General features: G+C 35.4%; 3 protein-coding genes and 2 long non-coding RNA genes across 6 annotated transcripts; 4 read left to right on the top strand and 1 right to left on the bottom strand.

The window, feature by feature from the left end:
* Nucleotides 1-32,323: 32,323 nt before the first annotated feature.
* Nucleotides 32,324-33,199, top strand: LOC131874807 (uncharacterized). Its single transcript, XR_009372169.1, has 3 exons — nucleotides 32,324-32,411; nucleotides 32,807-32,863; nucleotides 32,965-33,199. It is a non-coding gene; the product is annotated as an uncharacterized LOC131874807 (long non-coding RNA).
* A 3,422-nt stretch (nucleotides 33,200-36,621) lies between these two features.
* Nucleotides 36,622-40,912, top strand: LOC131874806 (uncharacterized). The gene is made up of 3 exons (XR_009372168.1): nucleotides 36,622-36,708; nucleotides 38,304-38,388; nucleotides 40,681-40,912. It is a non-coding gene; the product is annotated as an uncharacterized LOC131874806 (long non-coding RNA).
* Nucleotides 40,913-43,643: 2,731 nt separating this feature from the next.
* LOC131875390 (replication protein A 70 kDa DNA-binding subunit C-like) lies at nucleotides 43,644-45,980 on the top strand. The gene is made up of 4 exons (XM_059219502.1): nucleotides 43,644-43,688; nucleotides 44,092-44,369; nucleotides 44,471-45,509; nucleotides 45,672-45,980. The coding sequence occupies exons 1-4, from the start codon at nucleotides 43,644-43,646 to the stop codon at nucleotides 45,978-45,980; spliced, it is 1,671 nt and encodes a 556-aa protein (XP_059075485.1).
* Nucleotides 45,981-48,376: 2,396 nt separating this feature from the next.
* LOC131027125 (uncharacterized) lies at nucleotides 48,377-52,143 on the top strand. The gene is made up of 2 exons (XM_059219501.1): nucleotides 48,377-49,067; nucleotides 49,142-52,143. The coding sequence occupies exons 1-2, from the start codon at nucleotides 48,377-48,379 to the stop codon at nucleotides 52,141-52,143; spliced, it is 3,693 nt and encodes a 1,230-aa protein (XP_059075484.1).
* Nucleotides 52,144-58,817: 6,674 nt separating this feature from the next.
* Nucleotides 58,818-61,753, bottom strand: LOC131031970 (polyol transporter 5). Of its 2 annotated transcripts, none has more exons than XM_059220163.1 (2): nucleotides 61,318-61,551; nucleotides 58,818-60,373 (listed from the first exon to the last, which is right to left on the bottom strand). In XM_059220163.1, exons 1-2 carry the CDS (start codon nucleotides 61,349-61,351, stop codon nucleotides 58,920-58,922), a joined length of 1,488 nt encoding a protein of 495 aa, XP_059076146.1. In that variant the 5' UTR covers nucleotides 61,352-61,551; the 3' UTR covers nucleotides 58,818-58,919. The 2 variants fall into 2 exon arrangements, with proteins under 2 accessions (XP_059076146.1, XP_057818819.2); XM_057962836.2 differs by lacking the exon at nucleotides 61,318-61,551 and adding an exon at nucleotides 61,561-61,753 and having other exon boundaries at nucleotides 58,825-60,373.
* Nucleotides 61,754-72,089: the final 10,336 nt, after the last annotated feature.

The following is a 72,089-nucleotide window of genomic DNA, read 5'->3' as shown; positions in this document are numbered from 1 at the left end:
GTACAAAATCCGAAAACCCGAATCTCAGAAAAATTGAAATTGCAAAACAGAAAACACAGACACCTCTATACCAGACACAGATGCTTCTGTATGACACAGATGCGGTTCTGTTATTCACAGACGCGCTCAGAGATCACAGACGTTGTTAAATGACGCAGACGCAGTCCGATGCAGCGCAGACGCGGTTAGGAGTCACAGACGCACCTTTCGGAAACCTTCAAAAATAAAAATTGACAGAAACACAAACGCGATTCCCTCTATCGCAGACGCTTCTGAAACCCAAAAATGCAATCTGAACACTCGCAGACGCGGAAAAAACTAAAATATCATCGAAATTGTCCGATCTGCAACTTCAAAAATGCAAAATCTGCAACAAAATTGTTAAATGCAAAGGGACAAGAGTCCCACCGGGCGTGCCAAAATGTATATGGTGAAAATGGATAACAATAATAACAATATTGAAAGACTAAATGGATTCAACCACTAAACCCTAGCCTAACAATGAACAAAGATCCACCATAACATATGAAGATAACCTAAGACAATGCAAATAACTCAAAATCACAAAGATTATACCATCACATGTCCAATAGGGTTTTTGATCTCCATTCTTCCTATCTCCATTGATCTTGCTTGATATATTTGCTCTCAGATTTTTATATGCACAAGAGCTCAACAAAGAACGGAATGTGGTTGCAAGTACGATCGTAGTGTAGTCAATTGATCAAGTAGTTAGCATGTGTCATTAGGATGAGTCATTAGAATGCATAGAATGATTAGGGTTTGATAATGAAGAAAGCATCTTCTTAAATAGAAGACACAATATGAAATGGAGGGTTAAGATTGAGAGGTGTAAAAAGAGAGGTCGGCTAGGATTAGAGGGTAGGTATAAGAAATACCAAAATAATGAAAGAGGTAGGTAGTGTATGAATTAAGAGATGAATGACATGTGTCATGTGTAGAAAAAGATAATGAATTAATTAAATAAATAAAGATTTATTTAATTAATAGAAGAAGTAGGACAATTAAATAAATAAAATATTTATTTAATTTAGGAAAGGATAATTTAAATAAATAAATGTATTTATTTAAATGAGAAATAAGGCTAGAAGAGGATAAATGAATTAATTAAATAAATAAAGATTTATTTAATTAATAGAAGAATTAGGCTTAGATAATTAAATAAATAAAATATTTATTTAATTAGACATGACAATTTTGGGTGTCTACAGAATATCTTCAATCTATTCTGATGGATGTGATTATGCCTTCTCCTAAGAAGAACAACAATATTCCTCCTAAGGTTAGACCTGTACCTCCTCCTCATGATGGACCTGGTCTTCTTCCTACACCTAAAATTCCTCCTTTATATGGTGCAGTTCCACCTCCTTCCTCTTATAGAGAGAAGAGGCCCACTTCTCCTCTTGTCCAACCTAAAATATCTCAACCTAAACCTTCAACTATCAAAGAGGAGACTGTTCCTCCTTTCATAAATATTCCTCCTCCTTCTTAGCCTTCCACTAAGACTCGACATAATCATTGTGCGAGAGAAAACTAATGAAGATGCCATGCATGAGCTCGTGAAGTTGTCCCTCAAAATATTCCATATCCTAGAACTCCAATAGTTGATATGATCCCCTTTTCTCCTAAGAAAGATGTTGAACCTACATCTCCAAATCATAAGTTGCACAAAACATGTGATGGTTTTACTCCTATTTGTGTTCGTGCTCTTCTTTCTATAAATATTGATGAATAAATGAGTAAAAATGTTATTCACGATGGAAATACAATTCCTAATGCTTCTGATAGTGATTATGAATATGTTGATGTGGACAAGCATTTATCAACTGAATTTTCACAAACCCTAATCCTAGCTCCTAGAATCGAACAAAGTGACTTACCACATGAGCATAGTCCTTGTTTCGATTTTTTGATAGCTCCATCTATTATGCTCGATGTCGCTCCTCTGGCATGTTGCTTGCCTTCCCAAAATAGTGATCAACAAGAACGAGAGGCGGATGTTGTGATAGATTAGCAATATTATCATTGTAGATCTTCTCTCTCTCTCCTTTCTTGTTCTTTTGTGACTATTATTCTATGTGTATCCCTATTCTTCTATTTTTTTTCTCAATGTCTACTTGAGGATGATGCAAAGCATTGAGATCTCTTTTGGTCTCTTTCATGTTGACTTGAAAGACATCCTCTCTTCCCTTTCTTCTAAGGTAGTGTCCTTTCTTTGGGGAATGACGATTATTATATGCACACATACATATATGATATACATGAGATATCATGTAACATATTGACCCCAAGGAAAGTGAAACTACCTCATGTTTTGTGTTCATTATCCTTGGGTTTATCCCTCGACTGGGGGCTAAATCCTTGCTATAACGTGCTCTCTCTCTCTCTCTCTCTCTTGGGTGTATCCTACATTAAAGAAATCGCTCCCGATAAGGCATGTGCGATCACTTTAATGTGGGGGCATACACTTTGCTCATATTTTCCTTCTTGATACTTAGAATAATTTAGTGAACTTGGCTTTGCTTCATAATTTTGGTATCTTTTTTGTGACTCATAGTGAGGGGAACCTTGCTACTTGTAGTCATGGTTTTTCCTTCTTGATCTTTCCTTTTAGTTTTTCAATCTATGTCATAAGATCCTTAGTCCACTAGGGGCTTGGTGCATCTTGGCTCCTTGACATGGTAGAAGTCTTTCAATCTTGTTTCCTTGTACTTTACAGACAATATTGGCATCGCTTATACTCTCGCTAAAGTGGGGGCTAAATGTAGTGTCATAAAATTGTGACCCTTGCAATTTGTGACCATATTAGGGTCTTCACAATAGTGATTCAAATCCCTAAGCCTAATTGGAGACCCGAGGCTTACTCAGCACCTGAAAACTACATCTTTCTTGCCCTCTGCACTGCCCAAACTGCATCCTATCATGGAAAAAAGGGTAGGACAGGGGCGTGGTGCCCCTGTCCCTGCCCTATTTTGGGTCATGACCCTTTCCAATTGTACTTTGGTGGTTGTCCATTGAGCGGGAAAACTCCCCCAGTGTCAGCCTGCAATGGAAAATCAATCAGTTAACCCTAATTGACAAGTATATAAGTCACATTTGTCCTCCCATTTGCATAAGTTCAATAAGAGATAAGGTGGGCATTCAAGAGTATTCAAGCATACAAGAATCCCTTTCAAGAATTAAGCATCTCAAGTCCCCCTTAAGGCTAGGTGTTACATTCAAATCAAGGATTCAACCATTGAAGAGGAAATTCATTCCAAGATTTAGCTTTATACAAGAAATTCTATCAACATTTCTATCACAACCTCCCTTGAGGTGATTTACATTTCAGTCTTTCATTTACATTTAATTGCAAGTACTTTCTTTCATCATTTGGTTAATTCCAAAACTAGGGTTTGATTGAAGGCAAACTCCCAATCCCAACCCCTTTTCCTCTCTTTTATGTGTGTAGGTTGCAGGTGTGCAGCTATACTTTTAGATTTAGACTCTATTTGTAGAGGCAAAAAACCCTTTTCATTTCGCAGATTTTTCAGAGAACCGTGTACACCTTCACCACGATTTGGGCAAATTTTTCTCAAATTTGAAGGGCGGCTTCATCTCAACATATTATTGACAGATCCAAGTGCACAACTTCATCCTATGCTTCTATCTCGAGTTATAATAAGATCTTTGTCTCTTTGTCACTTGGTCATAAGTACACAATTCAATCAATTTAAATCTCATTCCAGAAGAGGGGATTAAGTTACCATTCTTATATCACTCAAGATTCCATTTCCTTCTCTCGAGATTGAATCTAGTGCATTTCCCCCCCTTTTCTAATGTAATGCATGAAAAGTATTTGAAGGGAAATCCAAAGTGAAACTTTCATCTCTCCTCAGAGGGAAGAAAAGTTTTCCTCGAGATCTCTCATTTGCTCATCTTTTCCCAACATTACAGCATCATATGGTCCTAAGTGGTCATATGGTGGCCTAAGGGGTCATATGGGGTCCTAAGGGGCCAAAGATTTATTAGAACACCATATGACCCCTTTAGACACCATATGACCCATTGGGATATCATTTGGTCCTAAGGGGTCATATGGTGTCCTAAGGGGTCATGTCATGTATCAGGATGTTAAAAGGAGTCATATCATGTCCTGAGGGGTCATATGGTGTCATTAGGGGACATATGGGGTCCTAAGGGGTCATATGGTGTCATTAGGGGTCATATGGGGTCCTAAGGGGCCACACATGTCTTAGAATGGCCCCTTAGAACACTATATGACCCCTTAAGACACCATATGACCCCTTAGGACATAATATTGTCCTAAGGGGTCATATGGTGTGCTAAGGGGTCATGTCGTACATACAAGGATGTTAAAAAGGGTTGTATGGTGTCTGGAGGGGTCATATGGGATCCTAAGGGGCCTCACGTGTTGGGACACCATATGACCCCTTAGGACATATTATTGTCCTAAAGAGTCATATGGTATTCTAAGGGGTCATGTCATGTACTAGGATGTTAAAAGGGATCATATGGTGTTCTAAGGGGTCATGTCATGTACTATAATGTTAAATGGGGTCATATGGTGTCCTGAGGGGCCATATGGGGTCCTAAGGGGTCATTTGGGGTCCTAATGGGCCACACATGTGTTAGAACACCATATGATCCCTTACGACATCATGTGGTCCTAAGGGGTCATATGGTGTCCTAAGGGGTCATGTCATGTACTAGGATGTTAAAATGGATCATATGGTGTCTTGAGGGTCATATAGTGTCCTAAGGGGTCATATGGTGTCATTAGAGGTCATATGATGTCCTAAAGGGTCATATGGTGTTGTTAGGGGTCATTTGGGATCCTAAGGGGCCACACATGTGTTAGAACACCATATGACCCATTAGAACATCATATGGTCCTAAGGGGCCACATGTGTGTTAGAATACCATATGACCCATCATGACATCATATGGTCTTAAGGGATAATATGGTATCCTAAGGGGTCATATGTGTTGTCAATTAAAGGAATAGATTATTTGTCGCATTGATATTTTGTCATTGATGGCAACACTGACTGTTTTGGTTGTTTACCGATAGGTTTCGATAGAGCGGTTGGATTATGATATTGATCCGGTATGCTTTGGTATGCTTTAGTTTATGGAACTAGTTTGGATTTATCATTCATGCTATTCAGATGTGTATCATGATTAGTTGTTTCAGGATTTGAGGACTCAGGAGCTATCATTTGTTCTAGTAAGCCTTTTGGTCACCGGGAAGGGTTCTACCAATAGAGCTTTGTTGAAGATCTTTTTGTAGCATCCTAAAATTGTGACACTTGCAATTTTGACCGCATTTGGGTCTTCACGATGGTGACGCAACACCGAACTTGAATGGAGACCCCGAAACTTGTCCACAACATCAAAAACTGCATTTTTCCAGCACCCTGGCCTGATCCTCCTTGCACCCTGCTATCCCTGGAGGTGGGACCATGGTGCCCAGCACCCTAGTCCTTCAAGACTAGGGCACCCAGTGCCCTAGTCCCCCAGGACCATGGCACCTAGCGCCTTGGTCCCTGGCCCTATTTTGGGCCCAGTCTCTTTTGGGGCTTCGGGTCCTTTTGTTTGCAAATTGGAAAACAATGTTTCCTGGTCGGCCTAAGGTCGGGAAAATCAGTCTATCAGCCCTAATTGACAAGTATATAAACTACATTTCCTCTCCCATTTTGGTAAGATGGAAAAGGCGTGGAAACGATACTCAAACATTCAAGCATTCAAGCATTCAAGCATTCCTTCAAGCAATTGATCATTCTAAGTCTCCATTCAAGGCTAAGTGTTGCATTCAAGGCAAGGATTCGACCATTGAAGAGGAGATCACTTACAACTTACAACATACAACATACAACAACATCTACACCTTCGCATGTAAGAATACAAACATTCTTACAACAAGGTACTAGTACTTGTTTTACATTACAATCATTTACATTTACAGCATTTCTCATTTCTTGGTTAATTCCAAAACTGGGGTTTGACCTAAGGGCAAACCCCTAATCCCTAACCCCCCAATCGTCTTCACTTTTCTATGTGTAGGTTTCAGGTACGTGGCTGAAATTGAAGATCTGGAATCCTTGTGCAGAGACGAACAGATCCCCCTTCGTTTCGCGGATTTTTCGGAGGACTGTGTGCACTCCGGGCGCCATCGTCCCGTCAACTTTCACTCAAATTTGCAGGACAGCACCGTCTCGACATTTTACTGCTAATCCCAGGTCCACAGCTTCATCCCATATCCCTATCTCAGTTTATAAGTGAATCTTTCTCACTTTTCATGTGTTCCTAGTTCAATCTTTCTATCTACATTCTTTACAAAAGAGGGTAGCCTTGCTGTCTTAACCCTTGAAACTCATTTAGAATCCAATCTTGCCATGTGTGGGATTGGATCTTGTGGGTTTCAACCCCTCTTTTGAATGTAAAGTCTCCCCCAAGTGAAAACCGTCAATCCTAGTGACCTCCCTTCTTTCTCCTTGGAGTTGGAAGAGGGGAGAGCAACTAGGGTTCGATTTTCCATTTTACATTTTGGTGAACCCGACGTGAACATCCTTCTGATTATTCATGGTTAGATCTGAAAATTGGATTCCTTGATTACATTTCCATGTTTGATATTTTGCAAATTTTAGAGGTTAATTGCATAAAAACCCTAAATTTTCTTTTTAGTAATTAAGCTTGTGAAATGTCTAAATGTTAATGCTTGTTTCAGATCTACCCTTCTATTACAAATTGTCAATTCATATCTGTGCTTTAATTCTGAAAATTAAGTGGTTAATTGTCAAAACCCTAATTTTTAAAACCCTCTTGATTCAACCTTTGATTGAAAATTTCACCAATCAAAACATCTCCAAATCGGCTGTAATTTTGGATTCCGCAATAAAATCACAATATCTTTCATCCCTGAAAATTTGGAAAAAAGTTGCGAGGACCGTGTGCACCCCAAGTGCCATCGTCCCCGACATTTTTTCCGAAATTTCGGGAGCTAGATCTTACTGTATTTTTCTGCTAAAATCCAGAATTTTGGCTGATTTTATCAATTCTAACACTTTCAAAATTAAAGTCAAAGTTGGTCTAGTGATTGCTTGGATTAAGGCTTCTAATCATTCAAAAATTGTTGAAATTGAAATTTTGTGTCAAAATTGTGTTCTTACTGTCCTAAATCTGAAAAGTGTCTTGGCATTCATTCGAAATTTCAGTGCTTTATTCAAATTTTTGCAATTTGTGAATTTTGAAATTAAGTGTTTAATTACACCAACTTTGATTTCCACTTTCAAAATTGAATTTTGCGTGAAACTGAGTCAACTTTTCAAATTCAAAACTTGCATTGCTTTTGGTATTCCCTCTAAAATCATAAAATTCAAAATTTCAGTTTCCCTCTTTTTTTCAAAATTCAAAATTTTGCATTTTTCAACAATCTTGGTAGGGTTCAATTTTGAGATTGCAACTTTAATTTGGCCTATCTACAGATCTTAAAATCACTCAATTTTTTCAGATTAGCTTTAAAATCATCATAACTTTCATCCCTGCAAATTTCGAAAAAAGTTGCGAGGACCGTGTGCACTCCGAGCGCCACGGTCCCTGACATTTTTTCTGAAATTTCGGGAGATTGTCGTGATTGCATTTAACAGCTTGAATCTAGGAGATTGGATGATTTTATTGAAATTTGCTACCTCTAAATTCAAAATCTTCTCTCCCTCTCTAGTGCATGAGTTTTACAACAATAAGCCCTACTTACACTATTCCCATTAGACGAAGCCTTAGAATTAAGTCTTTCCGAGGTTTAATTACCGAGGAGATGGAACCTAATTTGAATAGCCTTTTTAACGAGGACATGGGTAATTCCTCTAATCCTCCTAATGATGAAGAAGCTCTCCATGAGGTTTCTGTAGAACAACTTTCAAAATTGGATAACCAATTTGATGATTTTCAGCAATGGATGTCTCAAGAGTATCCTGATAGTCAAGCTCTTTCATTAATTGAGGGTCTAAAATGTATGGTTCAAAGTGGTAAGAATGGAATTGATATTTTGCATGGTATTGCACACATTGTGGATTCAAAAGTGATGCCTATGAAGAGTTGTGCCGAAACTTTAGGTTATACACAACCTCCCACTCAAGTCAATCATTCTATTCCTCTAACAACTTCTATTGCTAGCATACCTACCTTTACATCAAACATAATGACTACTTCAATACAAGACATTCCACCTATGATCACCAGTCATGGGGGCAATCCTTCCTCTTCAATAAACTCTCTTCCTTCATTCAATCAAACTTCTTCATTCATTCCTTCAATGAGTGTCCCTATTACATCCCCACAAATGAACATGACGCAAGGGGGCAATTCGTTTAACTATTCCATTCCTCCTTGTAGTGCTCCTCTTTTCCAATCATCCCTTATGACTAACTATCATAGTGTCCTGCCACCTTACTCTCAATCAATACCTTCTTTCAATAACATAATACCTCCATCTCAATCTAACACATCTAATATGAACTCTTCAACTGAAGCGACCATTAACAATCTTGCACAAACTGTCTCTTCTTTACAGCAACAAATTGCCTCTATGAATCAATCTAAGTTTAGTATGCCCACATTTGATGTTGCGAGCCCACTTTCTCTTGACATTGTTCGAGCTATCCCTCCTAAGCATGTTGAAATCCCACATTTGGAGCTTTATAATGGTAAAGGTGATCCTCTAACACATGTTAAGACTTTTCAAACAATATGTACTGATTTTGCTTATGACCAAAGGTTGCTTGCAAAACTGTTTACTAGAACATTAAGAGATAAAGCCCTACAATGGTATTGCTCATTGCCTTCTTATTCTATTACTTCTTTCGAACAACTTGCAAATGCTTTCATTCAACAATTTCAAAACAATATAAGTCCTAAAGTTACTTTGATTGAATTAATACATTGTAAACAAGGTGTTAAAGAAAAAGTGATTGATTTCATTGGTAGATATAAGCATTTGTATGCTCAAATTTCTTTTCCAGTGCCTAACAATGATATTCAAAGAATCTCTATTTCTAATTTACAAAAAGATATTCGAGACAAACTTCTGTTTTCTGAGTTTACTTCTTTCCAACAGTTGTGTGCAACTCTTCACAATTATCAACTGACTGTGAGTCAAATGGAACAAGAAAATCCTATGGCTCCGAGTGATAAGGGTGATAGTAGTCAACAACCATTTGGGAAGTTTAAACCAAATAGAGAGTACATAAAATTCAATGAAAACATCATCAACAACAATGTGAATGCAGCATCAGGTGTGCCTCCTATTTCTAAGTTTTTCAAGAAAGAAAGAAAGTTTACTCCTTTGAATGAATCATTGCATAGTATTATGAATAAGTTATTGGAACAAAATGTGCTTACTCTCCCTCCTATAAAGCAAATCGATCCTACAAAGATTAATTCACCCTATTTTGATAACAAATCTTTTTGTCAATTTCATCGTCAACCTGGGCATGATACTGAAAAATGTTTTGCTTTAAAGGGTAAAAGTCAAGATTTGATTGATAATAATACTATCTCTGTTTCAGGAGTGAATGATAAAGGCAACACATCTGTAGCTCCTCCTAACCAAAATCTTCAGATTTTTACTGATCCATTACCTTCTCATACCTCTAATGCAATTGAGGCTAATGATTCCTCTTTCTCATCTAATGGTCTTGTGTCTATGACTCCAAATGTGATTAACTTTGTAGAGCAGCAAGAAAACCCTAAAGAACCTTCCATCACATTTGATTCTAGTGAAACTATCAGGGCACCTGATGGTCCTTTATACCTAGTTGCAAAAGTCAAGAATACACCTTGTCGTGGAGTGCTTATTGATCCTGCTTGCATGGTTAATGTTATTACTGAAGAATTTCTCTTTACTTTGCAATTGAATCAAGTGATCTATGACAAAACAAATGTGGTTGTGAAATTATTTGATGCATTTTCTTCTCCTGCAATTGGTTCTATTACATTACCTATTGAGGTCCGTAACAAATCCCTTGATGTAAACTTTTCTATTATTCCTTCATCTAAACAATTTTGTGTGAAGCTTGGCTATCCTTGGCTATCATCCATGAAAGCTATTGCTTCTCCTATTCACAAGTGTTTGAAATTTCCCCATAATGGTGAAGTTGTTACTATCAATCATAGTCTCTTTAAACCAGCTGAAAGAACTTCTAGCGTTCCTATTGATTATTTTTGGCCTAAAAAATTTCAATCTCTTCCCCCACGAAGTGATCATCTTTTCAAATCTTATCAAAAGTGGAAAACAGATATGATCCTATCTCTAAGTGAACCTAGAACACCCAAACTTGATATTCCTATCGTTCTTGAGAAGGAAGTTCTTCCTTTGAAAGATAAAACTAATGTCTTTCCTCAAGAAGATTCCCAACCTGTTCCTATGGATGTGACTATGTCTATGCCGAATAAACTTTCTAAAAGCAGACCTATACCTCCTCATCATGATGGACTTGGTCTCCTTCCTAAACCAAATATTCCTCTTTTATATGGAGCAGTTCCTCCTCCTTCCTTTTATAGAGAGAAGAGACCTTCCTCTTCTCCTATTATCCAGCCTAAGAGACCACAACCTAAACACCCAAGTGATAAGGATGAGAACATCCCTCCTCCTCAATCTTCTCCACTTCCTACTAAGACTAGACGAAATCATTCTGCACATGAACGCCGACGAAAGCATCATCTTAGAGCTCAGGAAGCTGCTTATCAAACTTTGCAATCTCCAAAAACACCTTCAACAAGCATTATTCCATTTTCTCCTCAGCCAGAAATTGAGCCAAAATCTCCTAAACATAAGATGCATGATGGTCTTGATCCTGTGCGAGTTAAAGATCCTATTTTTATAAATCTTGATGATGATATAGATGAAAATGTTATTCATGATGAAAATGTTACTTCTCTTGCTTCTGATAGTGAATATGAACTTGTTGATATTGATAACCATCTATCTAATGAATTTTCTAAAGCACTTATCCTAGCTCCTAGACAAGAACAACGTGGCTTGGAACATGAACATAGCCCTTGTTTGGATCTTGTGATAGCTCCATCTGCTGTGTTGGATGTTCCTCCTCTAGCATGTTCCCTACCTTCCCGAAACATTGATCAGCAAGATCGGGGGGTAGATGACGTGCTAGACTAGTTTCATTAACATAGCAGATTCTCTCCTCCTCTCTTTTGTTACTTCTTCTATGTGTTATTCTCATTCTTCTATTTGTTGTCCTTAGTGTTGTCTACTTGAGGACGACACAAAGCATTGAGATCTCTTTTGGTCTCTCTCATGTTGACTCAAAAGACACATGTGTTCCCTTCTTCTAGGTGACCTTCCTTGATTGGGGAATGAAGAACAATTATGCATACATACATATCATATACATGACTTATCATACAGCATATTGACCTCGAGGAAAGTGAAGTCACCTTGTGATTCATGTTTTGTGTCTATTATCCTTGGGTTTATCTCACACTTGGGGGCTAAATCTTTGCGATAACGTGCCCCTTTCCTTTCTCATTTCTTATGTGTATCACTACCTTAAAGCAATCACCCCTGTTGAGGCGTGTGCGATCGCTTTAACGTAGGGGGGCATACACCCCGTCTATCTCTTCAAGATACTTGAAAATTTCTTGGCGAACTTAGCTTTGCCTTGAAAATTTTTGGTATTTTTCTTACATGACTCATAGTGAGGGAACCTTACTACTGACAGTCATGGTTCTCCCTCGTGATCTTCCCTTTTACTTTGTCAATCAAAGCCATAAGATCCTTAGTCCACTGGGGACTTGGTGTATCTTTCCTCCTTGACGTGGTGAAAGTCTTTCAATGTTGTTTCCTTGTACTTTACCGGAAGTATGAGTGTACGCTTATACTCCCACTAAAGTGGGGGCTAAATGTAGCATGCTAAAATTGCAACACTTGCAATTTCGACCGCATTTGGGTCTTCACGATGGCGATGCAACACTGAACCTGAATGGAGACCCCGAAACTTGTCCACGACATCAAAAACTGCATTTTTCCAGTACCCTGGCCTGATCCTCCTTGCACCCTGCTGTCCTTGGAGGTGGGACCATGGCGCCCAGTGCCCTGGTCCCCCAGGACCATGGCACCCAGCGCCCTGGTCCCTGGCCCTATTTTGGGCCCAGTCTCTTTTGGGGCTTCGAGTCCTTTTGTTTGCAAATTGGAAAATAATGTTTCCTGGTCGGCCTAAGGTCAGGAAAATCAGTCTATCAGCCCTAATTGACAAGTATATAAACTACATTTCCTCTCCCATTTTGGTAAGATGGAAAAGGTGTGGAAACGATACTCAAACATTCAAGCATTCAAGCATTCAAGCATTCCTTCAAGCAATTGATCATTCTAAGTCTCCATTCAAGGCTAAGTGTTGCATTCAAGGCAAGGATTCAACCATTGAAGAGGAGATCACTTACAACTTACAACATACAACATACAACAACATCTACACCTTCGCATGTAAGAATACAAACATTCTTACAACAAGGTACTAGTACTTGTTTTACATTACAATCATTTACATTTACAACATTTCTCATTTCTTGGTTAATTCCAAAACTGGGGTTTGACCTAAGGGCAAACCCCTAATCCCTAACCCCCCAATCATCTTCACTTTTCTGTGTGTAGGTTGTAGGTACGCGGCTGAAATTGAAGATCTGGAATCCTTGTGCAGAGACGAACAGATCCCCCTTCATTTCACGGATTTTTCAGAGGACCGTGTGCACTCCGGGGGCCATTGTCTCGTTAACTTTTGCTCAAATTTGTAGGACAGTGTCATCTTGACATTTTACTGCTAATCCTAGGTCTGCAGCTTCATCCCATATCCCTATCTCAGTTTATAAGTGAATCTTTCTCACTTTTCATGTGTTCCTAGTTCAATCTTTCTATCTACATTCTTTACAAAAGAGGGTAGCCTTGCTGTCTTAACCCTTGAAACTCATTTAGAATCCAATCTTGCCATGTGTGGGATTGGATCTTGTGGGTTTCAACCCCTCTTTTGAATGTAAAGTCTCCCCCAAGTGAAAACCATCAATCCTAGTGACCTCCCTTCTCTCTCCTTGGAGTTGGAAGAGGGGAGAGCAACTAGGGTTCAATTTTCCGCTTTACATTTTTGATGCACATGATAAGTGGTGTTGGTGTGGATTGTAGATGGCTTTTGTGATGTTGGTGGTTATCTTGTTCATGTTCCTCTTGATTGGTGGTGTTGGATTTGGGTCCGGACCTAATGCTATCTTATTCGGCTAGGTTATGGACAAGTTTATGTAATGTGTTGGTGGATGATCCCGATGCATTACCGGTTGGATCTATTGATTGGATTATGTTGTTTCGATCTTAGGCCAACTTGGTTGATCATTGGATTGTAGGTTTATGCTATGAATTTATTGTATTATCTTTTAGGTGGCTGACCTAATTGTTTAGGTCTCAGGTTGGTATAAATATGATGTAACATCTCTTTGTAGATCACGAGAAAATGGGCATATGGGTTTTTGGGATATAGGTTTATTTGTGTGAGAATAAGGTTGTTATCATATGCAAAGGTTTTGGTAGATCATAAGTGATCGAATTGGGTTGGTGAAAGAGGTTTAAGACCTCTGGTACTAAGCTTAACCAGAACTGTATTCAGGCATAGGAGATGTTATTCTTGCAACTCACTCTTCTTTCCGGATTGTAGTCTGGATTTATTTTGTAGTTAGTGAGGCTCCTTTTGTGATGAGTAGTGTGCTCTAGGCTATTGGCCTTCCTGCATGTGAAAACCCCTCTTTATGTAATCACATACTTACTGAAGAAGTATTATTTGATTGTGGGTAGGCTTCCCATCGTGTTTTTTCCCTTTACTAGGTTTTCCACATACAAATCTTGGTGTTATCTTTTGTGGATGGTTGGTAATTGTTCTGTGGATTATATTTGTGCTTAACTATTATATTTGCTATTCCGGTATTTGGTTTATGTATTCCGGTTATAAGGTTTTAATGCTTAAAGTTATATAATATGTTGACAACTGATTCACCCCCCCTCTCAGTTGTTCATCGGTTATTTGAGCTGTCTAACAATTGGTATCAGAGTTTGGTCCTTTGTACAAAAGCTTAACCACTTGAGGATGATCCTATGGCATCTAATAGTTCAAGTTCATCAAGTTCATTTGCAATTGTTTCCTGGAGAGAAATTCCTATGCTTGATGTAACAAATTACAGGGCATGGAAGATTCAAATGGAGACTCATCTGAGATGCCTTGGCAAGGAGATTTGGGAGATCACTGAGAAAGGATATATACCTTATAATCCGACATATAGCAATCCTCCTCTGACAAGCTTGGATAAGGACATTGAAAATGATTGTAGAGCTAGAGAAGCCCTTTTGTGTGCACTTTCTGATCAACAAATTATGGGACTAACTGACAAATCAACTGTAAAGGCTATATGGGATAAATTGGAGACTCTGAATGAAGCTGAACCTACTATTAAAATTGCTAAACTTGATGGTTACTAGGTGAGATATGAGAACCTAAAGGTGGAAGAAGATGAAAGGATTGCTACTTTTCTAGAGAGAGTTAATGAAATTGTTTTGGGAATTCAATGTTGTGGTGGATCTTTGAGCGAAGATGAAATAGTTTATAAAGTATTGAGAGCTTTGCCATCGGCTCATAAGATGAAGACTACTACAATTAATGAGTTGAGAACAATGGAAAACACCTCTGTTAATAGGGATACCCTGGTTGGGAAGTTTTTTGCTTTTGAGCTTGAAGAATTTGGTTCTTCTGGAGTTGCAAAATCTGAACCTCCTTTTCATGTATGTACATCATCTACCGGCAAGAGTGATTGGAAAGCCTTATATGCTAAGGAACTAGAGGAAATGAAGAAAGAAGATGAAGAGTGCGAGCAACTTGAAGCTCTATTTGATAGAAGAGTACCTAAAGGTCTGATAGGAAGTAAGTATGAAAGAAAATCACCTTTTAAATGTTTTACATGTAATAAGATAGGTCATTTTGCATCTAGATGTCCTAAAAGGAATTCAAGATTTGAGGAAAGAGCTAGAATATCTTTTAGGCCTAACCATGATTATCAAAACAAGCATAAGTACAAGAGGAACAAAGACAAATCATGATACTATGCGGATGAGGAAGGTGTGACTGATTCTAATGATGAACTGACACAAGATTCAGCTAGTGGGTCTGGCAATGGAAAGGAATGGGTATTCTTAGCTATCAAGGAAGATGATCTAGTACCTAAAGAAAAGGCCCTTGTTGCTAAAGTTGAAGACAAGGATGAGTGGGTAATAGATAGTGTATGTTCACATCATATGACTGGAGATAAAAGGAAGTTTCTATGTTTGCAAGAATTTGATGGTGGACTACTTAGATTTGGAGATGATAAAGCATGCATGATCAAGAGAAAAGGAACTATATTATTGGATGGTAAGAATGATACTGATAATGTTTATTATGTTAAAGGTTTAAGGCATAATATTTTGAGTGTAGGATAGCTAGTGGGTAAGGGATTTTAGTTATAGTTCAAGGATGGAAAATGCAATATTATCAACAGATCTAGATGAGATTGCAACTGGTACTCAGAGTAAAGGTAACATCTTTCATTTGAACTCCAGTGAGAAGAAATGTTTGATTGCACAAATTGATGAGAGTTGGTTATGGCATAAGAGGTTGTGTCATGTGAATTTTTATTGCATTGTAAAGATCAATTCTACTAAGGCAGTTAGAGATATACCTAAGATTGTGAAGCCCTATAATCCGGTATGTAAGGAATGTCAAATGGGAAAGCGAATCGAAACTTTTTTAAAGAATATACAAGACAAATATGATGATGTTCTTGATCTTATTCATACTAATTTGTGTGGTCCTACTAGAAGCAAGAGTTTTCAAGGTGATAGATATTTTATGCTAATCATTGATAACTATTCTAGAATGATGTGGGTTTCTTTTCTAAGGGAGAAATCTGAAGCATTTGAAAAGTTTAAAATATTTAAAGCTAATGTTGAGACAAAGACATGATTGAAGATTAAATTCTTAAGGTTTGATCGGGGTGGAGAATTAACATCGGGTGAATTTAACAGTTATTGTGAGAAGAATGAGATAAGGAGACAATTATCTGCACCCTGGACACCTCAACAAAAAGGAGTTGTGGAAAGGAAGAACAAAACTATCTTGGATGCAGCTAGAATTATGATGATGGAAGCTAATATGCCTCATATCTACTAGAGAGAAGCTATGAGCATGGTGGTATACACATTCAACAAAGTTCATATCAAAGGAGACACCGATAAGACACCTTATGAGTTATGGTTTGGTCATACACCTATAGTTAAGTATTTCATAATCTTTGGCAGTAAATGCTATATCAAAAGACATGAATCCATTGGAAAGTTTGATCCTAGATGTAATGAAGGGATATTTTTTGGATATTCTAATGAAAGAAAAGCATATAGATATTATAACAAAAGATTGCAGAGAATTGCAGAGAGCACTAATGTCAAGGTGGATGAGTTGAACAGAAGTCAAATCAAAACTTATGAGAGAGAACCAGTAGTGGAAATGATCATAACTGAACTGGTAGCACCTACACTAGAACAAAATGTTGAACCAGTTACTCTGGCAGTACCATAAAATTCAACAGTAACTGAAGATCAGAGAAGAGGAACAAAAAATCAAAAGAATCCTAAGTATGTTAGGTTAAATCATTCAAAATATCAGATCATTAGAGACAAGAATAAAGGAGTGATTACAAGAAGAAGGTTGGCAGCTGATGAGGTATGTTTAATTTCTCAAAATGAATTGGCATCAGTAATTGAAGCATGTAAAAATGATTGTTGGATGAAATCTATGGAAGAGGAATTAGATCAGATAGAAAAGAATAATACATGGACTTTGGTTCCTCGGCCTAAAAAAAAAGAATGTTATTGGGACTAAATGGGTTTTTAGGAATAAATTGAATGAAGATGGTCAAGTTGTGAGGAATAAGGCTAGATTAGTTTGTAAAGGATATCCTCAGAAGGAAGGAATTGATTATGATGACACTTTTGCTCGATAGCTATAATTGAAGCTGTGAGATTATTTCTTGCTTATGCTACCCATAATAACTACAAGGTTTATCAGATGGATGTTAAGTGTGCATTTCTGAATGGAGATCTTGAAGAGGAAGTTTACATTGAGCATCCTGATAGATTTTCACTTTTAGATGACAAAAAAATGGTTTGAAGGTTAAGGAAAGCTTTATATGGATTGAAACAAGCCCCTAGAGCTTGGTATGCAAGATTGGATAAATATCTTTTGAAGATTGGTTTCACTAAAGGTAATATTGATAGTAATTTATATTATAAGATCATTGATGATGACATATTGATTGTTGAAGTCTTTGTTGATGATATCATTTTTGGAAGTGAGGATAAGTTGTGTATGGAATTATTTGATAATATGAAGAATGAATTTGAGAAGTCTATGATTGGGGAGATTAAATTTTTCTTAGGTTTGTAGATTACTCAAACTGATAAAGGTATTTTCATTTGTCAAGCTAACTATGCTAGGGAGTTGAAGAAATTTGGTATTGAAAATTCTAAACTGGTTGGTACACCTATGGTTACAAGTGAGAAATTGACTAAGATAGATGCATCAACACTAGTAAATCCTACAAGGTACAAGTTTATGATTGGAGGTCTGTTATATGTGACTCAGACTAGACCAGATATAATGAATGCAGTTTGTATTGTATCAAGATATTAGAGTGATCCTAGAGAGAATCATGAGAGTGCGGTGAAAAGGATTTTTAGGTATTTGCAAGGAATAACTGAATATGGTTTGTGGTATCCTAAAAATGATGATTTTACACTATGTACATTTATAGATGCAGATTGGGCTAGAGATGTTGATGACCGAAAGAGCACATCCGGTGGAGCTTTCATTCTTGGAAAGAAAATTGTTTCATGGATCAACAAGAAGTAGTCATGTACCTCTTTATCTATTGTTGAAGTTGAGTATGTTGTTGCTGCTACTAATTGTACACAAAGAAGCAAATGTTGAAGGATATAAGGGTGGATTGTAATGAACCGGTAGTTATTCACTGTGATAACTCTACTGCTATTGACATATCAAAGAATCCAGTATTTCATTCTAAGACAAAGCACATATCTATCAAGTAAAACTTTTTGAAGGAGAAGGTGGAAGCAAATAAATTCAGACTAGTTTATGTAAACACTAAAGAGCATATTGTAGATATCTTCACTAAACCTTTGCCTAAGGAATCATTTGAGTTCTTCAGAGACAAATTGGGGGTTTTTGCCCCTCCAGTAGAGACCTAAATGATGTCGATTGGCATCAGTCTAGTATGCATTTACAAAGATGCTATTCATTGTGGATTTATATGTTGGTGCTAATACTCAGGGGGAGTAATCAGCTGTGTGGTTTAGTGGATTTATGATTTTTCTTTGATGTTTATGTCATATTTTTGGCATTTGATGTCAAAGGGGATAGATATATGTGAAAAACAGAGCTTAATTGAACATTAGTCAAAGGGGAGAAAACAAAGCTTAACGGGGATATCATTCATAGGGGGAGTTTGTTAACTTCATTGTAATATCATCTTACGGGAGATTGTTGGTTGTCTTCCTTTGGGGGAGACTTTCTTGACACTTGGATGTTTTTCAAATCTAGTGTTGCCATCAATTCCAAAGGGGGAGATTGTTGGCAATTGGAGAGATTGATTATGTGTTGCATTGATGTTTTGTCATTGATGGTAACACTAATTGTTTTGGTTGTTTAATGATTTATGGTAGGTTCCAATAGAGCGGTTGGATTATGATATTGATCCGGTATGCTTTGGTATGCTTCAATTTGTGGAATTGGTTTGGATATATCATTCATGCTATTTATATGCGTATCATGATTAGTTGGTTCAGGATTTGATGACTCAGGAGCTATCATATGTTCTAGTAAGCCTTTTGGTCACCGGTAAGGGTTCTATCGATAGAGCTTTGTTGAAAATCTTTTGATACATGTGATAAGTGGTGTTGGTGCAGCTTCTAGATGGCTTTTGAGATTCTAGTGGCTATCTTGTTCTTTTTCCTATTGATTGGTGGTGTTGGATTTGGGTCTGAACCTAATGCTATCTTATTCGGCTAGGCTATGGACCAATTTATGTAACATGTTGGTGGATGATCCTGATGTGTTACCAGTTGGATCTATTGATTAGATTATGTTGTTTCGGTCTTAGGCCAACTTGGTTGATCATTAGATTGTGGGTTTATGTTATGAATTTATTGTATTATCTTTTAGGTGGCCGACCTAATTGTTTAGGTCTTGGGTTGGTATAAATATGATGTAAGATCTCTTTGTAGATCATAGGAAAATGGGCCTATGGGTTTTTAGGATATAGGTTTATCTGTGAGTGAATAAGGTTGTAATCATATGTAGAGGTTCTGGTCAATCATAGGTGATTGAATTGGGTTGGTGAAAGAGGTTTAATACCTCTGGTACTGAGCTTAACCGGAACTATATTCAAGCATAGGAGATGTTATTCTTGTAGTTCACTCTTCTTTCCGGATTGTAGTCTAGATTTATTTTGTAGTTAGTGAGGCTCCTTTTGTGATGAGTAGTGAACTCTAGGCTATTGGCCTTCCTACATATGCAAGACCCTCTTTATGTAATCACATTATTATTGTAGAAGTATTATCTGACTATGGGTAGGCTTCCCATCGTGGTTTTTCCCTTTACTATGTTTTCCACGTACAAACCTTGGTGTTATCTTTTGTGGATGGTTGGTAATTGTTCTATGTATTATATTTGTGCTTAACTGTTATATCTGCTATTTCGGTATTTGGTTTATGTATTTCAATTATAAGGTTTTAATGCTTAAAGTTTTATAATCTGTTAACAACTGATTCACCCTCCCTCTTAGTTGTTCACCATTTATCTGAGTCATCTAACAATATGGTGTCACTAGGGGTGATATGGGGTCCTAAGGGGCCACACATGTGTTAAAACACCATATGACCCCTCATGACACCATATGACCCATTAGGACATCATATGGTCCTAAGGGGTCATATGGTGTCATTAGGGTTCATATGGGGTCCTAAGGGGCCACACATGTGTTAGGACACCATATGACCCCTTATTACATCATCGTGTACTAGTATGTTAAAATGGATCATATGGTGTCCTAAGGGGTCATATGGTATCTTGAAGGGTCATATGGGGTCTTAAGGGGTCATATGGGGTCATATAGTATCCTAAGGGGTCATGTGGTATCGTTAGAGGTTATATGGTGTTCTAAGGGGTCATATGGTGTTGTTAGGGATCATTTGGGGTTGTAAGGGGCCACACATGTGTTAGAACACCATGTGACCTTTTAAGACACCATATGACCCATTGGGACATCATATCCCCCCCACCCTTCTCGTTCCCTTCATGTTTACCTCTATATCCCCCCCACCCTCCTTAAAACCCCATCTCACCTCTCTCTCACCTCTAGAACTCTTAAATCCCTTCCCATTGATGCCCTTTATCACCAAGTCTCTCATTTCCTTCATGTTTACATCTCTATCCCCCCAAACCTCCTCAAACCCCCATCTCACCTCTCTCTCCCCTCTAGGCCTCTCACCTTCCTTCATCTCTATGTCCTTTATCCCTAAGTATCTTATTCCATTCATGTTTACCTCTTTATCCTCCCACCCTCCTTAAAACCCCAACTCACCTCTCTCTCCCCTCTAGGCCTGTCACATCCCTTCCCCTCTATTTACTTTATCCCCAAGTCTCCCACCTTTCTCTCCCCTCTAGGCCTCTCACCTTCGTTCCCCTCTATGTTTACCTCTCTATCCTCCCCACCCTCCTTAAAACCCCATATCCCCTCTAGACCTCTCACCTCCCTTCCCTTCTATTCCCTTTATCACCAAGTCTCTCATTCCCTTCATGTTTACTGCTCTATGCCCCCCACCCTCCTTAAACCCTCATCTCACCTCTCTCTCCCCTCTAGGCCTCTCACCTCCCTTCCTCTCTATGTCCTTTATCCCTAAGTATCTCATTCCATTCATGTTTACCTCTCTATCTCCCCCACCTTCCTTAAACCCCCATCTCACCTCTCTATCCCCTCTAGGCCTCTCACTTCCCTTCCCCTTTATGTCCTTTATCCCCAAGTCTCTCACCTCTCTCTCTCCCCTCTAGGCCTATCACCTCCCTTCTCCTCTATATTTACCTCTCTATCCCCCCACCCTCCTTAAATCCCCATCTCACCTCTCTCTCCCCTCTAGACCTCTCACCTCCCTTCCCTTCTATGCCCTTTTTCACCAAGTCTCTCATTCCCTTCATGTTTACCTCTCTATCCCCACCCCCCTACCCTCCTTAAACCCCCATCTCACCTCTGTCTCCCCTCTAGTCCTCTCACCTCCCTTCCTCTTTATGTCCTTCATCCCTAAGTATCTCATTTCATTCATGTTCACCTCTCTATCCCCCCACCCTCCTTAAACACCCATCTCACCTCTCTCTCCCCTCTAGGCCTTTCACCTCCCTTCCCCTCTATGTTTACCTCTATCACCCAGCCTCCTTAAACCCCCATCTCACCTCTCTCTCTCTCTCTCTCTCTCTCTCTCTCTCTCTCTCTCTCTCCTCTAGACCTCTCACCTCCTTTCCCTTTTATGTCCTTTATCACCAAGTCGCTTGTTCCCTTCTGTAGTGTCAAAAATTGCATACGCCTTTGTAATTTGACCTACATCTTTTGTAACCACTTTGGTGTCCATTCCCCTAGCACCCGAGTAGGCTCACTTCAGCCCTTGCATCATCCTTTTCCCTCTTATGATGCTCAAGACCCCTTTTTTTACCACCTCCCTTGTGGCATCAATCTTGTTAGCCACATGTCTCCCTTGTCTCCTGCTATTTTTGAGCGCAGTTCATTTGGACACTAGCGTGCTACATAGACATCTGCACACCGTGCATTCATCCCATGACATCTTAACTTTTGAATGTCATTTTTGAGTGTGCCTTTCCACTTGTCACTTGCACATGTCAGTGGAAACAACCTCGAATCTTTCAAATGGCTCACCAACCATCTTTTCCCTCCTCTTCTCTCATTTTAAATCTCTTTTCTCTCCATTCAAGCTCTCTTGGTTATTCAATCTCTCTTACACTCTCTTGGTCTCTCTCTTGGCTCTCACAACTTTCTCTTGCTACAATAGTTTCTAGTTTGCTACAACACTCTCAAGCTCTCACAATATCTCTTGCAACTCTCTTGGCTTTCTTAAGCCTCTTTGGTAATATTTATTTATTCATCTTGTCTTTAGACATCTTGGGATTTATTACATCTGTCTTCTATCATTTATCATCTATCATTTATCTTATCTTGCATTTATCTTTTATTCTATCAATCTATCTAGTTGTATATGGAGGTGGAAAGACCAAAACAAGGATTTGATCGAGACAAGTCCCCAAGCGGCCACAAACATTTTTCCTTTTTGGCTTATGTGTAGGTTTCATCAAAGAATATTTATCTGGATGGAGACTTCGTAGCGTGGATCCTTAGTCTCTTTCTATATCTTCCATGTTTATTTGTGGTTTTGATAATACTAGTAAAACCGCTTTGGACACTGTTATTTTGCCTATAAATATTGGACTAGTTAGTATCCCAACCCTGGTGAATGTTATGCCAAGACCTTTATCATATAATATTCTCTTGGGTAGACCTTGGATTCATGCTTTAGGAGTGGTCAGTTCTACCCTTCATGGTTCTATTAAGTTTGTTGCTAACAATCAGGTAGTTACAATCAAGGCTGATCCTGAAGCTATGCACTTATGTCAAATCGCAGCAGCTGGTCATGCCTTAGTTACACCTACCTTTCAAAATTATATTCCATCTTTATCTTCTAATATGCCTACAACTATTCCCATGGACCCTCTTAAAGAGGAAACCCATGAGAAGGTTGTCCCTAAAAAATATCCTCCTAAAATAGAAAGTCCAAGTCTACTCCTTCTCAATCAAATGCATCTCTTGGTAATGATTGGGGTTCCTTAGACTTTACAAGCTCCTTCATTGGAGAACATAAAGTCAACCCTATCCACTTTAACTTTCCAAAAGTACCATTCACAACTGCTATCAAAGATGATTATTCTTTTGTATTGGAAGATCATGTGAACACCATTGGCTACACCGTTAAAAGTGATCCTCCCCCTTTGGAGGAATTGCAATCACGTTATGGTCCAAGGTTCAATATTGCTTCCAAGTATGGATATAAAGGAGATGGCCTTGGGCACATGGGACAAGGATTTAAGGTCCCTTTGAAATCAAAATCACACTCTTTTATAGTGGGTTTAGGTTACAAAGCTTCTCCTTTGTCTTCATCCCCTTCATTCTCTAATGTTCCTACATCTTCTTCTTCTTGTGAGCAATTAAAATCTCCTCATCAAGAGAAAGGGTTATTTCATGCCCCACATCCTTTATCTAAGCAAGAACATGTATTGTTGTGGCTTCTTAGAGCCTACTTAATTTCTCTTCCTCCTCCTACACATAATAATTTTCCTAAGAATGATTATTTTTGTGCGTATCATCAAGTGCTTGGCCATTCCACTAGTGAATGTAAGGCCTTGAATGACAAGATTCAACAACTTCATCAATCAGGTGTCTTCGATATTTCATGTATTGATATGCCTCCTTGTTCTTCTTTACATAGAAAGTGACATTGAGGTGTATCTCTATCTTGAACATCTTTATCATATTTCAATCTGCTTTGCTTTCTTATTATGTCTCTATCTCTCACCCGTCATGGTGACTATATATCTCTCCCCTGTCATGATGGCTATCCTTTTATCACTTTTTCATGTTTGCCTAGGTGGGGGCCAAGCCACTTGATCTTTTTATTTATCATTTTCTTTTCCTAGATGTGGGCCAAACCATTTGATCTATTGCTTTTTCTTGCCTTTGTAGGGGCCAATCTACTACTTACCGGATCTATCTTTGATCACCCAATCTCATGGCTATCTAGCATGTCACTACCCATGCCCACAAAATCTATCTATCTCATCACGCTATCGTATGAATATCTAGCATAATGTACTTTCCTATTTGTATTGGCGTATCTCATACCAATGGTGGCCACTTATCTTGTATCTTTTTGTAACAAGGAGCTTTCCTCCAAAGCAAGGCTTGTTTCTGTTACACTGTCTTATCTATCATTTATCTCTATCCCTTATCTTATCATCCGACATGTTAGTCTGCAGCTAGGATGTTTGCAATATATTGAGTAAATTTATTTCAAATCTTAGCTTCATCTTTCTAGGGGCAACCTCATTTGATCAATAAAAATCTTCCTCCCTATCGCAACTATCTTATTTATCTTATCTTTTGGTAGTGGCCTTCCTTCATAGCAAGGTTGGTGCTACTCATCTTTGATCATCTGGCATAACATGACTTTCTAGATCTATCTTTTTTATTATCATCATGACTACTAATGATGCATCAAGCTAGTGTATGGGTCATGTACCATCTCTTCGATATTGATTGCTTCTCTGACTTCTGGGTTCATTCTTATTTGAAATGATCAATCCCTATTTTCTTCTCTTCATTTTAGACTTCCTCTATTTATTGTTTCTTGTTATTTTGGGGATGACGCATGGTACTGAGACAACCTTTTACATCGAGGTCTCTTTTATTTTGTTGACTCAAGATTGTAGTTTCTTTGTTATGTCCTTTCATGTTCTAACCCTATTGTCTTGGGATTCCCTTATTCTCTAACCTTGTTCTCTTGTGTAGGTTCTTCTATCTAATGCATTTGTTTTGTAGGTCTTCAACTTGGGGGCATGCTTCCTTGGCTTGGAGATTTATTTGCTTCCTCTACAGAATCCTTTTGGTATCATGATGTTATTTCTTGTTTAGTATATTTCCTTTACCGTGCATACTCATGTTCATTCATAAGCCCGCTAAAGTGGGGGCAAAATGTAGTGTCAAAAATTGCATACCCCTTTGTAATTTTATCTACATCTTTTGTAACCACTTTGGTGTATATTCCCCTAGCACTTGAGTAGGCTCACTTCAGCCCTTGCATAAGCCTTTTCCCTCTCATGATGCTCAAGACCCCCTTTTCAATAGCTCCCTTGTGGTGTCAGTCTTGTTAGCCACGTGACTCCCTTGTCTCTTGTAGTTTTCGAGCATGATTCATTTGGACACTAGCGCACTGCATAGACGTTCGTGCATTCATCCCATGACAACTTAATGTTTGAATGTCAGTTTTGAGCGTGCCTTTCCACTTGTCACTTTCGCATGTCGATGGAAATGACCCCGAATCTTTCAAATGGCTCGCTAGCCCTCTTTTCCCTCCTCTTCTCTCATTTTAAATTTGTCTTTTCTCTCCATTCAAGCTCTCTTGTTTATTCAATCTCTCTTACACTCTCTTGGTCTCTCTCTTGGCTCTCACAACTTTCTCTTGTTCTTGGTCTTGCTACAATAGTCTCCAGTTTTCTACAACACTCTCAAGCTCTCACAATATGTCTTGCAACTCTCTTGGCTTTCTCAAGCCTCTTTAGTAATAACTATCTATTTATCTTGTCTTTGGGCATCTTGGGATTTATTACATCCCTCTTCTATCATTTATCATCTATCATTTATCTTATCTTGCATTTATCTTTTATTCTATCAATCTATCTAGCTATCTGTGGAGGTGGAAACACAAAAATAGGGATTTGATTGAGGCTAGTCCCCAAGCAGCCCTAAATTTTTTTCCTTTCTGGCTTGTGTGGAGGTTGCATCAGAGAATATTTATCTAGCTAGAGGCTTCATAGCATGGACCCATCATTTGTCTACTTTCTTCCCTTTTCTCTTATTTCACTTTATTTCCTAGTTGTCTATATTTTTATATTATCATACTTATTTCATTTATGTATACGACCGTTAGTCCCTTCTCTGATGGTTCTTTGTTTATATCCGTACAAGATAGTATCACATCACGCTAGAGTCCTAGTTCCACGCATTTGTCCTAGTCACAGAGAGTTACCAAAACTGTCTTGAAGATCTGTTTGTCTTGTATTATCTTAGTTCTATATCTCATATCCCTTGGTTCATCTTAAGCACCAATTTAAGTGAGGTAGTGGCAGATCGATTTGTCCTTTGAGATTCATCATCTTGGAGGTGACAAATCCCCTCCTCTACACCTTCATGTAGACAATTAGATAGGTGAGAAACCTAGAGGGGGAGAGAGAGGTGAGCAATAATATAGGGAGGGAGAGGTAGTGAGGTGAATAGGGAGGGATGGAGAGCCCTAGATATGGGGAGAGAGAGGATAAAAAGGATAGGTAGTGATCAAGAGAATGGAGAGGGAGGGGAGAGAAACAATAAGAGAGTGAGAGAGAAGAAGAGAGAGAGAGGGAGTCAAGGATAGAAATGGGGGTAAGGAAGGATTGAAAGATAGAGAGGGTGGGATATACCTAGAGAGGGGAGAGATAAGTGAGAGAGACAAGAGAGGGAGAGAGATAGGTCTAGTGTTTGGGGAAGATAAAGAGAGTGAGATACAAAGATAAAAAATGCTAATAGGAGCATGCTGATTATTGAAATTTGACATGTTGATTACTGAAATTTGACTAACTCTAAAATTTTATATGATCCTCTAAAAACTAGAATCTACATTATAATTTCTATAGAGCTGAAACCACTCTCAAATATATTGCCAATATATACATGAAATATAACATAAAAACCACTCTCAAACATCCTTCCAATATATACATGAAATAAAACTTAAGTATAAGAAAGAAAAAAGACATTGAAATGTGACTTATATTGAAATGTTATGTTTCATGTATAAATTCTCCTTCAGGGGTGGGTATAACTTGTGTCCAAATTGAAAAAATGCAAAAATTAATAATGCACAACATTTAACAATGTCTGAACATTTGGTGTGCGCCAAATGCAAAAATTTTAATTTTCACATTTGGCATGCAATGTGAAAATTCAAAATTTTGAATTTTGTGAGTGCCATATTTGGTGCTCGCCAAATGGTCTGTATTGGAGAATACCAGCCCTTTGGGTTGGATTTGCCTTGGGAATCCAACCCGAAGGTTTGGACAACCATTTCATGTCAATGATGTGTTTTTATGAAAAGATAAAAAAGTGGCACCATTTTGGTACCACAACTTGTTGTACTTACCCAAAATTAATAAGATCCTTAGTCCAAAAAAAACCCTCATTATGCTTTCAAGCCCATTTCAACTTTGAGAAGTTGTATCCCATCTCTCAAAGATTTTAAAGACAGTCTTTCTAATTTAGAAGTCTATACGATACCTTTCTAATGCAGCACACCTTACATAGGTGAAACAAGACAATATTTTAGCACTAGGATCAAAGAGCATAGCATTGACATCAAACATAAATGTGTTTCTAAATCAGCCTTAACTAACCATTCCTCCTCCAACAAACACCACATTTGTCTCTAAAAGACTCAAATTTTGTTTAGATAAGAAAACTTCATCAAGAGGAAGCTGAAAAAAGCTATAGAAATTATAAATCATCCCTTGAACCTCAATCATGATGATGGACGAAGCCTAAGTTTCTCTTGGCATCCTTTATTTTCCAACCTTAGAAATCGCCACCATGATTTTCCTTGAATTTTTCTCTCCACGTGTCCTTTGGCCCCCATCTACCCTCCCTGCTTCCCACACCCTTCCACACCCCATCCCCCCCTCACTCCCCTCCTTTTCCTGTCTTCCCCTTCTCTTTTATCATTCATACTATTCTCTTTCTAGTTTAGTTATAATTTTATTTGCATTTTGGTTCTCTTCTTTCTTAGTATTATAGGATTTTTTAATTATCTTTTCTTCTTTGGTGATCTTTTTTTTCTAACCATATTATTATAGTTTTGTTTTCAGTAAGATTATAAGTATACCTATAATAATGCTCATGAGCATGCTTATAAGTACGCTTATAAGTATATCGCTATTTCTTTATGCTTATATGTTTTTTAGGTTACTTTGCCTCTTTTCTTTTTCTTTATTTGTACTTATTCTTATTTGTTTTGTTCATGAAATTTTTCTTCTTCATTGTTTCTTTATTTTAATTTTTATTGCTTTATTAGGTTCTCTTGTTTACTTTGTGTGTATATGTGGGGTTCTATTTTATTTTCAGTTTTGTTTTTAGCAAGCTTATAAATAGACTTATAAATAGACTTCTAACCATATTATTATAGTTTTGTTTTCAGTAAGATTATAAGTATACCTATAATAATGCTCATGAGCATGCTTATAAGTACGCTTATAAGTATATTGCTATTTCTGTATGCTTATATGTTTTTTAGGTTACTTTGCCTCTTTTCTTTTTCTTTATTTGTACTTATTCTTATTTGTTTTGTTCATGAAATTTTTCTTCTTCATTGTTTCTTTATTTTAATTTTTATTGCTTTATTAGGTTCTCTTGTTTACTTTGTGTGTATATGTAGGGTTCTATTTTATTTTCAGTTTTGTTTTTAGCAAGCTTATAAATAGACTTATAAATATTTATTTTTTAATTAATTTTTTTTAATTGTTTTTAGTTAGCTTATTAATTTCTTTTTTTATTGTAAACCTTTTTTATTAAAGTTATTAAATATAAATTTAATACTTATAGTATACTTATCATATATAGTTATAATAAATCTTATAAGCATTCTTATTGGTCTACCTTCTCCTTTTTTGATTACGTCAAGCTTATTTTTTATTTAGTTTATTATTCCCTATATATATATATATATATTTGCTAATTTGGTGATTAGTATAATTGTTGTTTATTGTTGCTCTAGTCATTCTTATAGTTATTTAATTTACAGAATCTTTATTTCTTAGTTTAATACATTTGGTTTGCCTATCCTTAAATCACTCACTTTCTTTCACCCATTTAACATTCACAATTCTTCTTTTCTTTAATTAATAATCTCTATAGAGTATTATATCAACTCCTCTTTCTTTTCCATTTTTTATTGTATTTTTTATTTTCTATTTTCTCCCTCTTACTTCATTTCTTTTGTCACCTTCCTTTCTTTTTCCCTCTTTTTAAGTTGGCCTGGTCTGTTACTCATACTCAACCTATGATGGATCTTAGAACATGATCCAAAATGTTGATACAAAAACTACCACACAATCTAATGCAAAAGCAGCTCTTTCAAATCTAATAGATTTTGGAAACTTGATATCTTCAATTAATAACTCATTTGCTAAGACATCAATCTGAAATAAAATGGCAACTCAAAATTCTAGATTCTAATTTGCAAGGAATAAATCTCCAATAATTAGACACGTTCCTTTCTTTCATTCAAAGGGTTATAGCTAGTTATGAATAATGAGTCAAATTAAGAAGTACTAAATGAGACGATGTTTATTCGAAGGCTTCGATCTTGAATATTGAAACTTACCGTTTTTTGTTGGATACCATTCTCATCAGGATTATTAATAAAAGTTTCAGGTCACTGTTTTCTTCACCACTGACATTTTTTGATGTTCTTATAATTCAGCTGGGATTTTATTTTTAATTATTTCAATCGGGAGAAACACTGTCGACTTCATCATAATGATAATATATTTGAGTTTTCATTTCACATGCACATCGAATTGGTTTGCTTTGAACTTTTATCGTTTAAATTTTGTCATAATTTTTCTCATATTGAACAATCAAGAGAGAAAAGTTTCCGTAATGATCATAAAAAGTTTATTTATATTTAAGCCGATAGGCTTTTAGTATGGGGTTTTTTGATCGGGAAAGTGTCAGCCATCCGGAAAAAATAATTTTCCGACACGTTTCCGTCAAGTTTTCTGCTGACTAAAAAATACGTTTAAGGTTTTTATTTATAACATTGTATTAATTTTTGGCGAGATGTATGTAGTACGTCTTCTACGTATTTGTCAGCGAAGTTAATTCATTTGAGTTGAACATTTGATGGTGGTGTGAGTTGAACATTTGATGGTGGTGCACTCAATATTGGACAAACATTTATTGGTTTGAATGCTTACCAGTTCATGGTGGCCTCGCAGAGTATGACGATGAATTCACTTTGCATTCAGAGAAAATTGATGCCCAGGATGAAGAGAAGAAACTCATATGCTCCTCATTCTATTGTCTCTTCAAATATCTTTTTGCTTGCCTTCATTTATATCCAAAGCCTCTGCTGAGTAGGGATTTCTTAAAACATTAGGGTTCGTCAAATTACAGAAGACAAAGAACCTAGCTTCTGTTTTGTTTGTGGATAATGGCGGAAGAAGAATCTATGTTTTTTAGATACCTATTTGTTGAATGCACCGTTATTTCCCTCATTTCCATGCGAGATAAAAAATTGGGCATTTTTATTCACAGAGTAAGGGCAATTAGGTTTAATACGGTTAATTTTTTGTTCTTGCAGTTGCTTATAGGATTTAATTTTTTGGGGTTTTTGGTTTTTTGCAGTTAATCGGTAATACCCACTAGTTTATCTTAACAATTTTGTGGAAGGATGCGTTGCGAAAATTGTTGTGAAGCTCAAAATCATGGAGTCATGCTGTAGTGTGAAGGACAAGTATTTGAAGCATATGGAAATGTTTGGGTTCAAAATTTGAACTATGTTGCAATTTTTTTTGGCTGGAAATTGAGAAGATCAGATTGATACAGTGGCTAAGGTGTGATTTCCTTATATTTCGTTTGTATCAGACTTTGCTATGTTTTATGCAAAATATGATTATGTTTTCTGGTATCTTTTTAAGTTTTTCTTTTTCCTTTCAATAATGTTTTTGGGTTTCGATAATAGATCCAAGATTTTGAGGTGTACTGAAATGGCTATCTAGCGCCAACTTTTAACGAATTCAAGTATCCAAGTTTTGAATTTCGGTTTTTATATTTCAGCTACAATTGTGTTAGCTTCTTTGGTTGTTTCTTTAGCAGTACTTGTGTTTGCCGATCTGTATATATAATTTGACTTTCTTTATTAAATATATATGTGTGTGATATGATTTAAAATGGATTTTTGAGATATCCAATTGAAGAAATTGGAATTTTTGTAGGTTGTTTTGTTTCATAAGACTATGAACATGAAATTAAAAAGGACCGCAAGTGAACAAGTTCAAGATTATTTTGGCAATTCTTTCTAGATTCATGATAAAAATTTGGTATTAGTTTTAGCATATAAATAAATATTCATACCATTTTACATGTGATTGACCAAAGACATCAAAACCAGAATTAACAAAGTGATTAATTTCAAATATAGAACCTGCATTAAAGTAAAATGCAGAGTTAGCTTCCTTTGATTCGAGACATTGATTAGAGTTAACTTCTTGTATGAAGTTGTTTGAGTCTGTCTTATTCTTGAAGTAGTCAGATCTGGTCTTGACATGTGTGACAGTTTTTAGGTGATATATGCATCTCTCTTGACAGTTGATTGTTAGGATGAACATCAAGTTTTTTATCAAGTTTTTGGAGCCTCTAATTGACATGGTTTTTCTGGATGATCTCATTTTGGCTGTGAATCATCTTATCATTTTTTTGTTAAGTTTCAGTCAATGCAGATCACATATTTTTTAATTTATCAATTGAACATGAAATTAAAAAGGATCGCAAGTGATCAAGCTCAAGATTATTTTGGTAATTCTTTCTAGATGCATGACATAAATTTGGTATTAGTTTTAGCATATAAATAGAGATTCATACTGTTTTACATGTGATTGACCAAAGACGTCAAAACCATAATTAACAGAGTGATTCATTTCAAGTATAGAACCTGCATTAAAGTAAAATGCAGAGTTAACTTCCTTTGATTCGAGACATTGATAATTTTGTAAATCTCAGATTAAAAATCCTCGGCATTTAGTATATAGATAATTTTTTAAATGCAGCTTGGTTGGACAATAGCATTTGAACCTATACTAGTATAGAAGATGCTTATTTAATATTAAATTAAAGATTAATTGTACTGTGAAATACTTTGTTTGAGTATAAGTTTCATCTTTCAAGCACTTTGGTAACTTGCCTTGCTATATATCATTGCAAGCAGGAAAATGACACTTCCTATGTTATTTGTTGTCTTAGATTTAGAAAGAAGTTGTTAAACTCTAACCATCTTTACATTTTGAATTTGGAAATACTCAAAAGCATAGCTATTTCTAGAAATTTTGTTAGAGCATGCACAAGAAATTTCTTTTGGTTAAAAATCTTTGTGCTCTCCATGGTTGTGGCCAATCAATTCAGCATGAGTGTCAATCTCTTATCCTTATGTGAGAAGTTTCATTCAGGGAATTTGGCTTTTTGCAATGAAGAACATAATTTCTAATTTCTTCAAGTAATCTATTTTACTGCTGGCACATTTGGAAGTTGCATGGAAATCTGGATGCTCTTTTAGATTTTTGATTGCTAGAGCTACAATTTAGCTTTTGGAACCATTCAAGGTGATAGATTTTATGTACATCATCTTATTATGTGATAATTTGGATCAATGCAAAACAAATATTTTATAATTTATTTGATGAGTTGAATCTTTTTCTTAGATTGTTTATATTTCATTTATAAGGAACGCAAGTTATCAAGTTTGAGATTACTTTGGTGATTCTTCCTGGCCTATGATAGAAAAGTGGAATTGGTTTTAGTATATACATACTTTGGTTTTAGTATATACATACAAAAGTATACCGATCTATCAATATGTGATCAATTGCTAGATTTAACTAAATGGTTCATTTTAAATAATGTCTGCATCAAAGTCAAATATCAAGTCGATTCGATATTGTTCCTATGAGAAGTATGGCCAGTTACATATGAGCACTTTTTTTGTTTTTTCTTATAGCATAGAATTTGCAACATTGTTTGCCGCAGTCATGCACCCAGTCATCTTCAATGCAAAGTAATATTTCTCTATTCCTTTCACTATAATATGATTCTGATTCTGATTTTTTTTAAGATTTAGAAATTATAGTCTTAATGGTTTATAATTTGTAATTGCAGAGACATATGGAATCTCAGGATACATACGTTCTAAGATAGAAAAATGGATGTGCACTCTAGGCTCGTGAGAAAGTACAAAGCAATACCAAAGTGGTGGTTTTTCATGATTCTTGCCTTGACTTTAACAGTAACCATTATATTCTGTGATTCGTTTAAGGATCAACGTCAATTGCAGTGGTGGGGAGTGCTCCTTTCATGTGGCCTTGCCATATTCTTCGCTCTACCAAATGGCATTATAAAGGTTACTATTGATAAGTTATCAAAGTCTTGCATTTTGAAGAAGATAATGGTGATCATGTTGCAAATTCTTGCATAAATGTACATTCTTCTCTATACTTACAAATCAGCGCATCTTCCACGACCGCCTCATATCCCTTCCTACAGTTTGATCTATGTAATACCGTAGGTGATAAATCTATGTCTTGGCAACTGGAATGTTTCTTTAATGTATTTCCTATTTACATCATGAACCGCATATTTTCAGATGAAGCATATTTTTTATAGATTTATCATCTACAATACTTAATAATTTTTTTCCCGTATCCACGTGTTAATTGGGTTTTGTTCCAAATTGCATCATGGAGGCCAAGCCATCTTCTTATGATAAACTTATTCCCAAGGATATTTTGAATGGTGAAATGAATTTCATGTTTAGTTGAAAATTATCAGAGATGACAAGCTTGGATAAATCGGTGAAAAAGTAGACATTATACTCTAGAAAGAGTTTAATATGTGTTGATTAAAATCACCTAATTTAGTTGAATATGATTTACTAAGTATCATTGTCTGTCCTTTGATTTCTAGCCTTATAACAGTATCATCTAAGTTGTTTGCACCAACATTAAATTGTGATTAATCTATCTCCATTTAGCCAATCAAACTGTCAGGATTTCTTGTATAATTTCCTTCCTATAATTTCCTTCCTAATGTGTCATTCCAACATACATGCTTTTAATGCAAAATTTTGATGAAAATAATTTTGTCGTCTTGTGATTGGTGTTTTAGATGTGTGGCAGATATATTCCCAAATATCAATGCAAGAGAACGCACATAAAACTATAGCTCTGTCAGTTCATTGCAGGGATATGGGGTTTTCAAGGATCAGATGGAATTTGTTAATAACCCACATGCCTTGACGTTTGGATGTGGCAAATGTTGAGAGAGTTATGTAGTGTCTAGAAGGCTCTGGCATAGGTTTTCCTGTTTTACATTTTTCATCACAGGGGGAGCAAAAAAAAGAAGACTATTTTGTGTAGTGGCAGATAGCTCCAGATTCATGTACATTTTTGGTTTTGGCTCAAGAGGTGTTAAAGAAATAGAGTCGGGTCAGCTGAAAATTGAAATCATGGCAAATGACTTATTTCAAGATTCTACACAAGATTGTGTCATGCTGTTAACGATGTTGATGAGAAAAAATGGGCACAGTTTGCACGAAAAATATTATGAAACCCTGTCAAAACAGAATTTCCTAAAAAATGAGACGAACCAAAATCAATCTTCCTAAGCTACTGGATCAATCTTTTAACAATAAATAAAAAGTGATGTAAAAATATTGTGATTTTAGAGCTACTAGATTCTTGAGCTTGAGATAAGGTTTTTGCAGCCTTTTAAATGAAAATATTGGCTGTTGAGTCAAAATTTGTTTTCAAGACTGAGGCAAGGATTGTTTGAACTATTTGGAAGATTTTTTTCCAGTATGAGACAACTTTCCTGGTGAAAGATATTACAAAATATAGCCTATTGGCTAATCCAAACATTCCCTAAAAATGGGCACAAAAATTTAGAACAAATAAGGTGCATATTCATTTCAAAGAATTTGAGTGCATGTACACTGTCCTATATAATATGTTGTTTTGGTCATGATGTATCTGTGCCTAGGCATACAAGTAAAACAGATCTTTTGTACAGCGTGATAGCGACGTGTTAGTCAATTGCAGTCATTTATTGCAAAATTGATGATGTAAAACGCACGACTAACACGCATGTTAGTCAATCCGTACTGTCGTTTTGAAGCCAGAATAGACGTGTCCTAGAATGTTACTGTATTTAATAAAAGTCGCTTTTAAATTAATAAACAGTAAATGAATATACTTTTTATTCCACTAACTTATAATCTTCACTGGAACTTCCTTTTTTGAAAGCGCTAAAGGGTTGTTGAAAACCACTCTGTATGAAATAAATAGACTATTATGAGATAAATGAAGAATTCTTTCTATAAATGCATAGTTTGTTATAATGTATCATTGAGAATTTTAATGATATTTAATTTTGGACATTCTACTTTGTGCTACTCATTTCTTTAAATGACATCCACACAACACTCGCAGTTCCAGCTTGTATGCTCAATGATTCAGAACAATTCTCATCTTAGAATTTTTATTCACTTGTTTAGACTTCGTCATACAATGCCCACTTTCCATCATTCTAATTTAGTGATTCAAAAAACAGAATTTTTTCACATTAGATCATTGTTTTCTGCCTAATTATGAATATGACACACTTTGCCAGAAAATTGCTTTTCTATATTAAAATATTTCAAATGCTAGATTAACAATCTCCTTTTAAACATTTATCTCTTTCTTTTCTACCTCACTAATAAATAAAAATGATCAAATGTAATGGTACAGTTTTAAAAGTACCTATCTTCCATTTACACAAACTCCGCCTATCGGCTTCCTGTTGCGGGCACAAAGCATGCAACTGCTAGTTTAATTAAGCCGATAGGCTTTTTGTATGGGGGTTTGCTTGTCGGGAAAGTGTTAGCCATCCGGAAAAGGCATCGGGAAAAAAGGCGGCTTATAGTTCACTTGTCGGAAAGTTGCCACTTGCTTGGCAATGACATTTATTTGACCGGACACACATTCATAATTACCATTTATTACTGCCAGTTGGAAACATTACTTCGCATGTTGCAAACTCGAAGGGTTTATTTCGCCGGGCATCAACTGGGCAATGGCATTTATTTCACGTGTTGTCTTCGTAACACCTGTACACTGCAGTTACAGGCCAATTCATCATTTGCTGATGTAACAATTAAGAAGCACGGAGTAGGGATTTAGCTCGTATTGTTTTTTGTTTAGCTCAATTTGAAGCAAGCCCTTGCATGGTGTTCTCACAGCGTACATTGCTTCGAAAAGCTCAAACAGATTGAAGAAGGCACATACGGGTAACTTAAAAATTTTATTCTCCCTTCATACCCAATTGAGTGGAATTCTGTATTTGTTTATTTTATTATTCAAACTTGTAATTAGATTTTTAGTTTCTTCAACCTTTCATGGATGGAGCCCTAGTTCTGTTACAAAATTCATTTTGTGGTCTATCAATAATTATGGGATTCAAGTGGTAATGTTCCCTTCATTCGCAAGTAAGTTTTTGTTTGTCTTCCTGCATTTCATCAACGAAACCCTGTAGTTAGGGTGTTTGCTTTCCATGATTAAAGGTGCAGTGTTGTCTCAGAATTCGTTTTGTAGATTTATAACAATTAGGAAAATAAATTGTAATGTTTCCCCTCATACGTAGGTAACTAGAATTTGTTTTTTTAATGCATTTTGTCTGCGAAACCCTACAACTAGAATCAGGATAAAACATTGAGCACATTAGATGTTGTTGTATTGTCTTAACTTTCTCCTTCTGTTTGTGTTTGCTAGCGTCAGTAGGCTCAAGCCCTTTACCAGACTCTATACGTCGCCAGCTTCATCGACAACTACCGACAGGAGCTCACTAGATACCCTGCTTTGACTACAGGTTAGGTTCATTGTTTGTCTGATATCATTGCCAGAGCTTAATTTCCTGCAAATCTACAAGTTTGATTATAATATGTGTGCATTTATATTCAATTTTGAGTCCGAATTCTGAGTTATGTTGAATCTATAATCCGCCCAATTCGTTCATGTTAGACTTTGTTGTGCAGAAATCTTTCTAGTCCAAGATTTAGAAACAGAGTATATATATTGTGATCCTTGTCTTCTACAATTTCGGCATTTGGATCCTTAGTTTGAAAATTTGTTTAAAGCATGAAATCTTTAGAGGGTGACTTATTTTTAATTGAGGTTTGAGTGGATTCAAAGAGCCGGAGAATTCTTTCCTTGCCACATAAAGTTGGAATAGTTCTATGATTTACGGCAGATTCTGTGGCTCTTCCAGTACATAACATGTCTTATGGAGATCTGAATATGGGGTTTTGCCATAGTTTTAGGTTTATGTTTATTCCATTCAATTAGCTTTTAATACCAGACAAGTTTTCTGTGGATTTGAATTTTGGGTTTTACCGTAACTTATGTTTTATTTTTTTATATCATACCATTCAAGTAGGCTTTCAATGCTAAACATTTGTTATGATAATTTGAATTTCGGGCTTTGCTACAATTTTGCATTTAGTTTTCATCAGCTCAAGTATCAATATCTAACATGCCTTTAGGATTTGAATTTTGGGCTTTGCTATACTTTTGCATTCAGCTTCATTCCAGTCAATTGAGCTTTACAATATCACACATGTCTTCCACAGATTTGAATTTTGGGGTTTTCTATAATTTTTCATTTAAGTTAATTCCATTCAACTAGGTTTTCTGTAACCACTATAGATAGACTTTCAACATAACCGACAAGTGATCTCCCACCAAGGATCTCATATGCACAACAATAGAAGAATTTAATCGAGAATACTATATTTCTTCTATATATAAAGATTCTATTTTAATTCATCAATGCAATACTGTGCTTATCAGCAGTGTTGTTTGACAAAGCAAGCTAATGTAGTTGTGAAGTACAACACATGTAATGCAACTGATTTTGAATTGTGCTTATCAACAATATTGTTTGTAGAAGCAAGCTAATGTCTACATTTTTGCATTATTTCATATTGTAAACAAATCACAAGTTGTTTGGATAGTAGAATACTGACAATGTAGAGTTTGAACTATAGATCATGGAAGAGCCAAATGAAGAAATTCATAAAACTAAAAATAGTCATAGAGCTAAACTTATGAAATCAAAGGACTGATCTAATAGAGCTAGAAAAAGAAATAGAAACAAGAAAATCGGTCACCATACCTACCAATGTCATACAAAATGTGTTAGTAGAGACGAGGCACATGAACTATTTGTTGAATGCCATAAGATTTTCTCATCGATTTTTAACAATAAAAAATAAAAAAATAACTAGCATTTACTGTTTATTCATTATATTTTTGCTGGCATTCTATAAATTTATTGTTAAAAATTAGCTGATAAATCCTTCCAAAAAATTAAAAGAATTTCTTTGTGTTTTATTCATTACACAACATTCAAAAAACAAATGGTGTGCCTTGTCTCTACTAACACAGTTTGTATAATGTGTGTAGGTACACAACAAGTACAACCAATATACAATATTACTAGGATTCATGCTTGAGGAAATACTTTTTGAACACATATCTTTGGCTATAGGTATGGTCGCTGCTTTTCTTTTTCCTATTCCTTCATTAACCTCTAGAACAATGCAAAAAACAATTTTAAGCACCCATTGAGGTGCACTTTCTATTCTTATCTCCAATTTTCACTAACTAGAGAGATGCCAAAGCTATAAACAGTTGGTGCTTTTATTTCTACATAATCCGAATGTTGGTTATCCCATTCTTCATTATAGACTTTTAAAGATTCTAGCTGCACATGGAAAGCTGGTTGTCCCAACATCTGCATAACTAGTTTGTATTTAGTAGCCAAAACGGATAAACAAGTAGTCTTAAGAAGGCCACTGGAAACCAATCTCTATGAGAACATTTCAATCTATATACAAAAAATCAACCTTAGCAAATGTATTTTCTATGTTCAAGGTTGAAATCATTCCAATTTTCCAAAGTAGTCTCTTTCCAGTTTCTGATATATTTTTAATTTGAAAACTGCAAATACACATTGAAAATTGCCATACCCGTGTTGTATTACTCGCCCAAGTTTCTAACTCAATATAATTGATGAGTTTTTGCAATGGATCTTATCATAAATTAACATGGGCTTGCTTTCACTATGATTTATTCAAGTCCAAAACTTTTAATTACTCAACCACTGAGTTTTCCTATATCAGTAAATGATATAGTACACAGTGCAACACTGGCAAGCCGAAGTCATAAAGTTTACTGATGTAGTGCACAGTGCAAGACTGGCAAACCAAAGCCATAAAGTTAAAAACAAGATCTGGACTCTTAGAAACTTGGAGCTAATACCATGCACCTCTGACAGTCAATCAATTTAGTTAAGGTGTGGAAACATAAATTTATATTTGATTTCTTTGCCATATAGATGACTCAAATAATTTTATAGGAATTATGTGCAACCACCTTCCTTCTCTTGTTGAAAGATTTACCTAGGAGGTGCAGCATGAGAATCTCCAAACACAACTCCACAAGTCATGACAGATCCAGATATTGATTCAACAACAACTTTTCAATCAACTCCATCCTCTTCTTCAAATACGAAAATTACTAGCACCAAGAAGGTAATTTAATTCACTCAAATAAGAAAATGGCATCCAAGCGTCATCTATTGCCGCCTCACTTGTAAAATCTAATACTGCAACCCAAGAAAATAAGAAGAGTAAATGACAGATTTTTAATTGTTAGTCAAGAACTTTTGTTTACAACTTCGAATAATATAATGCAACGATTACTATATAAATTGACCTCAGAAGCTACTCTCAGCTTAAATGAATAAAATTTACAATTATGAATGTGTATGTGTGAGCATACCTTAAATAGCTACACATTTTAAGTTTTGGGATTTATTTTTCATGAGCACCATGAAAAATATAACAAGCCAATTAAAAGGCAAAAAATTTACCTTCAATTTGCACAAACTAATAGGGAAGAGCTGAACCAAAAACATAATAATATCAATCTATCAAGCTTTGAATTATACACAATGTTTCTAAATTAATTTATTCAACCTAAATGCATGGTACCTATTAGAATGCCTAGCTTTATAATTCCATATACTAAAGAATTTGTAAGCTGTTTTAAGAGTGGGGCAAACAATGAACAGTTTCAAGAATAAGTGATGCTACAGGTAAAGCTAAAAGTTTAGAAACCTAAAAATGGTATGGCATCAAAACTATCTCTGAAAATAGCCAATGCTTAAAGATGAAGAGATCAATGCCATACTCTAACTTCATATGAAACTTCCTATGAATAGTTTGCTTTATCGTTGTTCAAACAAAAGAACAATAAGAGTTTAAAAAAATCCCAATAGAATAAAATCTGGTATGAATACTGTGTAAGGCTTACATCAGAAATGATAAACTGGCATTTACCTGCAGCTATACAAGTATTATGAAGACAACAAATGTGAAAACTTTTTTTTCCCCTACTTTTCATAATTAAATTAAAGAATTTTTCATTTTCAAACATAGATTATTTTTAGAGACAGTTTTTTATTGTAGACTTTTTTTATGTACTGCAACTTCATATATAGGTTATAGTATATTCTGTTAAAAGTATGATATCTATCATAATGCCTAGCTTGACAGCACAATGTTCATATAAATTATTTTCCCATTTTCCAGAACTTGCCTCTTTCAAGAACAAGCCATAACCATAAGCGTTTTGAAAATTTTATTGTTAAAAGTTACAAGAGAAATCCTTCCAAAAAATTAAGAGAATCTCTTTGCGATGTATTCACTATATAGCATTCAGGAAACAAATCATTTGCCTTGTCTCTACTAACATATTTTGCACATAATGTGCGCAGCAAGTGCATAGCAATATACAACACTGTTCCTCCACCAATAGTTCTGATTCTATCTGGCCACAGCTATAATGACTGGTTTCTTAGTTTTGATTGATGCTTGTGCTATCCATTTAGCATTATATTACAAAATAATGCTAAATTTAGTTCCATTAATATTTACAAAACACATGCGCAAGCTATTCTATACAAAACAGATTTACTCCAATATATTCACTAATATTTCTTGCATTTGGCAGGGACTCTATACAAAACAGATTTACTCCAATATATTCACTAATATTTCTTGCATTTGGCAGGGACTCTAGCTCTCGCAGAGCTCTTCTTTGTTTACATCCTTGCTGTTTTTTGGAAACTAGCGTTGCGTTGAACGAGGTGTTGCTTTACTTGTTTACATCCTTGCTTGTTTTCCAGTCATTTTGGTCATTTTATGTGAAGTGTAGATCCACCTTCTCCACTACTGCGTTCGTAATCTTCTGTTGCACACTTCTTTGCAATTTGCAGGTGAGTGAGATGTTTTTCTTTGTGGGATCTAAGCCTGGTTTTTTCCCTTGTTGTTTTCTTTAGTTTTCTCATGTAATGTTTGCTGCTTGTTTCGGTTTTTGCAAGAAGAAGGTGATTTCTTTGCCCTGTTTACATTTGCTGAATCAAAGGAGAAAAGGACAGAAGCTCTGAATATTTGTTTCAAGTTTGCAGGTGAGTTCCCTAAAATGGTTAGTATTGTAGCTTATTGGCATGAATAGACTGTGAACAGGTGGTGGAGTTGCTGAGGGAATATAAGAACCTATTTCCTAAGAATTTAATATAGAAGGAGCTTACCCACTTTGTTCCTTATTTGTTTCACGTCCAATAGCCTACAATAAAATACTAATTCATCAGTATAGCTGTTGAATAGGGGATTTCATATAAATGCATTGCTTTTGGAGGGAAGAAAACATATCTGGTAATACAGATGATAAAACAAAGTTAAATTTAGAGATATTTGTCAAACTCAAAGACATCCAAATATAATTGTTTTTCCCACACATATTTACAGGATTTGCTGAATCAAAAGCACACTTAAGACAAATATGCTATACTAATATATTATAAATACATCACAAAATAACCAACAGGGATGTACCCCAATGTTATTAACAAGTTTTAATACAGGGTCTCCATGAAGGCAACAGACTTCCATGAACTATTCTATCAGCCAAAAAATTAATATACTCTACTGTGATAATAAAATCTGTATAGTTCTGTTTAACATCACTGTATAAGAGGCAAATTTAAAACATGCATGTTTAGTATGTTTTGAAGTTGCATAACTTGCAGATACCTTTGTTCTTAGGGTTTTATCGATGGCTAAATCCGCCCATATTGCCCTGTGGTTTTAACTTCTACGCCAATTTTCTCGTAGTTTGATTATTATTTTATTTTGTTTGACGATGGTTATCTTGATACTTATGACTTTTAAGCTCGCTAAATTTTAGAGAAACACTCAGTACCACAGAACTTAAACATGATAATGGGTCACTAAGATGGTAAGATGACATCATATTTCAATTCTTCTATACATTGTTTTAACATAAGCTTTTTAATGGTTATTCAAGTGGGTTACGCCCCTCTCGCCTTAAAAAGTAAAGCTTGCGAGAAACCAATCTGATAAAACATCCAATGCAGAGTCAATTCATTGTTTGTGAAACCCAAAACTCATACACAATTTTTTTTGAAGTATTTGTGTAGTTTTTTTTTGCAAATTGACAGTTTACATTGAGGTGGTGTATACATTTCTTACCTTACAATGTAAGAGCTATTAGAAAGTGCCCTTAAGAGTAATATCTCCCTTTGTGTGCTGATAGAAACTCCCTCATCATTATTCTCGATCTTGAGCTTCTTAAGCGCGAAAAACTGACCTGTGTTACTGTCCTTCACTTTGTATACCTTACCATAAGTTCCTTCTCCAATTGCTCAATCTTCTCCAAGTTCTCGTAAACTTCCATTTTCTTTTCCTTCTTGGAAATGGCCATAACTCCGAAGATTGCAGGTCTTGAATTATGAAAATCTACTTAAGTTAAAGCATGAAGGAATATTTCTATAGAAGAAGAATGGACAAAGAATTAAGAGTTTTAGGATTTGCCACTTAGACCTCTGTAGTGTTGAACCGTATGTCTTCCAGTGAAAAAAAAATACAGAATATCAAAAGACGCATTTATTGACCATTTAAATTTAAATTCGGATAGCATAGCATGTCTTAAGATTTGTGAATTAATTATACCCATCGATCGCTACGAAACTGACCCTCCAACTAAATACTCTGAACATCGTACATTTAGGAAGCTATGAAATAAATTTAACTTTGTTCGCATTTTATGTACAGCCTTAAATGGCCAGCAAAACCAAATACCAAATTCATTCTATTTCATTAATTTCATCTAATGTAGCTTATCACGTCGGAATATAATTGTTTTTTTCACACATATTTACAGGATTCACCGAATCAAAAAGCACACTTAAGACAAATATGCTATACTAATGTATTATAAATACATCACAAAATAACCAACAGGGATGTAGCCAACTAAACCTAAATATTGAACATTTGTGCATATATAAGTAATTAGAAATTTACTGGAGTCTAAAAAGCATTTATTGTATCTATGCAGCACTTGTTTTATCGCTGATTAGAGCGTTTTCTATTTTTCCTTTCACTAAAACTCTTTGAAAGCAGACAAAGATATTCCAAGTATTCTTGATAAGTGCTTGTCTTCTAACTATACATATACATTGCTGATTGTAACTTTGAAATTTCATTGCGATCTCGTTGGACTGAATATTTTCTCTTGATCCCAAGTGCAATATGAGTTGTGCTTACCATTAAAATATATTCACTTGTTTTAATTGTTGTGACATAGACTCACTATTTCACCGTTCAAAACCCCATTCCTCATCTCTCAAACACAGTGGCCACCATGTCATCTCCGATGGCCTCTCCTGCTGCCTCGCAACAACCTTCTACAGAAACTTCGGTGAGCTTGTTTATACATTTTTTTTCTCTTATTCATATTATTTACAAAGATTATATCTCTATTTGTTCTTTAGTTTTCCGTAGACTTCTCATCCATCAATGCAAGTGCATATACCAACATATGTCACTGCTTGAACTATTTTTTTGCATCTGTTTACGTATTTATATATATAAATAAATTGAAACAGCTGTTCTCTGCATTGTCCTTGTGCACTTGTATGCTTCAATACATCAATCTATAATCTGTCCATGCACACAAAAAAAACACCTGTAAACAAAAACACACATAGCTAGTAATACAAATTGGAAGCTTAAAAAAAAAAAGGGCTGTCGTGCCCATGCCAATGCGTATGAATGTACATGACCTTGTGTATCTATTTGGTTGTCTTCTATTATCCTTGTAGGAAGTGGAACTACATCTACAATTGACTCCACATGCACTGCTCTGCATCAACGCTAGGGATGATGTCCCCTCTCCAGTGCTTCAGCTTTTGTCTTTTGAAAAATTGATAGACGATGAAAATGACAATGCCCGGTATAAGGTTGTTTTGTCTGATGCCACACACATGCAATTGGCGATCCTCCCACCTAAGTATAGTGGTTTGCTGCTTTTAGAGACATTAAAGATTGGCACTATCCTATCATTGACAGCTTATGCTTGTAGAAATGTTTGGAACTCAAGGTATGGCCCTCTATATGTTATGCTAGTTTGTTCTTGCCTTTTCAAATCTCCCTTTCCACACTACCCAGATTATTCAACCTCTTATTTTGTTCATTTTACAGGACTATAATAATATTCAGCCTTGCTGTCAAATTTACCAATTCTCCATTGCTTGGGAAACCTAGATATCTGTTTAAAGAGCAAGAACAACAAATGTTGGGTCGAGACACACCTGCCACAACTAAACGATCCCTTAAATTTGGAATTCACCTCCCACCTGTGCAGCATGAATCTTCTGTTAATATCAGCCCGATTAAAGCCTTGAACCCCTTCCAAAATAAATGGACAATAAAGGGGCGTGTGACAAACAAGAGGAAGATGCATCAATATAGTACACCAAAGTCCACTGGCCAAGTATTTAGCTTTGACATGATAGATGGTGAAGGTACTGAAATTAGAATAACTTGCTTTGGCGATGTAGCAGAAATGCATTATCATAGGGTTGAACCAGGAACATATTATACTGTGTCAAAAGGTTGCGTTAAAGAAGCTAACACTAAATGGAATAAGCTTAACAGCCATCTTGAGATAACTTTGGACAACAATTCAATATTGAAGCATTGTGATGATGTTGTTGAAAGTGAAGCAAATAATTCTCAATTCACACCAATCAATGAAATTACATACTGCACCAACAACACTTTAGTTGATGTTATTGGTATTGTAGTTGCTGTTGGAGAACCCTCATTAATTCGCAGGAAGGATGGAAGCGAAGTAACAAAGAGAATTGTAAAAATAAATGATGCCTCAACTTTTACTATTGATGTTAACTTATGGGGAGAAACATGGCAAGGGCTAGGTGAAGATTTGAAGAGCATGCACACAACCCAAACAGCTGTTGTCCTTGCAGTCAGAAATGCTCGTGTTGGTTATTTCAATGGAAAGGTGGTCAACACAACCACAGCAACAACTCTAAATATAAACCCTTCTATACCTGAAACAGAGACACTTATGTCAAGAGGAAAGATTTCAAATGCCCTTTTACCGCTATCGTGTGTTGCTGGCCAGCTTAACTCACAATACAGTAGGATGACAATCATAGCTGTTTTAGAGCGTACAAGTGTTCTCTCTGAAACAGTTGAAAGTACTATTAGGGCTGTTGTGAGAATCATTAAAACTGATTCTTTTTGCTATCCAACCTGCCCTTTGAAATTTAATGGAAAAGAATGTAAAAAGAAATGCACCCAGCAAAGTGATAATCAATGGTTTTGTTCAAGATGTCAAACTGTTGTGCCAGAATGCAATTACAAATACTTATTGTAGATGAAGCTCCAAGATCATACAGGGGCTCTTTGGGCTACTGCCTTTGATGAGGTTGGCACAAATATACTGCAAATATCTGCCAAGGAGCTTTACATGCTGCAGTACGATTTGACTACACAAAAAACACCTCAGTCCATTATCAAGCATGTCCTTTTGTCTTCCTTTGTTTTCACACTCTCTATTACAACAGACATGTACAATTTAGAACCCAGGCTCAAAGCAACGATAACCAAAGTTGCCAGAATTGATTACCAGGCTGAAAGTGCTCTTCTGCTTGCAGAGATTGCTCAGATGACTACAACTGCATAGTTCCAAACCAATTGGATAGTGATGCTTTCCACGTGCCTTTTGATCTTCATACAATATATAGCTTGTTCCTAGTTTTTAGTGGTCATTGACAAATAGAACTAAATTATCGGTCGTTGTCTATATCAACACTATCTAAAGTGTTTTTTGGGCTGCCTAGGACTTTTGGTTTTTGACATTGCTTTTGTTCTGTCATGCTTCCAATCATACAAAAAAAAATCAAATGCAGTTTCCCTCCTTTCCAGCTTATTATCTTAGATCCTTTTGTGCCTTTTTATGTTATGTAATTATTGAACAACCATGTTTTCCAAAAAAACTTATTTTTTATAACTATATTTATACTATGCTGTACAAATATGATAAGAAACAAACCATACAGATTACACATTGACGCAAATATTAAAACAAGAACCAATAGCTCCAACCTATGTTGTTTTAACACATTTCCTGATCTCAAAATCATGATTTCTATATTGTACTATTTCACCACGCTTTCCCTGCCCATTTCAAATTATAATCTGCAATGTCAATATCTTGTACAATGTTCTTTTATGTTTATTGTTATTATATATTCAAAGCATTTTGTTGACTTATCTCTTTCTTTTATTGTAATATTTTGAATCCTTTTAGATACGTTTTGATGCTTGGTCCAGACACACTTATGCTTCTCATTAATGTTGAACTGTAAATTAAAATGCAAGTTTTGAACATCCAACAGCTTTCATATTCTTCTTTGTATTCATTCAATTTATGTAAATGTTTGTTGCCTTATATGTTCTCTCCAATATTTACCGCCATGCATAAAGATAAATATCTCCATTTATGTATCACGATATACAAAGATACCTATAGATTTCTATGTCCATTTACATATATTTCCATACACGTACATGCATACATATCGTCCTCCACAGCTGCATACTCACATACATACAACCATATATGCATCTCTATACATGTACATACAAAGGAAGGCATTCACAACAGATATATATACACATGAACAATCTTATATATCTTGAAAGTTATGTGCCTGCATACGTAAATAAATCCATCTGCAACATCTTTTTTATGTGCATGTATGCACCACTGCATAAATGATTGTATGTATGTGCTTGTGCTTCTGTATAGAGATACGTACACATGTATGTGTATATCATGAAAATTGGTATATACATTTATAAAGAAAAACCATACAAACACATTTTGACATAGCTGCAAAGTACCACACACCTATAAACATGCTCACACAAAGGAAGCCACTCACGGTGCATAGATATGAACATGCACAACATTGTGTCTCTTGAAAGTTATGTACCTACATATGTAAGTAACCTTGTCTCTACCCATATTCTTTTATGTGCATACATGTCTCAAAGCATGTATAGTTATCTGTATGGTCATGTGCTTAATCTTTGTGCAAAAGTATTTAACATGTGCAATTCAAAGATTGCATCAAACAGAAGTTTCAAATGTAACTATATAGATTACAACATAGACACTATCTTTACCGGTTGTTTCTTGCACACTCAACATCTTATATGCTCTGTTCATTTAAATTGTCTTAAATATTAATGCAGAACACACCGCAAGGATGCAATCTTAGGAAAGCGAAAAAAAGAGAACAAAATTGTTGCTATTATACACAACATAGAGAAGAAATCTCTAAAAAGCGTCGCCTGGAGCGAATGAAACACAAAATGCTCTTGCCTACACCTACACCATGCGACACCCCACAGATGATGGATTCAGATTCGCTTATTCTAAATCAAAGCCTTCCTTTCTCATCTGGCCAGAACAGTATTGTATCACAGCAAATACAACAACCTTCATTGCATAGTAGCAAACTACAACAGAAACATGTAACACAAAATAGGCAACCTCTATACCATCAGACAATATTGCAGCCTACAACAACACAACAATGCACAACAAATTGTTTCTCTTCTGTACAGTACATTCAAACATTGCAAGCCTTCCGCCATCGCATTGATTCACTGTCCATGCTTCAAACATGTAGTATTTGTAAGGAAAGATATATTGGAATGCTGCTACGCGGGAACCAACAACATATTATTTGTTCAAGATGCTTTTCTGAAAATGGTGTTCATCGTTTCTCCTTGGCAAATAACTTAGACCCAGGCGAGCAACCTGTTGTGTTAAAAAAACTTACCCAAGTAGAAGAGATGCTTATAGCTAGGGTTGCTCCTGTTTTGCAAGTCAGACATGGAAAAGGTGGCCAATACAAATATTCTGGTCACACAATAAGTTTTCCCCAAGATATTTCAGAAATTGCAAAGCTCTTGCCATGAAGACTAAAAGACCTTGAAGTTCTTATTGTCCACCGAAGTAATATACAAGGCACAAAATATGATTGTTATGTGAATAAATTCCATGTTATGGATGCATTGAGCTATAAAATACAACATGACCAGTACTATAATGATGTTGTCATAGACTTTGATGCTGTCAACCTGCTTCCTAATACTACAATAGATATATCAAATATGCTACGCTCTTTAGAAGAACATACTGATGTAACAGGTATTCCACCAACAAAAGACCTTCTGGACAATTGCAATGAATATGATGCAAATATGTCATCGTCTTTTATTCCAAAACTACCTGCTCCACCCCGCGAACTAGATACGGTTAAGAGAACCTTGCAATTAGATGCTAATACTAATAATAATATGCCTTGGCCTGAAATAAACTTGTCTCCGATAAATGAATATAATACAATAGGCTTGTTAAGCATGGCATTCCCAACCCTTTTCCCATCTGGAGTTGCACTTCCACTACAGCCACGTATCAAGCATGTTCATTTACATGAATATGCTCTCCACTTACTTAGATATGCTGATCAAAGATTTGGGCAGCATGTTAGATTTCGGTATTATATTTACAATCTAATTATGAGACATCGTTCGCAACAATCTGCAGCTATCTTCATTAGAACTAATTTGGGAGAGTCTATCCCAACCACCATCGAAGCACTCCATGGACGATTGCAAAACACTCCTGATGACCAGCTGCCTAATCAATTGTTGCGTTTTGGTGCAACACTTCGAGGCACCCGTGCATATTGGCGTAAATCTAGAAAAGAGCTTACTGCAATGATCTTCCAATTGGGGCCCCAACACTGTTCTTTATGTTAAGTTCAGCTGATACCAAATGGCCTGATTTGCATAGGCTTTTCTCTGAAAATGATGGCCAAACCACACAGTTTACAAGAAAACAACTTACAGACCATGTGATCTACAATCCACATATAACAGCATTATACCTTCACAACAGATTTACAATATTTCGTGAAGAAGTTATTCAAAAGTTGTTCCAAGCAAAGGATCATTGGTATAGGTATGAATGGCAACATCGAGGCTCAGGCCATATTCATGGCTTCTTATGGCTCCCTGGAGCACCAAATATGGAGACCATTAATTGGACAGATGATAATGAGGTGCAGATGGCAAAAACTTTCTTCGACCAATACGTTTCTTCTTGGAATCCTCGCATTGCAGCAGACCGCATGAATGCAATGCACTACACTGCAATGGATGACCCTTGCCTAGCTGATACAAAAAAAATCTTCACCATGGATGCTGCATTGGATTATGAAGCATTGCTTAATACTTTACAGAGACACACAAAATGTACAGAACATACATGCCTCAAGAAAAAAGGTCCCACATTTGAATGTCGTTACAAAGCTCCATGGGTTCAACAAGACATGTCTACATTGACAGTTGATAATGACAACAACCCATGCTATAAACCTGCAAGGAATGATGATCGTTTGAATATTCATAATCCTTGGATGCTTTCACTATGGAGAGCTAATATTGATTGTCAACCAGTCACTTCAAAAAAAGCTGTCCTCCAATACATTTCAAAGTATGCTTCAAAATCAGAAAACAAATCGCAATCCTATATTGAAATACTGAAAACAATACTAAATACAAGTAAATCTGAAGATAGCATTTTATTAACATATCAGAAATTTATGATGGGCATAGTAGTAGACCGTGATATCAGTGCACAAGAAACTTGCCATATGTTACAGAAATTGCCTCTTCTAAGTTGTAGCCGACAATTTGTCTCTCTAAATGTTGGCAGAAAAATACTGCACTGTGTCATAAAATCAGATAATGGAGCTGACCTTTCCACAACTTATATCCATTCTTATATGCAGCGCCCTTTTGAATTAAATGCAACAAATTTGCTACAATCAGCACAAGGGTTTTCATATAATTCTCAACGCAAAAAAACAAAATGGCACATCAGGGATAAAAAAGCAATTGTGACTGTATATCCTCAGTTTACAGAGCCTCCAAATGAAGATACCAATCAGTTTGAGTTTTTTTGTTTGTCTGAATTGCTGCTATACAAACCATTCCGTGACATCCCAACTGAAATAGGAGCTTCAAAGGAACAAATTATAAAAAATTGGAAAAACTTTAAAAAGACAAATTACAACCATTTGGGAAATCAACAGATTATAGATGATTGCAGCCTTCCAAATGAAGATGACAGTGACAATAATGGTTCCCAACATCAAGATGATACAAATCTGTACGAGTGGGAGCAGCTCTCACAAATGGGAGCTACAAATAACTTTGTCCAGAATGATTTGCAAATGCTAGGCCGTCGTGATTACGATATTAGCCACTTTTGGGGAGCAACTGTTGTGGTTGATCAACTAGACTCCACTGCCCTTCAGTTCATAGCTACAAACAAGCTAAAATCCCAACACACTAGCATGCAAATCTCCAGCCAAGACACAAAAAAAAAACAGCTATCGCCTCAGCAAAAAGTTGCGCTCAACATTATTCTACAACATCATAATAATCAATCTGCAACAACACCTTTACGAATGATTGTTCAAGGCACTACTGGCACTGGTAAATCATTTTTAATAGATTGTATTAGAAAAGAATTAAACATATCTCCACCTATGACGGCAAACCCATTGCTTGTTTTAGCACCAACAGGAGTTGTTGCATTTAATATACAAGCGACAACAATCCAGGCAGGGTTGCGCATACCTATAAGAGAAATGCATCCTTTGACAGGGCAGTCATTAATGACATTGCAAGAGCAATTGAAACATATCAAATATATTCTGATAGACGAAATGAGCTTTTTGGGCCCAAAACTACTACTTAAGATAGATAACCGTTTATGCCAAGCATTCCCTAACAAACAACATGACAACTTTGGTGGCGTGTCCATGATTCTTGTTGGTGATCTTGCTCAGCTTCCCCCTGTAATGGATAAACCTATATATGCTTCGCACTCTAGAGCCCTCAGTTTATGGCATTCTTTTACTATTGTCATAACATTGGACACTATTTTCCGCCAGCAAGGTGCATCTATAAGACAACAACAATTCAGAGCACTTCTTCACAACTTAAGAAACGCTCAAGCACTCCAACATGATTGGCAGTTTCTGATGTGCCAGACAAATGCAACATTAACTATTCAACAAAAGAAAGATTTCGACTCTTCGATCCACCTATTTGCAACAAATGAATCTGCACGCTTGCATAACAGGAAAATGCTCAAAGAATTAAATTTGCCTGTCGCTCTAAGTTTAGCTAAAATTGCTAAGCAAACAAATACTAAATATGACACCAATGAACAGCTACCATTGGAAGTATTACTTTCTATTGATCAGCAAGTGATGTTAATAGCTAACTTGTGGATCAAAGTTGGCCTTGTTAATGGCGCTATTGGTCTCATAAAACAAATTGTATATGAAAACAATGCAAAACCACCAGACTTGCCAAAATATGTGGTTGTCCAATTCAACGATTATAATGGACCTCCATGGGATATAGCACATCCAAAAGACATACCCATTTTGCCAATAACGCGAGGCAGGCGTACGGAAGTGCCTTTAACAATGTCTTGGGCCATCACTATTCACAAATCCCAAGGTCTTACATTAGACAGAGCTACCATTGACATAGGTAATACTGAAAAGCAAGGGCTCACATTCACAGCTATTTCAAGAGTGAAGACAATTGATGGAATACGGATCGAACCACCATTCTCTTTTGAAAGGTTTTCCAAACTGCAAAATAATGCTTATACAACCATTAGAAAGAAAGAAGAAACTCGTTTGCAGCTGCTCTCTGCGCAAACAAATATCTATTCACCTTAAAATCTTTTGCTCCAAAACCATCTTTGTTACATTCCTCTACTTTCAACAAAGGTAATTACAATTTTACATTGTCATACCTCTTCACAACATGCACTTTCTTAATCGTGCCTCGTACTAACTCTTTTTCCCTCACTGTTCATTTTAGATTGCATTCATTCTAAGACATCCTCCATGTTGCATTGAACACCACACACAAGTCCTCCTATCTATACAGTCTTCAATGATTGTCTAAAGATATATCAGGTATAATACAGCTGCAATGCATTGCGCATTCACATCGCTCATTGCTCCAACATATACAGCTATCTAAGGTATGATATGTCACTTTTATTGCTTAGAATATACTCTGTTAACAAACTTTTATACTCCAACATTGCTTGATGTCACTTTTATCTAACTTGCCTCTTTCTAATACAGCTACAAAACATTGCCTCTCCACTCTGCTTTACCACACCACTTCAGTTCTTTTAGCACATGAATTGTATATATGTTGAATTTAACAAACTAAACATATTTCTTCTTTTTCTTGTAGACATACACATTAACACAGAACAACATACCCATGCTTGCACTCTTCTCACTTTTCAAGTTAGCACTCGTTGTAGCTGAAATCTCTTATCAATGTCAATTATACAAAGTTATACACAATAAAAACAATGCTATGCTTAGTATGTTCTTTTTGACTGCAAAACATGTGTTCCTCACCCCATAATTAACTTTCTAAGTATTTTAACACTAAAATGAGTATATTTCTAATCAGTTTAAAACTTTATACAACTCAAACATTTGTAACAGCTTTTATGAATCTCATTGTTAGAGGAACTGTGTATTATACCTCTGATAAGTTTTGTTACAAAAGTGTCTCTTGCATTCAAAAGTTACTGCTGCAACATAAACAACTCTCCCAGGTATGATATTTACATTTTTTTGGCTTCAAGCACACTTTATTGACACCTTTTACTGCTCTAACATTGCTCTCTGTCACTTTTAACTAACTTCCCTCCTTGTACGCCAGCTACAGTACATTGCCTCTCCAGTGCAAACCTTCTCAACCAACCATTCAGTCTAGTTTTCCTACTGCAAATTGAAGGTATGCATACCTACCCAACACATATAGTTTGCATTCTCTTCTTTTTATGTGGCCATGTAATTCTTTCAAGGCATATTCTAACAAATCTTCGAATAAAATCAATTAATAAACAAACTTCTCTTTACCACGCCACTTCAGTTGTTTTGGCACATAAATTGTGTATATGTTGAATTTAAGAAACTAATTCTATTTCTTCTTTTTGTTGTAGAGATACATATTAACAAAGAACAACATATCCATGCTTGCACTCTTCTCACTTTTCAAGTTAGCACTGGTTGTAGCTAAAAAGTCTTCTCAATGTCAATTATACAAAGTTATACACAAAAAAAACAATGCTATGCTTACTCTGCTCTTTTTCTCTACAAAACATGAACTTTCTAACTCTTTTAAAACTAAAATGAATATATTTCTAATCAGTTTTAAACTTTACACTACTCAAACATTTCTAACAGCTTTTATTAATCTCGTTGTTAGAGCATCTGTGTATTATCCTCTAATAACTTTTGTTACAAAAATGTTTGTTCCATTCAAAACTGACTGCTGCAACATAAACAACTCACCCAGGTATGACATAACAATGCTATGCTTAGTCTGTTCTTTTTCTTTGTTTTTTTTATATGCAAAGATAGAAAAGAGAGAAATAATAGTATCTAAGTTTCTATATATGCTATGAAACATTTGTTTCAATGTATACCACTATTAAGCTCCATCTCACAATATCAGAAATATCTATCTGTACAATTTGACAGTTAAATAGAAGACGACATAAAACTTGTGGATGGCTGCATCTTTCCCTCTCATGTGAAACTTTTGTTTTACAAATACTTTCCAGGTGTGATTTCAAAGGAAGGATGCAAGGCCTGCAACACACCAGGCAACCTGAGCCAATCTCAAAGCCTCCAATTTCCATATGCCAGTTTTCAGGATTAGGGCATAGCAGGTAAGGGCTTATAATATAAAACCATAGCCCAATTTTCTGTTTGCAATGCAAATGCATTATTGTAACTTGTTAATTATTAAATCCTTCTCGTACGTTATTTCAGTAGAATTTATGTTTCGTAATGTACATTGCTACTTTTTGAATCATAAAAGATTCTTTTCCTACTAATGCATATCAACATATGAAGTTATTATTACAAGATTCACATATGTTATTTTATTACAAATTATGTTTCATACTGTACATTGGTACTTTTCGAGTAATAAAAGATTCTTTACCTGCCAGAGCATATCAAGATATGAAGGTGACTTGGTGGCAAAATGCTACTTTACAAAGCACAAGTTAGTATGGGATGCATTCCATGGGGCCCTGAAGAGAAAGATACAGATACAATTAGCTTTCTAACTCTTTTAACACTAAAATGAATATATTTCTAATCAGTTTTAAACTTTACACTACTCAGACATTTCTAACAGCTTTTATTATTCTCATTGTTACAGGACCTATGTATTATCCTCTGGTGACTTTAGTTACAAAAGTCTCTGTTCCATTCAAAAGTCACTGCTGCAACATAAACAACTCACCCAGGTATGACATTAACTTCCCTTTGCCACGCCACTTCAGTTCTTTTAGCACATGAATTGTATATATGTTGAATTTAAGACTCTAACCATATTTCTTCTTTTTGTTGTAGAGATACATATTAACAGACAACAACATACCCATGATTGCACTCCGTGTCGATTACAACCAAACATTTTCTGGTCATATCTAAATTTATACTTTATATCTGCTTTCCAACTTTACCAAATTAATCCTTCTGACGTGCCTTTCTTCAATGCAGGCAAAACCTTTGACCAACCACACTAAATCACCTTTCCTATTTCACCAATATCCATTCATTTTGTTCCCCATATTTCAGGTCGTATTCCTTTTGCTTTCTTAAAATAATTCACATTTAACCATTATAGCTATTGACCACTTCTCCCATTCTTTATTCTAATGTTTTATCTCCTCATTGCAAACAGATTTAAATATCTCAAATCTATGACTGTGTTGCCCTTGCAAAAATTGCAGACAACAAACAAAAAAATTTAGGGTGTTTTCAAACTTCACTACATTCCAGATTTATGACACTAATCAGGTCAGTTACAAATTTCAATCCTTCTTTTTGTTGTACACAAACATATTAACAAATAACAACATACCCATGCTTGCACACTTCTAACTTTTCAAGTTAGCACTGGTTGTAGCTAAAAACTCTTGTCAATGTCGATTATACAAAGTTATACACACAAAAAAAAATGCTATACTTACTCTGTACTTTTTCTTTGCAAAACATGAACTTTCTAACTCTTTTAACACTAAAATGAATATATTTCTAATCAGTTTTAAACTTTACACTTTTCAAACATTTCTAACAACTTTTATTGATCTCATTGTTAGAGCATCTATGTATTATCCTCTGATAACTTTTGTTACAAAACTATTTGTTCCATTCAAAACTCGCTGCTGCAACATAAACAACTCACCCAGGTATGACATAACAATGCTATGCTTAGTCTGTTCTTTTTCTTTGTTCTTTTTAATATGCATAGATAGAAAAGAGAGAAATAATAGTATCTAAGTTTCTGTATATGCTATGAAAAATTTCTTTCAATGTACACCAAAATTAAGCTCCATCTCACAGTATCAGAAATATTTATCTGTACAATTTGACAGTTAAATAGAAGACAACATAAAACCTGTGGATCACTGCATCTTTCCCTCTCATATGAAACTTTTTCTTTACAAATACTTTCCAGGTGTGATTTCAAAGGAAGGATCCAAGGCTTGCAACACACCGGGCAACTTGAGCCAATCTCAAAGCCTCCAATTTCCATATGCCAGTTTTGAGGATTGGGGCATGGCAGGTAAGGGCTTATAATATAAAACCATAGCCCAATTTTTTGTTAAATGCATTATTGTAACTTGTTAATTATTAAAAGCTTCTCATACATTATTTCATTAGAATTTATGTTTCATAATGTACATTGCTACTTTTTGAATGATAGAAGATTCTTTTCCTGCTAACGCATATCAAGATATGAAGTAATTATTAAAAGATTCTCATACGTTGTTTTATTAGATTTTATGTTACATAGTGTACATTGATACTTTTTGAATAATAAAAGATACTTTTCCTGCCCAGCATATCAAGATATGAAGGTGACTTCATACCAAAATGCTACTTTGCAAAGCACAAGTTAGTATAGGATACATTCGATTGGGCCCTAAAGAGAAAGATGGACATAGAATTAACTTTCTACCACTTTTAACACTAAGATGAATATATTTCTAATCAGTTTTAAACTTTACACTACTCAAACATTTCTAACAACTTTTATTATTCTCATTGTTACAGCACTTGTGTATTGTCCTCTGGTGACTTTCGTTACAAAAGTGTCTGTACCATTCAAAAGTCACTGCTCCAACATAAACAACTCACCCAAGTATGACAATTACTTCCCTTTGCCACGCCCCTTCAGTTCTTTTAGCACATGAATTGTATATATGTTGAATTTAAGAAACTAACCATATTTCTTCTTTTTGATGTAGAGATACATATTACCAGACAACAACATACCCATGATTGCACTCCATGCCGATTACAAACAAACATTTTCAGGTCATTTCCCGATTTATACTTTATATCTGCTTTCCAACTTTACCAAATTAATCGTTCTGACGTCGCTTCCTTCAATGCAAGCAAAACCTTTGACCAACCAAACTAAATCAGCTTTCCTATTTCACCAATATCTGTTCATTTTGTTCCCCATATTTCAAGTTATATTCTTTTTGCTTTCTTAAAATAATTCCAATTTCACCATTATAGCTATTGATCACTTGTCCCATTCTTTATTTTAATGTTTTATCTCCCCATTACAAACAGATTTAAATATCTCAAATCTATGACTCTGTTGCCCTTGCAAAAATTGTACACAACAAAAAAAAAAAATTAGGGTATTTTGAAACTTTGCTGCATTCCAGATTTATGACACTAATTAGGTCAGTTACAAATCTCAATTAAGTGTTTTGCATTGCTCGATTTTCATTTCTTGCTCTTATTCAATTTCACTTAAATAATCCATTGCTTTCCAATACCTTTCTTCCATTTTAAATGCTATCATTTGTTTAATTTTGCTTCACACTGCATGAACAATTATCCTTGCAAAATTTTCTTGATACACCCTCCATGATAATCCTTTCCTACATTCAATACAATCTGCAAACTTTCTAAGGTTCATCTTTTCCTGTCTTTTCCACTTTTTTACTTGCCTTTTGCTCTTTTCCTGCCAACTGTTCTCTACAATTAGCATTTCTTACAGCTCCATGTTTTTGGCACCTTCCCATCTTACATACTTCTCTCTACAGGATTGCACTTCATTCAAGTTGCAATAGTTACAAATTACCTCTTACAAATCTATGAAGGTTGACTTGCTTGATAGGCATGACCTTCCTCGCCATGATAAGCAAAATATATATTGCTAGTTCCTCTTTCTTGTCAGATATTACTTGTTACTCTCATTTTCACATGCCAAATTTTTTTTGTATTTATTAAATTATTTTATAAATTGTAGCATTGTACTATTCAATAAAAGTAACACTTGAAAAATTCCCAAGTTACAAGCTTTAAAACTCTTTCTATACTGCAATTTTAATGTATATTTATTCTACTTTACCAGGTCATTTACTCACTCCATACTACTAAACATGACGTAAATAATATATTTAACTCTTCATTCATTGAAACACAAAATTCACTTTTAAATGTGCCCAACACTTTGATACACAACTTTAAAATTTACCGTATTCCAAAATTTGCAGGCTTTAAAACTCAGCAGGCGTTGTAATTTAAAACAAGTTGATCGCATTGGCTTAATGCTGTTGCTCATCAAGAAGTAAGTTGTTCTCATTTAGGTTTAAACCTTGCATATTTTGTTCTCTGTAACACTTTCTATTGCTGACAAATATATTTACTTGATTTCCATGCACTGCAGGTCAATCCGTCATCAGCCATTACACATCTTGCAGCTTTCAACAGCTTTCAAATTATTTGATTCTTTCAAACCTGCTATTTTACATCTCACAGCCCTATGTTCTCAAATATTAACATGTTCAAGATGACCACACCGTTACTTTATCATGTTTTAAAGAGTCGTTAAGATCTACACTCCCACAGTGACTGCTTACACTTATTGACATTGTAACATTCACGGTTTCTTACTTGTGTTACTCTCTTCCATCATTGCTACATTTAATTCAATGTTCCCCTTTGCTGAAATCCACTATGTTTAACAATTGAATTCAATGAATGAGCATAACTTGCTGCTTTCTCTTCACCCTTGTGCAAATTTGTCACTCAAATATTAATATTTTCTATACAAAGTTTTGGTTTCTGCTATGATGTATTTTTTTTGGGGTAATTTGGTAAAACAGAGGTAAAATAAATTTGGAAAATTCATGCTGCCAAATTCTTATTAAATTTTAACAACTCAATTTAATTGTCCATACTTAAAAAAATACTGCACATATTTCTGCTTCGTTAACCAAACCAGTTCCCCGAACCATTTTACCTATCGGCTTCCCGTTGCGCGCACAATAGCGTGCAACTGCTAGTATAAAATGTGCTGTGGTTTTCGCTGACAGTCTACTCTTCACGGAATCCACATTTATGTCAGGCACTAGGTATACACTGTAGGTAGGCTATGTAGATTGTGTTACAACTGTCGGTCCTGGACTGGTTTTACCACTCCCAAGTTCTAATTGGCTGGGAGTGCTAGTCTTTACGGAAGATCCGATGGTGAATAATTCCACAATCTCTTCCAGAGTTTTGCCTTTGGTCTCCGGCACAAACCGATACACAAACCCCACTGCCATGAAAGAAAAGCCTGCGTAGAAGAAGAAAACGGCTGGCAGGGTGATTGCCTTGGAGAGGCTTAGAAATGTGACAGATACCGCTCCACTAACAAGTCTATTAACCCCCACGCCAAGCCCCACCGCCTTAGCCCGGAGGCGAAGAGGATATATCTCGCTCCCCATCACCAAATTAATAGGCCCCAGCCCAATGGAAAAGAAGGAAACATTAGAACAAGCCGCAACCACAGCTAAACAGGCGGCGGCTTCGTGGGCGGAGCCCGACGTTTTCTCCACAACAATGAGACTTAAGCCCAGACCCGCCAGGGATACGGTCGACCGCACCGTGCTGATCAACAACAGCGGCCTACGCCCTATTTTGTCTATGAAAAACGCTGCAACCACAATAAATCCAGTCTTGACAAATCCTATGGCCATTGTCGCCCCGAGTATAGCGTTTTGGCTATTGATTCCCGCCTTCTTGAATGTGAAGGGGCTGTAATAGACCGTACCGTCGATGCCCGAAGCCTGCTGGAAGAACTGTATACCCAAGCCCACGATCAACATACGCCTAATGCTCGGCGTGGTTTTGTATATCAACTCTCCCCACGTTCCCTCTCCCTTGCTTTTCAGTGGGTCTCCTTCCCCTTCCGAGCTCAGATCCTTCTTCTCCAGATTCTTCTGCGCGTACTGAATTCCTTCCATGATCTGCGCCAGCAGCTCAGACGCCTTCGCTTCGCTTTCGGAGGTTCTGAGCAGCACTTTCATGGCGTCCTCATTGCGGTTCTTCATGACGAGCCACCGCGGGGACTCGGGCATGAAGAGCACGAAGACACCGATGAAAAAGGGAGGAATGGCGCCCATTCCGAGCATAACCCGCCAGTTGTAATTCGTCGGCAAACCCTGGAATGCATAGTTGGCAACGTAGCCCAGCAGAATTCCCAAGTTAACGAAGATCTCGGGAAAACAAGTGAGCATCCCGCGGGTAGAAGCTGGGGCAAGCTCTGCGGTGTAAACGGGAGCGATGACGATCGCGTAGCCCAGTCCCACGCCACCCACCAATCTGCCCATCATCAGCCAAGCGAAGGAAGGCGCTAGTGACATCACAACTGCGCCCACAAAAAATATGAGGGCAGCCAGAGCCATGGTCCATCTTCGCCCTACCGCATCCGACGTTTTTCCAGCTAGGGCCGACCCCAACAGGCAAATCAAATTCAATGAGCCGATCAGCATCTCCACCTGCAGGTCATTTACGTGCAGATCCTTGCGAATGAACAGAACGGCGCCGCTCATCACTCCGACATCTATGCAAACAACAGACAGAATCAAATTCCACAAATAGCTAGTCTGTAAGATGAGAAGAGTTGAAGCCTATGCATACAATCAATTCTTCTATTTATGTCCAAATTTTTATTTTTCATTACTTAGTACCTTTCTATCCTCTACATTCCTGTTACGATGCTATTAATAATGAGTATATTTAATTTTTAATTAGTTTAAACGATGAACAATATAATTTAAAAAAGAAGGATGATAGAAAGACACATTTTCATATTGTAGATAGTATATTCAAGATCAAATGATAACAAGTCAAGAGTTAAAAATGAACAAAACATACTAAAGAAACTAAGCAGTTCAAGTAATTAGCAGGAAAGAAGTTTTTGTACGAGTATTCCCCCAAACATCCAAGAGATTAGGTTATCATCAATCAGCACCCTTTTTCTTCGAAATATTCTCCAAAAGTTGAAAACATACTAAAGAAATAATCAACAACAGCTGAGGAACCTTGCTACAGTCAGACCAACTTTGAAAACTAATGGTTAAAATCAATTACTTTCGATCACTATTCACTTGTGGATACTTGGGTTTCTATAATAGAGATTCTTCACTTTGTTAGACAACTTAAAAACACTTTTGAGGCTCCTCAACTGGTTTAACATATAATTTTACATGCACCAGCTAACTACTGGATCTTATAACCTTCCTTCATGGCTGAGCTTTTAAGTAAGCTCCTTAGGTAGAGTTGTCGCTGATTTCTCAACAATGTCCAACTCTTCTCCATCCGTACTCTTGCTCAAGCTGAAAATCAGCAGATTTATTACTCTTGGAATTTCATCCTCCCAAGATAACTCTGGAAACTAGACAGAAATGGTAATTGGCGAACCCCTTCAACTAACTCTCCACTCCCAAATTCTACAAACAAACCAAAAACGCTTCATCTATTACCTTTCCAAATTATGTTGATTACCTTCATAATTCCTCGGGCAGCAATTCTGTAGCATTTCTAAAAGCAACCCAATTCATCAATTTCATCTTTTCGTTGTGCTTAATATTTGATCTTGCATAACCCTCATGAATTTGCATGTCAGATAAATGCCACTTACAAAATAAATAACATACAGAGTAGAATACACACACATAATAAGTGAGACACATAATCCGGTGTTACAGAGCGTATCCATAAACTTAAAAAAAATAAGAAAATCTTTACCATAACCCAGCAAGAACGAATTGGTTGATGCCACTACCGCACACACAATGACATACATATTCCTCTTGGGCTTTGAGTTCTCCATGGCTAACACTTCTTTCCTGGCCATGAGATCTTGTTTTGATTTCTGAGAACCCAAATCGTCGACACTCTATATATGCCTACATTCTTAGGTTTCATTTCACCGATTACTTCTAATTTATAAGAGGTTACGACTCCTTTGATATTGAATAAGTGCATAACTATCAACGCCAAGGAAATAGAGATGCTGCTTAGGAATCCTCATCTGAAACGGTTGGAGGAAAACCAGCGGAGGAAAACCTGTCCAACGGTGATTGAAAATTGGAATAATTGTCAGTGGGTCATTGGTTTATTAGTGAAGTTGAATGGTTTCAAATAAGCCCACCAGAAATCAAGTCTTGCTGAGTGCAAGCCGCCAACAAAAATAAAAAATAATCCAGCTTTTTCCTACTACTCCGGTTTCTCGTGCGAGTGGGACTGATGTCAAAACATTTCACTAAGCTGAGGCGAAAATAGATTCGTGTCCACACTTGTTATTTCACCACTGCAGTTACGCGTGCGAGTGGTATCGATGTCAAACATTTCAGTACCCCGATGGTGAGGCGAAGATAGAGCCGTGGCCAGACTTCTTACTCCAGAGACAAATTAGTCCACACAAGTAGTCAACGTTGGGCAGGTGCGATGATCGATTTGGTTGTGATAAAAAGACTTAGCGAGGAGAAGGGGTGGGGACGATTAATGTCTCTCCATATGTTCTTTTCACGTAAAATTGTCATTTAGAGAGACCCGCCTTGAATGCTTCTCCACGACATTCAATTAATTAGGAATGAATGGATAGAAATAGAGAGGGGCGTAATGAACATCTTTTTTTCTTTGTTTTTTTCATATGTTTCTTCACGATCCAGCTTAACATTCAACTTGTCTTACTTTCGTCTTATTGTCAAGTTAGGGTTAAGAAGGGGTGAGTTAGGGCGACACTAATCCCCTCATATGCATGCAATTTTTTTTTTAAAATTTGTTTTGACATCTAATTATCTAAGATCTTTGTGTACTATATTTATGTTTGTTAGATCAGAATATGCATAGTCATATTGTGTAGATTAAAAGTGTATTTTCTCACCTAAACAACCACTTCCTATTCAAAACCTTAACCTAATGCATTTTTAATGGTTTATTCAACTCAAACTGCTTATTTAAAAGGACTTTCTAAAAATACAAGGGATCCAACCATTACATTCATCCTCTTCCACTCTTAAGAACCTCACACACTATCTTCTTTAAGCAATTTAGGGTGTCACTCTACACATCATGCCCATTGTTGCAACTACACACCTCAACAGTCATGGTATTATGCACTCCAACTACTTTTATGATAAAACATGCAAACTAAGAGATTATGTGAGGCAACCTCCCAAATGTTCCCTAAGGAAACCATTTTTTTCTCTCTTAGGTTTGCAATGACACATATATGTGCTTATAGGTGCATGCAATTATTGACAATGAGTATGGATGACATAACTGAGTTTGAGTTCAAGACAACTATATGTCTAGTGAATGAAAGAACATTGTACATGACATGATTGTGTCCCTCAAGATGTGATCACATATCCGAGGAAACCATTAGTTGTTGCCAAAAATAAAAGCTTATGGAGTATATTTTGATAAATTAGGACTTATTTAGTCATCTATTAACCATCTTCTCTTGCTTAAAAGCCAAAAAAAAAAAACCCGATCTTTGTAAAGCATATATCTCTTTCTTTTCTTACTACAAGTGTATAATAACCTATTATCATTGCCCGAGCTATATTTTTAATTGAATCTAAGAAGCCTTAGATTATTTACAAAAGGGTTTTGGAACCAAGGACTTTATAAATGCAGCGATTAAACTTTCAAGGAATATTATACATTTTTAACATTTGATTTTGATTAAAACTTAATCATACCATGATTTTTTTATTAACATATTTCTAGTTATGTCAATTGTTTGAAATCAAACAAGTTAGCATAAAGTATGAAAAGTGCATATTTTGCTAAATGTAAGTGGGGAAAGGCCCCAAAACATTACAGGTCAAACAAAATACATTAGAACAACCAATGAGGGACACCAAAGTTGTACCTAGGTAAATCGAGTATAACATAGCAAAGTTGAAATAGTTCAACAAAAAAATATTGGAAATCAGAGTTAGAATCGACGAATGCGCCCAACGAAACAATATGAGATTTTTGGTTTGATAGAGAATGACCCTTTTTATTTTGTCATACAACTATACAAGAAGAATCCTTTTTTGAAGAAACAAGGGGAGCAATGCTAGCATAACCCTTAGAAGTAGTAGATGAATATGAAGTCATGTTGTCAAACCTGAAGAGACCTAGAGAGAGGGGAGAGGTAGATAGGTGAAGGAGAGAGATAAGAAGGGTAAGGAGGTAGGGAGAGAGGAGGAGAGGGAGGGAAAAAACCAGAGAGAGGATAGATATAAAGGTGAGAGACCTAAAGCATGGGGAGAGAGGGGTGAGAGAGATGAAGGGGGGGAGAGATGTGGATAAGCAGATAGGGATTGAGAGAGAGTGGTAAAGAGGGAGGGATGGAATGACATAGAGAGGGGGATAAAAAGGGTAGGAGGACTCAATGTAGAGCGAGAGAGAGAGAGAGAGAGAGAGAGAGAGAGATGAAAGTTGAGGTACATAGGGAGAGAGGTTGGGAGAGACATAGAGAGGGGAGAGAGAGGTGAGAGAAAGAAGAGGGAGAGAGAGAAAGGGAAGTATTAGTAGAGAGGGAAGGAGAGAGGGAGGAAGAGAGGGAGGAAGGGAAAGGTATATAGGGAGTGACTAAGAGACCTAGAGAGGGGAGAGGTAGATAGGTGAAGGATAGACAAGTTCACAAAGAAAGAAAGAGGGGTAAAGAGGAAAGGAGAGAGGTAGAGAGGCAGGGATGAACTAGAGAGGGGAGAAATATAGAGGTGAGATACCTAGAGCTTGGGGAAAGAGAGGTGAGAGACCTAAGGGGAAAGATAGAGGTGAGTGACCTAGAGCTTGGGGAGAGAGGGCAAGAGACCTAGGGCAAGAGATAGAGGTGACAGAGATAGAGGATAAGAGAGAGGTGTGTAATGAGATAGGTGTTGGATTTTGCAACCTCCGAATCCTAGGATCACATCTACAAACAACTTCCACCTAAAGAGAGACATATCAAATATCATTCACTAGGAAATGAATTGCATTGAGATATTTTATAAATGTACAATGAGCTTTCTTATATATAGGCAAGTGAGGAGGGAGAAGTTACAACTACCTTGTGACAAAATTAATTGCAAGATACTTACTAATCTTTATCTAGAATGACACCTAAGATAACTAACATGCACAATATTAAATGATTGTTTCACATGACAACTAAGATATCCTAGGTAAAGGGTATGTGTAGGAACATGAGGGGCCAAAAAGTGGTGATATTCTGACTAAAGTTTTGATTGATATGCTGATTAAAAAATATCTATAACTTCCAAATGATATCACATTTTTTGAATCTAAAACATGTGTCACATTCTATGATTTGTATACTATAGGATTAAAAAAGAAAAATGAATTTCATAAAGTTTTGAGCAAGTTATGGTGCTTAGACATACGAGTTTTTATATCTTTCAAAGGTTGTAGTAAAAAAATCATAATTAATTATCTATTTCAAAAAAATTACAAAAATAATGTGTGACATTCGGACATGAGTCATCTACTTATATCTAAAATCTTATAAAAAATATTATGATTTTATTGTGGTTAGGGTGGTCATATAGACACCCGCTTGTTGTCTTTTTCACTACATTGAAATTTCAAATTTTCGTCATATAGATTATTTTAATTTTAGAAATCACTAGTAGCTGAGAAATTACATTCAATTTGCTACATATTTTATTCTTACATATTTTTGAAATAATGTTGGTAACTTATTCAATTTTTTATGTCAAATTGCCTAACTCTGTTTTTTTAATTTTCATTGCCACTTAAGGGCTTGTTTGGCCCACCATGATCTTGCACATACCCAAAACTAAACATGTGTGAATAGGTACTTATAAGGTCAATAACTAGTTAGGAAATGTTCTTATTCACACCAACATCCCTCTTAAGTGCAACTTAGGGAGAAAATTTATTATGCAAATGATGCATGACTAATATGAAAATGTAATATATGAGTTTCGATGATGAGGCCATGTTAGCTACCCATGCACAACTAATCATGCAATTAATCTCTTACAAATGGAGAAAAAGAGAAAACTCAGTTGGACAAAACTCCTCTCCAAAAAAGAGATATGCAAATATATACAAGTGAAGGACAAGTGATATATGAAGGTCTAAACATCAATACCCCCAAGAACTACATCCACCATGAGAATACAATCAATAGCCCCCCATAAGAGGGAAAGTGAGAGACTATGTAGACCCCATAATGAATAAGCACTTGCAAGAAGAGTAAGTGTTTGAAGAAAAAACATGCTCCAATGCATACAAACCACTTATCTCCCATTGAGAAGAAACAAAATCATATGTAAATATAGGAATATGTGAAAAAAATTAGAACACAAATGGCCGATGAGTGGTGATGAGGTGGTTGCAATTGCACGCACTACAAGATATAAATGCGCCACCAAATTAAAAAACTAGGCCCTTAGGAGGAAGAAATGAACTTAGCCTCCAAGAAGAAACTGAGGCACAAACCAAAAAGGTTGGCCAATCAAATGTCACGACCATTGTCACCACACGAGAATATGGGTTGTAATGAAGAGCAAATACAAATGAAAAAGATCCAGCCGGAGGATGATAGGACACCCAAAATATGTCGCTCCAATGAAGAATAGCTACCAAAGCATGGATGCTAGCCAATATTTAAATAATATCACCTCTGTATAGTAACGTGAACCTGCCTTGAACAAAGGACAGATGACTTTATAATACAACGAGACTCGAACTGAATGTAGCCATTGCCACTAAAGGTAAACAATCACCACACATGAATCATCATGAGCCTGATCGATTGATAATGTCAGTGCACATAAACCGGCACAAGTAAAAACAACTCCAATGAATATACGAAGCAACCTTCTCCAATAATGAATACACAACAAAAAAAAATATATGCCACTTGATCAAAAGGCACGGCCAATGAAGACACGAATTAGGGCAAAACATAAGCCCGCCCCAAAAAATCTGGCTTCCGTTCGATGCAGCTGTGCCTCTGCGAAACACTTTTTTTTTATCACTGACGTCCGTACATGCCTTACTTTGGGTAAAATAGTTTAATTTTCTTTGGATAAAACAATTTAATATTCTTTGCATAAAACAATTTACTCCGCTGCATTTTGAATTTGCACGTTTCATATTTGAGAATTTAATTAACATTTTTAATTTTTCAATTTTTTAACTTCCAAATTAAGAAATTTAATAATTTAGTAATTATTGTGTATCATATTTAAATAGTTGTTAATGTAATTATTAATCATTTTTTATTATATTATATTTCAATTATTAATCAATAATAAATATTATTAAATTAAATTTAATATGGTAATAGTTATCAATTAAGTATTGATTTAAAATCAAATTATTAATTAAATATAAAATAATATTTTATAATTACTTATTAATTTATTATAATATTCTTTTGTAATCTTTTATATATATAAATTAAACTATGAATAAAAAAACTAGTAATATAAAATAAAATAAGGCGCTTTAATTGAATTTAAGTGATGAATATATTATTTAAGATGTTACAAATTTATCTCCTAAATATTTTAAATAGTAGGGTCTCTTTTGGACAATTATAATAGATATTATCATATTAAATTTCATTAATTTTTTTTTTTAAAGAAACAAATATATAACTAAAGACCTCATCTACAACACAATAACATTCAAATGAGATTTGAATCTATAATATAGTAAATTAAATATATATGATTTTAACTTAATTTAATTTAATTATAATTATAATATATTATTTTGATTATAATGTACATTTAATTAAATATATAAATTAGCTTAATTAATCTACAATATACTATAATATAAGTTAAATTATATTTAATATATTATATAAATATATTACAATATATATGATATTATATTAAATACATTTAATATATTTATTTATTTTACTTATTATTAAATATATAATATAATATATATTTAGGATCAATAAATGGTAAAGAGAACAATATGTTCTCTTTCCAAACATATGAATTATATATTTTTTATTTTATAAGATTTGTAGATCAATTTTGAATATCATCATGGCGTCATATGCATGATCCAACTATCAATCTATTTTATCTTATGCTGATGTCACATTTGTTAATCTATATTGGCTTCCTAAATGATTTTTTTGTATGGTTCCTTCTTAGATACATATTTTTGATGATATATATATATATATATATATGACTTAATTTTATTTTAGCTATGTTCTTTGAATTTTGTACATTATTTATACTTTGAGAATCATCTTACATTTGCACATACATGATTCTCAATCACACTATAATATGTTAGCACACTACTACCATTTCTCATCTAGCCTATAATAATGTCCAATTATTTTTCATTGATTTTCTCTCCTCATGGCCTACCTTAAAAGGTCCTTTCATTTTTGTAAGAGGATTTTTTCTTGAGTATCCATTTTAATGTTCATGGATTTTTGCCTATCGATCCACATAGAATGTCACTAGTTCTAAGGATCTATATTTATTCCTAGTGTAGTACATGTCTTACCTAATTTATTTTAACATTGACCTCTAAACTTTTATGTATCTTGTACTTCTTCATTCAATAGGGGATACTTATCAAAGGATGGCTAGGAGTTAAAAATTAATATACATAACCAATCTATTTTTCTATATAGTACCCTAGTACTTCCTCTTCCAAAATATCAAATTATTTCATCATTAATCAATCCCAAAGAATAAACTTGACCAAGTTCAATTAACATGAAACATTTATATGACTATTGGTTGGAGATTCAAATGTATGGTGATATTAAGGCTCCAAAACCTGATGTGTCGCTGCATACAATTTATTTTAGAGTAGTAACATTTGTTTTTGTTGATGCTAGTCATTTTTATCAAGTTTAATACGATAATACATAATTTCTAATCTCACTCACACACTGTCTCAATGATTCGACCTATCACCAATCCTTGGTTTTTCCTAGTAGGGCCTTAGCCTAGTTGGCAAGATCCATCCCTCATCATGCCATGACCATAAGTTTATTATCACTATCATACAATATTTTATGAATGGGTAGAATCCATCCCCGTCACCTTCACCATTGGAACCAAAATATCCAAATTCATATTTTACCATATCAATTTCTCTATGGTATTCCATCCAGCATCATAATTGATAATGATGATCCATTTAAAAATAATGAAGTCTACACCCTTTGCAAGCAAAAATTTAGCATCACTAGTTCACCTGTACTATTCTCAAGGTAATAAATAGGCTTTAGTGCATCTAATTAAACCTTGTTAAAAATCCTTAAGAAAGTTTTCAATTATATCAATTGTGATCAACACCTCCACCTCAATCCTACTCTTTGAGCCTATCACACTAGAATTTACACACCAACTAGTGACACTCCATACTCCCCTATATTTTGCACTAAACTCATCTTGGAAATAAAAGTTGAACTCCCATCATTATGTATCTCCTTGAATAATTTCATCAAGGATGAAGAGTACAGGTTTGCATTCATGCATTCTTCAACCATCTACAAGCTTTCCCAATTCATCTTTAAATAAGCTACAATAATAAAATGAAGCCTAGAGAGTTCTATATTGGTCACCTTATCCTCAAAGAAAACCAAAAGAATCTTTAAGACTGAAAAAATTGAAGGTTAAGCTCAATCCTAATAGGTTGGGTCCTTGTGTTATAATATCTAAGTATGGATAAAATGATTATTAGTTGGCTACATAAAAGTAGAACCCTTGGAGGAACCACTCAACATCATCCATCTTAGATGGTTCTATACTTGAACCCACACAATATCCCTCAAGAGTGAGAACTTGAGAATCTGGCTTGAGGATACACCCTTCTATGGGTCATGAGGGAACTTGATGAAGCTCTTCTTGATCCCAAATTTGTTTCTCCAAAAAGAGATCATCTCAAAAATTGGTATCATTTTTTGTAATTAACAAATTTTGTGATGTAAGCTTTAAGGAGGCATCCCTTGGAAAAAATTCATAGGTAATTTTGCACGAATAATATAATAACGGTGGAATGTTAGCATTAACATTTTTTCGTAGCTTTTTGACATGCTATAGTTGGTAGCATTGGTAGTTACTAGATGATTCTTTGTTCTCTCTTTTATATACTATCACATGTACACCATATTCATAAATTAGATAAAATAATTTATATTTCCCTCCTCGGAATTATGATATTTATTAGCATTTTTTACAACAAGAATTATGGCAATTTAAAAATCTTTAATATATACCTATAGGTTATATATTTTTCCACGAACAATATAAATGAAGTAATGTATCTAGAGATAAATATGTAAGCACTAGTTTAATACAAGGATTTGAAAAATAAATGAACTTTAATATATTTTGAATTGAATACACCATTTAATCTTAATAATAATTGTAGATTTCAAAAGAAAAATGGGATCTCTAATTTTATAAGGGTTACACATAAATAAATTTCCACCATAATCATCTTAATCTATTTGGAAGGGGATAAAAAAAATATCATGTTTGAAATAATTAACCCCATATTAAAAAATCACGATAATATCTTATACAACCAATAAGTAAAAATTATTTATTTAAAATAATTTATCAAAATTTTAAATTTTTTTCCTAATATTATATGAATATATTTGAAGTTTTAAAGAAAAGTTGTTATTGTTCATATGAATATTGAATTGTTAATCTTTGACCTTCAAAGTAAAATATTAAAAATATTGTTAAATGATTTTTATTCATATTTTTCAAGCATTACGTAGATGTTAAAATAAACAAAATCTAATTATCAACTTAGATCTTACATCTAATTATATGAAGAGTTATCAAGATTACATATATGCACATTAGGAGGTTGGATTTGAAGTTAAAGAAGCAATGTATGATATATTAATACATTAATAAAAAAAACCACTATGACTATACATATATAGATATTATACTTATTGCTCCACTAGATATTCACACTAGTAAGAAATAAGAGGTCGAAATCCTTATATGCTAATTTCTTAAAAATTTCTTGGATTGAAGCATGAGTATGACCACAAATGCTTGATCATAGTTGCATCATTTTCATCAAAAGAACCTCTTGCATAAACATTAATGCATCTCATTGCAATCAATGTCTTGTTCTCACTATCATGCACCTAAACACAGCAAAAAATGATTAAAATCAAGCAAAATCTCAATTTTTATTAGGACATGTTGTTGATACATCAAAAACCCTTGTAATCCTATCATCACAATTTCTATGCACTTTTAACATTTACCACATGGAACCTTAGAATTGTACAAGAGTAATTAACGAATTAATTCATATCAATATATAATAACTATGATAAAAAAAGACAAAGATTAGATCCTAATTCTCAAAAAATTAAATATTAATGAAGGTGAGAAGGAGAAAATAATGGACTATGTTTCTACCAAAAATAACACAATAAGAAAGTGAAGAAGATGAAAAGAAGATAATTTACTCTTTAGGTACAATCCTCCAAAAATTATCTATGATGAACCTTACTTAGAAGGTGAGATTGTCTTATATTGAAACAATTATAACACAAATGATGAAGATACCATAGAGATTTAGCTTTGGTGTGAATTGGAAAGGTCTAGAAAGTTAATGGGGGACATAAGGATATCCATTCAAAGAAGAATTGAGAGAAAATCTAACAATGTTATAACCTTTATAGAAGATCTAGAGAGTTATTTGGAAGAGAAGATTGGATATGAGAATAATTAGAAAACAATGTATTCAAGTTGACTTTTTCAGCAACACTCTTGTAGACATTCCCAAAGATCAATATTTTCAATCATAATAATTAAATCTTAATAATCAATTATTGCACAATCTAATTTTTAGTCATTATGAACTTATGATTAGAATAGCCTCCATGCATAGGCCTATTATTAGATCTTATCGATGATCTTAATACTTAATTATGTGTTTGTGAATATATGATTACTTTTGTCCATGCAAGCTTAATGTGGTCCTTTAGCAGTCTAGGCTTATTAGAGTAGGTGATTAGGTCATTTTTATTGTATATGGATGACTTGCATTATGATATTTATCTCTCTATTAGTAGATGGCCAAGTGTGGGAAAATATGATGTCTACATGGCAAAGGTGTGACATATATGGTGGGACCCTTTGAGAATTCTTCAATGGGTCATGTGTTGTTGGTGATATATTATACATTATACATGGTTCTCAAATGGGAGATTTATATTGCTCCAAGCTGGACTAATGAAAAATTAATTCCAAGAGACCCCTCAT

This window comes from Cryptomeria japonica, chromosome 4 (assembly GCF_030272615.1).
Source record: "Cryptomeria japonica chromosome 4, Sugi_1.0, whole genome shotgun sequence".
Classification (NCBI taxonomy): Eukaryota; Viridiplantae; Streptophyta; class Pinopsida; order Cupressales; family Cupressaceae; genus Cryptomeria; species Cryptomeria japonica.
Note: the sequence above shows the minus strand (reverse complement) of the source record. Positions and strands in the feature narration are given on the sequence as shown.

What these genes read in the sequence shown, in the direction of transcription:
- LOC131875390 (XM_059219502.1), top strand. Translation starts at nt 43,644, where the DNA reads ATGGCCTCTCCTGCTGCCTCGCAACAACCTTCTACAGAAACTTCG. An exon ending in AACCTTCTACAGAAACTTCG is followed by an intron (nt 43,689 to 44,091) that starts GTGAGCTTGTTT and finishes TTATCCTTGTAG; the next exon opens with GAAGTGGAACTACATCTACA. An exon ending in AAAGTACTATTAGGGCTGTT is followed by an intron (nt 45,510 to 45,671) that starts GTGAGAATCATT and finishes TACTTATTGTAG; the next exon opens with ATGAAGCTCCAAGATCATAC.
- LOC131027125 (XM_059219501.1), top strand. Translation starts at nt 48,377, where the DNA reads ATGGATGCATTGAGCTATAAAATACAACATGACCAGTACTATAATGAT. An exon ending in AGGCACCCGTGCATATTGGC is followed by an intron (nt 49,068 to 49,141) that starts GTAAATCTAGAA and finishes TGTTAAGTTCAG; the next exon opens with CTGATACCAAATGGCCTGAT.
- LOC131031970 (XM_057962836.2), bottom strand. Translation starts at nt 61,669, where the DNA reads ATGGCCAGGAAAGAAGTGTTAGCCATGGAGAACTCAAAGCCCAAGAGG. An exon ending in TTCGTTCTTGCTGGGTTATG is followed by an intron (nt 60,374 to 61,560) that starts GTAAAGATTTTC and finishes TTGTTTGCATAG; the next exon opens with ATGTCGGAGTGATGAGCGGC.